The sequence below is a fragment of the Lactuca virosa genome, chromosome 5 (assembly GCF_052849685.1).
Source record: "Lactuca virosa cultivar CGN04683 chromosome 5, Lactuca_virosa_CGN04683_v6, whole genome shotgun sequence".
Taxonomy (NCBI): Eukaryota; Viridiplantae; Streptophyta; class Magnoliopsida; order Asterales; family Asteraceae; genus Lactuca; species Lactuca virosa.
The window spans coordinates 380,861,351-380,933,439 of NC_136430.1; the positions used below are offsets into that span (position 1 = coordinate 380,861,351).

At 37.3% G+C, this 72,089-nt stretch overlaps 1 protein-coding gene and 1 non-coding gene across 3 annotated transcripts; one reads left to right on the top strand and one right to left on the bottom strand.

Moving 5' to 3' along the window:
- Positions 1 to 23,079: 23,079 nt before the first annotated feature.
- Positions 23,080 to 26,446, bottom strand: ATMND1 (Mnd1 family protein). 2 transcript variants are annotated; one of them, XM_079052697.1, is made up of 11 exons: positions 26,368 to 26,446; positions 25,418 to 25,498; positions 25,111 to 25,227; positions 25,009 to 25,047; positions 24,797 to 24,904; positions 24,651 to 24,713; positions 24,520 to 24,571; positions 24,351 to 24,395; positions 24,149 to 24,228; positions 23,420 to 23,514; positions 23,081 to 23,315 (listed from the first exon to the last, which is right to left on the bottom strand). In XM_079052697.1, the coding sequence occupies exons 1-10, from the start codon at positions 26,368 to 26,370 to the stop codon at positions 23,443 to 23,445; spliced, it is 660 nt and encodes a 219-aa protein (XP_078908823.1). In that variant the 5' UTR covers positions 26,371 to 26,446; the 3' UTR covers positions 23,081 to 23,315; positions 23,420 to 23,442. The 2 variants fall into 2 exon arrangements, with proteins under 2 accessions (XP_078908822.1, XP_078908823.1); XM_079052696.1 differs by having other exon boundaries at positions 23,080 to 23,514.
- A 7,680-nt stretch (positions 26,447 to 34,126) lies between these two features.
- Positions 34,127 to 34,198, top strand: TRNAE-UUC (transfer RNA glutamic acid (anticodon UUC)). The gene has a single exon. It is a non-coding gene; the product is annotated as a tRNA-Glu (tRNA).
- The last annotated feature ends 37,891 nt before the right edge of the window (positions 34,199 to 72,089 follow it).

Here is a 72,089-nt window from a genome sequence, read left to right on the forward strand (position 1 = left end):
CACTAGTGTAAATGAATGTAAGTTCTGTTTATGCTTATGTTTCTGTATTGACAATGACATCCCAAATTTTTTAAAATGAATAAAAATACATTTCTTCGGAAATGCTTTGATAACGTATTTATCATGTTTTACTGGGAACAAATTCCGCAACATTTTTATCAAAAGAAGTACTCTGATTTTTATAAAGCATAAACAAAATCGGTCTTTTCTGGTCGTGAAAAATGGGGATGTCACAGCAATTCTTATGAGTTCTATGTTTTCATTTAACTACAAAAGCAAAGGCGTGTTGGTCAGTGAAAATATATTGGTCAATATGCGTGAGCTGCTAACAACATGGAAGCACTGGTGGGCCCTTGAGCTACCAGAAGGGTAGAAATTTAATAGCGTAGTTTAGTCCATGAAGGCAACTAAATCTGAATTTGGTTTGTCCTAACCTTGTCTTGTGACTGTAGGTTAGAAATGATAGATTCACATGGATGGGAACGTATGCACCATAAAATCTAGGTAGCAAAAGGTTTTGCTCTAATTCATGGAAATGGTTATGAAGAAACACTTTTGCTAGTAGCTTTTAAGGATCTAAAAAAGATCAGTATGGATATTAGTTGTATTAATTTTGTTCTCAAATTAACAATATGATTACGACATCCCTTTTCATATTTCGAGTTGTGAGGAATGGAAATGAATTGTTTAAACCTTCAAGAGATATGTTTATCACGTCTTGAAAGGGTTTGGACATATACATTATCCAGATAAAGTGCATAAGCTTAAAAAGCCTAATTAGAGGCTTGACGAAGCGTCGTGAAATAGGAATCTGCACTTTCATGAGAAAGTCAAAAGGTGTTGATTTCTAGAAGTCCAGTTGATTTATGAGTACGTGTCAAAGCTAGTGGGAGCATAATTGTTATGATGGTATTGCATGTTGACAATATTATTCGTAGGAAACAATGTTTCTAGTTTGAAAGTTGAAAAGTTAAGAAATTTTTTCGCTATAGTGGACATAAGGGAGAGGGATCTCATACTTCGTTATGAATCTAAAGGTTTAGATTGTATCGTTTAACTTAGTCAAATGGATAAATGAATAGCATGCTGAAATGTTTCAACATTGGAGATTCTATATATGGAAATATTATAGCAAGGAATTGAACATATATTGGACCCTTTTAATAATGATTCGAGTCTCATATATTTCGGATATATGATCGATTACAAATACTATAGTATTCGATTATTCTATGTTTCAAATGCTTTTAGCAATGCGTGGAAAAGATTAGAATTGCATGTAACTGAAGTTGTCAAATAACTGTCAAGAACATTCTAAGGTTTTACCAAAGAATTGGTTGATTATGGACAGTGGGAGTATGTTATAGGACGGACCATTGTGACACGTTCTGGATTGAGATGATTCTTGGTCAAAATTGGTGGTCATATGGAAATATGGAAAGGTTTCCATAATTGGAGAAACTTATAGAATATGCATGTGAGTTGGAACCTTTAATGCAACAAAAGTATTCAAGAAGTGTATCTTCAATTTGAGACTTTATTACCATGGAATTATTCTAAATAACAAAGTTCTAGTGGAACATTCTGTAATATCATAGGTTCAGTCTATGTGACTTTAAAGCCTCGACATCACAGGAGACAATGCATGTAAAGATGATATTCCACTACATCTTAGATAATGATAAGAAATTGGAATTGTGAAGTTTGCATCATTGGAATAGTTTCCAATGGATCTATTCATAGAGGAAGGAGCATAAAGAGGCATAATATGCATGTTTATAACATAGGCATGACTAATGTTATCTAATTCAAGTGATTAGTTGATTACTTGAAACATTATAAAATGAATAAATTCGTAACTAATATGGTGATTAAATAAGAGGAATTATTTATATTTAGTAAGTTTGAAACCATAGTTAATTAATTTATTATTGTGTTTCAATTTGCATGTTTACTTCCATGGGCAATTTTAATATTATTCAAAATTTCACAGTCGTCCATATTATTGTAAGTATGTAGTGAACTAAGACTTTCGTGAATTGATTGCAGATTGTCGATTAAGGTTAAGATATTACAATTGGAATTCCTACAATATTCATGAGTACTTTGAAAATAGAGATTCTGAGTATTAGATAAACCCACGCTTAGGGATTACTTCATGAATTTTATCAGGAGTAATTCTAAGACGATAATATTTGCTATTCTTAAGCGAATATAGGTAGTTCGTAGTTTACGAATCAGTTATGCATTGGTTTACCCAAACACATATCATAACTGGGTATTATAAAGAGTAATTATATGTATGATTTGGTCAGTGAATTGTATGAGTACATAGTCAAAGTAATTACTTCCTTTTACCTTAACAAGAAAAGCGATATCTTTAGGCCCTTCGATGATTTGTTGCCGACATTTGAAGTGCTTGGCCGAGCCCGGACTAAATTGATGTTTTCAATAAGTAGTCTGAATTCAGTCGTCTTAAATCAGGAAATCGAAAAACAAAATCTTGGACTATGAGATTGATTATAATACAAGTCTCACATCCACACAATATCTTGTAGAAGGAAGGAATATGTAACATCCATAAAATCATGAAAAATTTAAACTTTTAAAACCAATCAACAAATCATTATTGTTTACAAATTAGTTTTCAAAACATGTTTAATATCAGAGTTTTCCCAAAATCATAAATCAAAACACTAGGGGGTGCACGAGCACGTCTTCGCCTTTCCGGGATCATCTGAGGTACCTGAAACATAACCCAAAACTGTAAGCCTACGGCTTAGAGAGTTCCCCCAAAGGACCAACACACAAACAAATAACACATATACAATAACAACGTACTATGGGTCCAATCAACCATCGGGTTGGAATACCCCAGGCCCCTCAACAATCGGGTTCGAATGTCGACATACTATGGGTCCAATCAACCATCATCTTGGAATGCCAACATACTATGGGTCCAATCATCCTCGGGGTGGAATACCCTCGGGCCCATTCAACCATCAGGTTGGTATGCCCCGACCTGTTGGCTTACGCACAAAGCAGTGAAGCCTCAGCCACCGAACAAACATGTGCACATATAATAGATAATCATATAATAGTCTACAGGTAGTCAAACAGATCTACAGATCATGTAACGCCCGGGTTTGGGGGCTAAGCATTTTAGACGATGTAATAGTCTAGGTCAACTATTGTAACTCTTTTGATGTAATAAAGATGAAATATTTGAGTATTTTGTGAATTATGTGAATTTATATGCTTATTGTTTAATTATAAATGTATAATTAATAAAGAATAAAAATAAGCATCAAAATTAAAGTGTGCGATAAGCCCTATATCTTTACATAAAGTTGTAGTGGTCGAAACAAGGATTCCGGAGATATAAAGAACGCCGAAATCCGAGTTATAACGAAGAAGTTATGACCCGTCGAAGTTTCGCGGCGGAACCGGCACGGCACCGGGAAGCGTAAATAGTGAATTTACGATAGAGCGAGTTTTAGCCTTAGCGATCTAAACAAAAGTCGTAGAATACGTTAAACCGAGAGCGTCCATAAAAAGAACGCCCAAATCTGACTTCGTATGAGGAAGTTATGATTTTTCGAAGTTTCGGCTTAGCAGTGTACAACCCGAAGTTCGAATATTAGATCGAGCGGTTTTTAGCTGACACAACCTAAACGAGAATCGAAGATCTCATTAATAGTAGCACAACGATAAAAAGACAGACGAAAACGGACGTGGATGAAGAAGTTATGAATTTTTAACGGACCAATCCTGTCCCGGCCTGTTAAAAATATAACTTTTAAAATAAATTCAAAATTAGCCAACGGAGTCTAAACGAAAGTTGTAGAGTACGTTCCCGCCTACGCGTGGATATAAAGAACGTCGAAAACGGAGCTCGTATGTGAAAGTTACGAATTTTTAAAGTCGAGAGTGCAATTTGCGAAACTGTGATGACGTGGCAAGATCCTAGCCGTTGCTTGCTCCCCACGGTCTCGCTTCGGATGAAGGACACGTCGCCCCTTCGCTACGCCCCGCATCCGAAATTGGGTACGCCCGACGTACTTGATCTTGTGCGGTCCGAAAGATGGCCACGTAGCCCCACCGAAGCCCCGCCACCTGTACCCTATCCGAAGTTACGCCCAACGTAACTTGCTGAACGCACAACGTAGGTCCGAGGTTCAGCAGCCTATAAATAGCTGCGAGATTTCCCGGAAAATTCAAACCAATTCACTTCTCTCTCTAACTTACTATCTCTCTCTAGCCTATTTTAACCCCCTAAAACCCTAGGAAAAACCCCTAGCACCCTAAGGAAGCCCCGAGGCTCCCGGAGTCCCGAGAAAAAGGGTATTTCGGTTCGGAAACGCTGCTCCAAGCAAAGCTCGATTTTCTTTATAATCCGTTGTAAGTGAGCTACGCCTACGCAATTTTTAATAAAACTTTTAAATAATTATAGTAATGTTATTAGGTCCTTAAAATAATTGTTTGGACTATTATTATGAGTTATATTGAGTGTTATTTAACGCTTATATAATAATAATAATAATAGCTAGACTATTAATTAGTCGCGGTTAACATTAAAACTAAACTCTAGTGGCATTAATACTAGGTTTTGGTCAAGGAAAAATTGTTTTGAGATAACGAAGTGTTGTCCGAGTACCGAGTCACCACCTAATCAAGTGAGTGCATAGTTACTTTCATCTTACACGTAGATATGAAGTATTTTATATAAATTACGTGCTATGTGTGCATATTATCTGAATGCTTGTTGTCTATGCTGATGAAAGATTTTTATACATGTTTTAAATGATTTAAACTGTATATGTATTTTATATCTACAAAAATGTTGGGGTAAAACATGGGTAGATGTGATGAGACGATGTGTGATAAAATGATGAGAGGCCTCGATGTTGTTGGTGATCCAGTCATCTAGCGGAGTATAGATGACGACCACGGACTCTTCTAGACAGTCCAGTGGAACGCTAGCAGGCTCGCAACCTGTAGGTGTTTATGAACGATGTGTTCACCGGTGTACTCCATCCCCCTCATGGTTGCCTTTAGGACATTTATTGCTGAGGAACCCCCTTAGCAGTAGTGTCCATCCCGATGATGATCCTTAGGCTAGGTCCCTTATGATAAGTGTTTAGGGACGTAAAGTGAGGATAACGGGAACGGGTAATCGGGTTATTGTTGATTGATGAAATTAATAAACTTATTTATTGTGGGTTGAAAACCCTATGTGCTCACCAGGCCCCCAAGCCTGACCCACTCAGTTTCATGTATTACAGGTAGTGGTGCTCGAGCATAGATGTGATGTTTTGGATGAGGGATTACGGATATAGGCCTGTAGATATGAAATAACGTAGTAAGGCTTAAATTGTACTGTTTATGCTTTTGATCTGTATCGAACATGACATCCCGATTCTTTTAATGAAATACATTTCCTTGGAAATGCTTTTGATAAATCTTTATCATATTTTGTTTTGGGACAAATTCCGCAACACTTTTATTTAAAATGTTACTCTGATTTTCAAACAAGCATAAACAAAAATCGGTCTTTTCTGGCCGTGAAAATGGGGATGTCACAGATCACTAAGCATAACATCATCATATATACCAGGATACTGATCTACTACGGTCAGTGTTGTAAAACTCGCCGAGTTGGCCGATTACTCCTCCGAGTACTCGTTACTCGGCCCCTTACTGAGGCGAGTTACAAAATCCTGAGTACTCCCCGATCGGCTCCTTACTGAACAGAGCAGTGTTGTAAAACTCGGTCAACTCGATGATTAATATGTATAATATACTTAACGATTTCTTATTTAACACACACACATGTGATTATTAATGCATATATATCTTAAATTTTCAGTAATCATTCACGAAGTGAGACCATTATGTGTTTTTCAGTTTTTGTGTATTCACATGTATCTAATTTTGTTATATATTTCAATCAAATTAAGATTTTAACTTATGATTTTGACATATATAAGTTCCCTAAAAATATTTCTATATGAATTACTGAATCCGAGTACTCCTGAGTACTCACTACTCAGTAGTCGACCGAACAGGTACTGAGTAACGAGTTCTACAACCTTGACTACAGTACAATAGCATGCATAACAGGATATCAATCCAATGGGCCGACATTGGTGCCTTCTACCCGCAAGTATAGTGAGGAAAACTCACCTCGCAAACTGAACATAACTGATGAGGCCTGACTCTGAATCTCAGCTCCCTAATCGATACCAATGATGGTCATGTCACCGGTGTTAAGTAAATTGGATGGAAATTTGGTGTTGGTTGCTCCTACACGTAGGGATTCATTCCCATCTGCGACAATGTAAATGGTGGCATGTTACCGGAGAGTAGCGAGGTTGGTATTTGTGTAGTGGTTGGAATAAAATCGGTCTGGGTTGATTGTTGTTTGCTTGCCGGCATGAGTGTTGGTACCCAAAACTGGTTTATCGGCATTCTCGATATAGGACCATATGCGACAGTAGAGGTAGTCGTCCGACTCATTTCGGTGATGACCGAGTCAAGGGATGGCATTGGTCGGTCGAGGCTTTGAGTCGTGTTGCTAGTACCTCCTTCTCCGTCATTTTCCATGCTCGGTGTTCAAGGTTTGAAGCTTTTAGTATCGTTGTCTCAACAATCGGATGGCGCCAATGATGTGATATCAGACCCCAGTAAGCAGTGAAGATCTTAATAGGTGGGTTTTGGTGGAAGTCTGCAATCACAACAACGAAAAACAGGTCATTAGCCGGCTCTCCAGGAGGAGGTCCCAGGAGAACGCTCCGACGGTCAAGTTAGTTTCTCCGGTAGAAGATAAATGTATAGCGTAAGGCTTAGAGAATTGGGATTCAATCCCTTTACTGTTGAAGGCGTGTGCCTTATATAGTGAGGATTAGGATGCGGATCCTGCTTGGGGACAGGAGTGTCAGGCCCCAATTGGGACAAAGGCGTTGATTGGTGGATTGTACTTTTGTCCCCTGTCTGAGATTCGATTGGCTTAGCCATGATAGTGGTGTGTGCACCTTCACTGGAGTTATCAGGTGTTGGTTTTTTATATGTTGAGTTTCTCGTGCATGTTTCGGGCTAGTCATTAGGCGCCGGGGGATGTCTAATACGGGTTGTGTAACATCCCCAGATTTACGGTTATTTAAAAAAAATTATTTATGCTTATTTAAAAACAGAGTATTTTTTTATTGCGGAATTGGTCCCAAAATATGCTTGATATGATATAATATCAAATCAAGGCATTTCAGAAGAAATGTTTTTCATTCATATTTTCAAAACTCGGGATGTCATAACTGATACAAGATACATAAGCATAAACGAAGACTTACTACATTTAATTACACTAACGGTCAACATCTCCTTGAATCACTGAGCAAAAACATACATCATTATCCATATATAATTACTAGTGATGCAAGGAGATTGAGTGGGTAAGGTTGGAAAACCTGGTGAGATACATAGGGTTTTCAACCCAAAATATTATAATCTTAAATTAAATATTCTTCAGCATTCAAATAACCCAATCACCCCACTCCTGTATTCTCACTTACTAATCCTAATATGGCGACCTCAAGGGATCTTTCTTAAAGGATCTTTATCAGCAGACATCTTAAATAACTAGATGATTAGACGCTACAGTATGATAATACTTTGGGTAAACACGACAACATGGCAGTACCTTAGTACTTTGGATAGGCACACAGGCACCGTAGTATAATAGTACTTTGGTTTAGCACGACAGTTGAAAAGTACTTTGGATAGACACGGCTTATTATTTTGCACGACTCTCACTAACCTATTCACAACCACTATCTCACACAGCCCTATCACAACCTCTCATTTGTTATTTCACACAGCCCATCACTACACAATCATATTATTAAGTATGATAAATATACGATTAAATCAAGTAACAATCAAAATGTACAACTACATTAAACATAGCAAAGAAAAAACACATAGCAATTAAGCGTTTAGAATACTTGTATCTATGTGTAAGTTTGAAAGTAACTATGCACTAACTTGATAAAGTGGATGACTAGTGATTTCGGCAGCGCTTCGTTTCGTATTTTGAAAAAGACCTAGATGTATAGAGAACTAAGCTTTAGTCTAGTTTCGTAATCCTGGTGACTATAATAATTACAGTCTAGATTCCTCACTAATCTCAATGTCTACATCAAGATCTATCAAGTAAGGAACAACCAAGTATGATCATATCGAAGGTAGGGTCCATTTGGTATACAAAGTATACTGTTTGGAAATCTCACTTTAAACACTTCATTAAATCTAGCCTAGACATCATCCCCATAAGTAGATCAATCAGTATAATGACTTGGAATCACTGATAAATCTTAATTATATGTTCATGATAACAACTATCACTATAATTAAAAGTTACACTTAAATAAAATAAGTGTATCTTAACTTACAGAGCACACTGATGAAAACTGAGAATTAAGCGGGCAGAACTTTTACTCAAGAGCTTCTAATCGCCGGCTATCTGACACCGCAAGGCTTCACCGAAGTAACCAGAAACTCGGGGGTAAAAGAGAGTAGAAGTACGAGAGAATTCTAGAGAGATTTTTGAGGTATGGGTGAGAAATGAGCTTATTTCCGAAGGCTTATATAGGCTTGAAAAGGGTGCACGCCGCACAATATGCCTCCTACGCGCCACGCATCTGGTCGGAAGGGATGACGTGTCGTTTTATGCATGGTGTCACGTGTCGCATTCTGGGTGGAGTGACAGTGCGCGTCGCGCATGCTGTCTATGCGCGCGGGCGCAACCAGAGAATTTATGTTTCTTAGAAAATTCATATATTTTTCATACGAGGTCTGTTTTTGACGGGTTTTATATCCACGCGTAACTATCGATAGGATCTTCAACTCTCATTTAGATTGCTTTTCCTAACAATCGATCGATTTCAATTTCGGTTTCTAAGCCGTATACTGTTACACTGAAATATTGGAAAAATCATAACTTGCTCTCACGATGTCAGATTTAGGCGTTCTTTATATGTGTGGAATGTTTGTCACGTGTACTATAATTTTGGTTAGGATTATTTATCCTAAATAACCTTCTATTAAAATTCAATTTTAACGCTTATAATATTCAAATTGAGTAGCCCTAATATGCGGGTGTTACAGGTTGGAATTGGAATGAGGCGGTCTGGACGGCCGACTGGCCAGTTATGCAGCTAGCGCCTTTGGTGTGGGGAAGGCACGCTATCATTTATAAATTTATTTGTTTCATTATTTGTTGCAATCGATTTTCATTTGAGTTATAGATGGATACTCACTGTCTAGTTGTATATATTTGTAGGCATACTGATTTTGGATTTTGAAAATACTTGATACAACTACATACAGGTATGTGTACTCATCCAATTTTTTCTTAAACATGATTCATGTTACTTACTACTCACCGTCTAACCCATGTAACTTCTTCGTATATGTGATGAGTAAACATACCTCTCAAAAATGTGTTAAACACTCTTTATTATTTAGATGGGTAAACATACCTCTCAAAAACGTGTTGCAGCAAAATGTCTTACTTCTAATTTCTTTGTATTTGTGGTGGCTTGATGTGATTTCAGAGGAGCCAATACCAAAACACCCCACATGAATTCATAATTTGTTTCTAAATGGGTTATTTTTATTTAGGAATTGATTAATGGGTTATATGTATTCAGAAATGCATTTCTTCTTTTTTTATGTTTCCAAGATTGTTTAATTTTTTTAGGTTTTTCTTTTAAATTCATAAATTGTTTCCAAATGGGTTATTTTTACATATGAAATATTTTATTTCATTTAGTAGGCACAAATGTCACTTAAAGTCTAAATGATGTTTAATTATGTATTTCCTTCACATCCGTTTTCTCCTTTTTGCCAAATACAGGTGTTACTCTTAACATTTGATTGTGACACAGTTGGCTTATTACCTGATGCTTGACGGTTGCAAAAATTAAGATGACGGGAAGGGGAAAGGAAGTCATCGAGAAGTTAACAATTGTGTTGAAAGTGATCGTAACAGGAAAGAAGATCATTACATCAACCAGATTCCTCCGATTTTGAAGGTAAGGGCATTTTCGTCTGTTTTTATTTTTTTCAGTTTAGTTGATTTCACTTTACAAAAAAAGATTATAAAATAGTAAAAATACTTTAAAAGAAAGGATTTGGGTATATATGGTATTTTAAATGATAGAGTAGGGTAAATTTCATATTTCAATATTATATCGGGTAAATTCATTGACATAAGTATTTTAGTTGCATGATGAATTTGGATCTATTATACTGAAAAATGAAGTTATAGAGATAAGACATGAATCTATCTTATTGCTTACTCGAGAAGGCTCTCTTATGATAGTTATGAATTCTTTGCTACTAGGCTAGCTTTTTTTTAGTCAATGTTGACCGATTTAATAATCAAAATGATTTTATTTATGTTCATTTATTTTTAATTCATCTTTACATGATTAGCTTTTTTTTAAGACTTCGGTTGTTATTGAATATAGGCGGATAAGGTGAATCTTTAGGAGATATATAAGTGGGTTTTGGGTTGTTATTACTGTAAAATGTTTGTGGGTATTATTTTGAGATTAAAGCTTCAACCGTTAAAGGCACTTAAAGAGTGTTATTTTTGTGAATATTATTTGAGACTAAAGGTTCACGCTTAAAAGGTGTTGTTACTTTTACGAATATTGTTTGAGATTAGTAATGTAATTACCTCCACATCAATGCATAAATAAATAAAATATTTGTCTTAACATCCCTTTGCAAACACTCAATAGCCAAAAGAGTGCATAGATGCAAAAACAAATGATATATTTCGAGAGAATGTATAGATACATGTCTTCCAACCCTGCAAAACGGAGGAATATTTGAATTTTTTAAGAGAGCAATATAAATTCTTGTATACAATAACTACATCATATATCGTCTAATCATATGTAGTTTTCACTAGAATCTAAGTAGCTTAATTATATATCTTCTTATAACCATTTCCCTCGACATGTATTTATTTATTATTGTCGGAGTCCTTCGTGATAAGGGAATTTATTCATAAACAACTTCTAGAGAAACTTTTACCGTACCTTTTATATTCTTCTAGAATAAATATTATTAATAATACAATTACAACATGAATAATCCATACTAATCATTTAGCATGTCAAAATGGACAGACACATGTGATGACAATATACTGACCCTCACCTTTTAAACATCATGAATTGTTTAAAAGAACATAATTAACTTATTGGGCCGTACCTACAGGAGCTTCTAGCCTAGCGGTATTAGGTGTTACATTCATTTTTTGAGATTCAAGATTTGAGTACCGTCCAGAACGTAGGTGGATTTAAAAGAATAGTTTATAGGTAACTAGGCGAATCATCGCGTGTTGTGCGAGAATACAATTATATAGTTAAAATAATAACTTTTACCAAATTATTATTTAATTTTTCTACTTTAAAACAAAATGTAAGTAGCAAAGCAAACATATAGTTAACATATTGGTTTTATTAAACATTATAGTTTTAATTTTTAAGTCATTGTGATATATACAATTATTTGATAATTTTATAAATTGTTTAAAATTGTGTAAATTATATATCAAACGTATGATAATTTATATACAACTGGTAACAAAATGTATGAACAAAAATATGAACTACAACTTTTAGTAACATAAAAATACAAAAACATCTATTATAACATTTGTATTAAAAAATATATATACAACGAATAATTAAAAAAAATAAAAATAAACACTACAACTTTTAATAACATAAAAACACTAAACATCTATTATAATATTTATATTAACTCTTCATATTTAAATCACAAATCTCTTTAAATACATTAATGTTTTAATGAGCAAAACTCTACGACCTTATAAAAAAAAAGAAAATAAAAAGTTATTAGTGATTACTAATTAATAATCATAAGTTAAAAACTCTTGAGTTGTAACTAATAAATATACATAAATTAGAAAACTCTTGAGTTGTAGTGCGAGTTTCAAATGAATGTGGTACTTGGAAATGTGTATTTATTATTATTATTATTATTATTATTATTATTATTATTATTTGTCTAAATAATTGGTTTTGATGCATTATTTTAATCCCTTTAATTATTAAACATAAAGATATTTAATTATAAATTTATAACATAAATAGGAACATATATATTTTAAACAAATCACATATAATATATATTTTTATACATGTCATATGTAATTCTTGTCGTAGTAATTCGGATAAATTACTTTCATATGAAGAATATATCATAATAAGTCAATCATCATTACATATCAAATGTTAAAAATTATGTTATCTTTTAAATATTGTCTTGTAAATATGTTGTGCAGGATAACCCAACAAAAAAAATAGAAAATAAACATGATCAAAATAGAAAAACTACAATCAAATAAATAAGAATTTTGGGTGGTTGAATATATAAATAAAAATGTTACATAAATATACATTTAAATCAAAAGAAAAACTAACATTCGTCTACTTTGCTCAAACAAAAAAACTTATATCCGTTTTCTGAATCTTCTTTCTTCATTTAACAGCATTCAACCATAGAAACTTGATGACAATTCTTCACTAACCTGCAATCAAAATGTTTTTCTTGAAAAAGAAGAATCAAAAAGATATTCCAAGCAAAACATTGATGTTTGGAGAGTCACATTCAAGATTGAGTAATACACACAAATCACATATAAAAATCAAATGAGAAACTGAATATAAAGAAAGAATAGAAAAGTTTCATTTGTTTTGGTTGAAAGAAAAAATCATATTACAATTATCGTCGATGCAACATAACCCATTTCTTCAAATCATCATATTTGGATCGTGAATGCTTCAACTATATGAAAACTTTTGAATCACAATATCTTCAACCAAATGACGACTTTTTGTAAGAAAAATATACTAATATAACTACATATATAATAAGAGAATGCAAAAAATTATTGGAAATTTATAAATATTATAAATGTTATTAATTAAGGAATATAAAAAGTTATGTAGGTTTCAAATTAATATGGTTTGAGAAAACAAAATATCTCTAAACATATGATTTTGAATGGTCTCATTTATACTACTAGAAAAAAATATAACACGATCAAACTATAAGTAAAAATGATACATTCATCCATAACCTTGACTTGTAGAGCTCTTTTAGGGACTTCATTACTGCAAATACGTTCCAAAATAATTGTGCCTATTGAAATTTTTTCTTTTCATTTTCTTATTACATCATTCTTACATGTAAGTTTATATAGCATGTTTGGTGTTTAATGCTAAATCAATTACTTAGAAGTCATTTGAAAAGTCATTTAAGAATATGAAAAGACAAAAGAGTTTCAGATCAATGTGGTGCTTAGAAATAGTCATTTGAAAATATGAAAAGACAAAGGAGATTCAAATCTGATGCTTAGAAAAATGTTTCTATTATAAGATATATAGATAAGATTTCTCATTAAAAAAAAAAAAAAAAAAAAAAAAAAAAAACTTATCGGGTCATAATTTGTGTACTCCTTAACTTGAGTTGTTATTATTATTATTATTATTATTATCTTTAATAATGAGCTCTAAAGAAACAACCAATCGTCGTTAATTTATATGTTTGGTCATTAAAGGATTTAATATTTGTTACACCATAACATTATTTTTTTTGTTACTGTTGACTTAGAGTAAACATAGCATATGTAATAAGTTATTATCAACGTTATAATTGCTACACACTCTTGCACGTATGCACAGCTGTTATCAGTGTTGTAATAAGTTATTATCAGTGTTATAATTAGTACACACTTTTGCATTGCTACACGCTCTTGCACGTATGCACACTTATTATCAGTGTTAAGAACATTTCCAATACATTAAGTAAGTCTTTATAAATGCTTATTGTATTTGTCAATTAGATTTTTACTAACAAAATAATAAAAAAAAACTTTAAAAAACCTTTTACTTTAATCCATATAAATTTATATAAAGTTTTTTTATCTCTACAAAATGACTTATAGGATAAAAAGTTTTTTGCTAGAAGGTGTGATGCATGACATGTCACGCTGCTACATCAACATTTTTGTGTCCACGTTACCGTCACATCAAATTTAAAACACAACATTCATGATATGTCATTTTTAAAAGATGGGTCAAGATTGGCATTAAAAAAAAATTAAATCACATTAAAAAAAACATTTTATTAAAATAAAATAAAAACTACAATATTTGAAGTATTACTTGTCTTGATTTAATATCTGACTCAATGCTAGACTTAATATTAAACTTAATACTTAACATAAACCATACTAATTTTCAAAATTATATTTCTTGATAAGCTCTAATTGGGTTTTCTCTACAGATCGACGTTGATGCTTGGGTAATTTTGAAACTTCTTTCATCATTAGCTTCCACTTGCAATTTTTTTTGTTCCGTAAGTTGCAACATTCTTGGATGTATCCATGACCCCCTCTCTCCTATCCTCACATGAAAACCCTTCAATATCTTTTAGCTTTATCTTTGCTTGATCTTTTCCCATATGACGACTTGGCCTCAGAATCATATGATTCGTGATTATTGAGGTCGATTCCAACATGTGCATTCGAAGATTGACTATGAGAATTTTCGGATGTTTTGATTCTTTTTGAACCACTCGTGAAGTCTTCTTATATGTATTGTTTGAGCCATGTTTCCTTGTCCTTCACAACATTCCAAAAAGCAAGATTTTTGAAAGTTTTCCTCTTTTTTTTTCCGATACACTTCTTGAGTTTTGGCTAGTATTTGTGCATCATTAGCACCACTTGGCCAAGATCTTTTTACGTTGACAAAGACACCATTGAAATTCACTGCATATTTATTTGTATTCTTCCATTTTGAATATATTTGATCTTTTGTTCGGTATGAACCTCTTTCCATGTGCTTAACAACAAAAATTCCACATTTTCCCATAAAAAGTGTATACAACATGGTCGTCTCCAAGGATAGGATCCTCCGATGTGTTAACCCATGCTTCCGCTAACGCCCTTTCTTCATCCGATGTCTAATTTTGGTTTTCAACCCTATTTTTTTTCTTCTCAACTTGAGAGTTGAGTCGTTGAGGGTTGGGTTCATCTTCTTATTCGGTTGAATTCAAATCAATAGACTGGCATATATTTTCTTGTAATGTTTCAAACGCGTTAATATCGGGTTGGGGAGTGGGTTGGGATGTAAATTGTGATTGGGATGAAAATTTAGGTTAGGATGGAAATCATGGTTGGTTTGCTCCATAGGTATAATATGGAACATTTCCGGGATAATGATACATTGGTAGTGAGTAGATGGGTGCATCAAGTTGAGATCGATACATCGAAGTCGAAAAATTGCTTGATGAAGTGTTTGAAACTTTTTTCTTATTGCTTCTAGGGTTTTTGTTGGTTATGAGAAGACATTTTACAATTTGAGAGATGGAGAGAGGTTTGATAATGTGAAGGTTAGTGTAGAATGAATTAGAAGATATGGAAGTATTTATAGAGAGTGTAAGAGATTTTTAAAATTTTGAATTTTATAAACCCAAACGGCTAGTTTTTTTTAGATGGTTGTGTTTATATTTATGTGTAAAAAGTGGTTGAATAAAATTTTAATTAATAGGTTAAATTGGTAAATTAAAAAAAAACAAAAAAACAAAAAAACAAAAAATGTTTAAAAAAGTGGCGTTGCCCTCTCTCACTTCGACATAAAATTTCCATTTCATCACATGCATCTCGACATTCCAATGTCGAGGGACGGTGTATGCTACCTACACCAGCTCCTTGTCGAGCAAATGTCGAGCCACTACACTCGATCTAAATGACATATTCAAAAAGGTAAAAACTTTTTCAAAATGTTTGCATTAGACCGAGCGGAGTGGCTCAACATTTACTCGGCGTAGGTGGCATACACCGTCCCAACAATGGCATGCCGAAATGCATGTGATCAAACGACATTTTTGTGCTGACGTGAGAGAGGGTAATGACTTTTTTTAACATTTTTTTTTTAAAATTTACCAATTTAAATTTTATTCAACCGCTTTTTACACATAAATACAAACTCAACCATTTAAATAATAATAATAAACTAGCCGTTAGAGTTTTTAAAATTCAAAATTTTAAAAATCTTTTCCACTCTTTGTAAATATTTCCATATATTCTAATTCATTCCCCAACAACCTTCACAATATCAAACCTCTCTCAATCTCTCAAATTCTAAAATATATTCTCCTAGCTAACAAAAAACTCCTAGAAGCGACAAGAAAAAAGCTTCGAACAATTTGTCGCCTTCGGTGTATCGACCTCAACTTGATTCACCCATCTACTCACCACCAATGTATCATTATCCTGGAAATGTTCCATATCATACATATGAAGCAAACCAACCCTGATTTCCATCCCAACCTCAATTTACTTCCCAATTTCAATCCCAACCTACTCCCCAACCTGATTTTAACGCGTTTGAAACATTACAAGAAAATATATTCCAATCTATTCATTCGAATTCAACCGAATACAAAGATGAACCCAACCCTCGACGACTCAACCTCAAGTCGAGAAGAAAAAAAAAGGTAGGGTCGGCAACCAAAATTGGACACCGGATGAAGAAATGGCGTTTGCGGAAGCATGTGTTGACACATCGGAGGACCCTATCCTTGGAGACGACCAAGATGGAGACACTTTTATGTAAAAATGTGGTAAATTTTGTTTAGCACATAAAGAGAGGTCCATACCAAACGAAAGATCAAATATATTCAAAACGGAGGAATGCAAGCAAATATGCAATGTATTTCAATGGCGTCTTTATCAATGTAAAAAGATCTTGGCCAAGTGGTGTTAATGATGCACAAATACTAGCCAAAGCTCAAGAAGTATACCGGAAAGAAAAGAAGAAAACTGTCAAAAATCTTGCTTTTTGGAATGTTCTGAAAGACAAGGAAAAATGACTCAAACAATACACATCGGAAGACTTCACAAGTGCTTCAAAAAGAACTAAAACATCCGAAAATTCTCATAGTCAATCTTCGGATGCACATGTTGGAATCGAACTCAATGATGACGAACCGTATGATATTCTGAGGCTAAGTCGTCCTATGGGGAGAGATCAAGCGAATAGAAAGCTAAAAAGTATCGAAGGTTCTTCAAGTGAGGATAAGAGAGAGGGGATCGGGTAGTTAAATGAGCACATCCAAAGAATGTTGCAATTTGCAGAAAAAAAATCGGGAGTGGAAGTTGTTAGAGGATACGTATTTATGTATTTTGTATATTCTCATATTATAGCCCATTGTCGTTTGGCCCTATTGTATTGGCCCATGTATACTGTATATATTGTGCATTATTTATACATATCTTGGAATGAGAATTAGATTCATGGGAAAATAATCTTTATCATGGTATCAGAGACTTAACAACCCTAGTCGATCTTGTGCCTGCCTCACCCTTTGTCGACCTTCTCATTTGTTAACATTGCATCTTCTCCTCGCTCTACCTTCCGTTTTCTCCCTTTTTCCTCATCACCATGACAGGTGAAACCAATTCTCCTTCCAAACCTACTCATAAGGCTTATGGCATCACTAATATCAAACACTACGTTCCTCTTATTCTTGATCTCTCTGCCCGAAACTATGAACCTTGGAGTGACTTATTCCACGCCTATTGTCTTGCTTACGGGGTTGTTGATCATATCAACAACACTTTTGACCCCCCCCCCCTACATACTCCTCCAACAACCACAGAATGGAAAGAATTCGATCAATTGGTGAAACTCTGGTTATTTGGATCCATCTCTCAAAAACTAATCACCTCAGCCTACTTCATCAATGCAACAGCCCGCCAGGTTTGGTTAAACATCAAGCCCCTTTTCTATGATGACATTGAGTCCACATCAATGCAACTTGAGAGTGAACTACGGAACATCACCTCGGGAGACTCTACCATCCACGGGTAATGTGAGAAAATCAAGAAGATTGCAGATCTTCTTGAAGGTCTCGGTGAAAAAGTCAAGGACCGCCATGTCGTTCTCCATGCTTTAAACGGTCTCCCGAGTAAATTCAAGAATATTGTTGGCATCATTCAATTTTCCAAACCTCTTCCATCATTTTTGGAGATGAGATCGATGCTCCTGGTTGAAGAAACACGCCTCCACACTCACCGCACCACTCTCCCATCCCACGAGAACCACTCTTCAGCGCCTTCCCTACTTCAAATCAGCACTCTATCGGCGGCCTCAAATCATGGAGGTAGGGGCAGGTCGTACCGGGGGAATAACAGTTGTCGGGGTGGCGGTCAGAATTCTTCTCAGCGTCGCCAACAACAGTCGACTCCTTTTGTTGGTGGTCGGTTGCCTTCCTTGTTTGTTGGTCAAAGTAATCGAAACACCCCCTTTGGATGGGTATACTTTCCACCGCCTTCCTCTCATGTGTGGAACACGACAGGTCAACAGTTTGGGGCTCCCCCAAATTCATTCCCTCAGCCAGCCTAAAAACACATTGGAAATTGGGGCAGATCTAATTCAAGTGGCCCATGCATTCTTGGTAGCAGGCCCCCATCAACTATACGCACTGTTCTCAGATTGGCTATCTCTCAACACTGGCCTATTCATCAACTTGATGTGAAGAATGCATTTATTAACAGTCATCTCCAAGAGACTTTCTACATGCATCAGTCACCAAGTTTCCAAGATCCCCAGCATCCAGACTATGTATGCCATCTTCAGCGATCCTTATATGGCCTAAAACATGCCCTAATGAATTGGTTGATCAAATGAAGGTCGATAACATGTGGTGATGGAAGGTTTGGAGATTGAGGGTTTGGAGGTGGAAGGTTTAGTGATGGACGGTTTGAAGATTTTTTTTTCTTAGGGTTTTGTTTTTGGGTAGATGAAGACATTTTTGTTTGGTGAATTGAGAGTATTTGTGAGAAGGATAATGATATTTTGTGTGTGTGAAACGTTGGGAGTGTAGTTTAATTTATAGTGATTGAATTATAATTTGAAATTTTGAATTTTAGGTAAAAAAACATTTTTTTATTAAATGAAGTTAGCTTTTGAAAAGTAAATGAATTAAACCACTTTGGTTGTGGTGATTTGGTAAGGAATGTGGAAGATATGGTGGATAACCTATTGACACATGTTTAAATCCTAGCATTACTCAGCCCATGTGGCCATGGAGGTTCGCCTGCAGGCTGCAGTGACTCCAGGGCATGAGGCAAAGCCTCATGTTTGCGGCGGGGGATTAGTCGATGAACGAAAGCTGGCGTGGAAACCCTCGTTAGAGAAGTTCCCTTTCCAAAAAAAGTAAATGAATTAGGTTTGAAAAGTAATTGAAGTCAATGCAATCTGGTCAAAGAAATCTCCACCAATCACAACCAACTTCTTCTTCTCTCTCCTCTCGCTACGTCCGTAACGAGTTCCCCATAGCGAGTCCCTTTATAGAGCGCTAGGGGCAGTGTCGTTCCAATTCCGTAGTGAGGCCTAGCAAGAGCTCTTAGCGAGCCTACTCCTTGTAGCCTTAGAGATCCTCTAATTACTACACACTCTTGCATGCATGCACATACACATATATATATGTATTTTTGCCCAAACTGAGTATCATGTGACAGGTAATTAGATAAATCAGATACTAAACAACGTAGTTATATCTGAGGTACCCAAAATGACATTGTTTGAATTTGTATGTGTGTTTGTGTGTGTGTTTGTATAATGTGGGAACGGACTATGTAAAAGAGCTAGGTTGAGTCGGAAAATTAAAATGATTGTAAAATGTCATTAAAGACCTTATGACACTTTGGTGTTAAGTGTGGAAAGTGGAAACAACACATAAATGGTGTGATTGAAATCTTTTGATACCTTAAAATAAGACAGAATTGCAAGTTTGGTCTCTATGGTATGTCAAAAATTGGATGTTTGGTCCAAAAAGTTTTAGAGTTGCATAAGTGGTCTAAAAGGTTTCATTTGTTGTGAATTTGGTCCAAAGTTATTTAAAAATATTTAAAATGACGAATTTGCCCTTTTAATTTTGTTTTTTATTTTCTTTACAACAATTAAAAAAAGAAAATCTCTCCCTCTCTCTCTCTCTTTTAATTTTGTTTTTTATTTTCTTTACAACAATTAAAAAAAGAAAATCTCTCTCTCTCTCTCTCTCTCTCTCTCTCTCTCTCTCTCTCTCTCTCTCTCTCTCTCTCTCTCTCTCTCTCTCTCTCCACAGATGCTAAACCCTAGCAGACCCCCATCGACCTCCATACTTGTTCCAACAAGCTTAGACTATGGTTGCTAATATCACCCATGTCGCCACTTGTAGAGCCCAAATCGTCGGTGATGGTCGGATCTGTGAAGAAACCCATTCACAAACGAAACGCTGAATCTATGAAGAAAAACTTTCTTTCACGCCTCCGATCTGACATTCTTTCTCGCCTCCAGTTAGCGTTTCAGCCGCCACCCTTCTAGTTTTTAGGGTTTCAGCCGCCGTCGAGATCTGACATTCCTTCACCCCCTGCTTCGATGACCCCCTTGATCGATGGCAACAGCCTCATCGAAGGCTTAACAACCAAGAAGAATGCAATTGGAAGAACCGGTTGTCATCTCGTTCAACCGTCGTTCTCAGCTCCCCCAGCCACTGTTTGACCCTCCCAACTCTAAAAAACCGACCCTAGGTGTCTCCCCCTCAATTTCTAGTCGCGAAACGCCCCACATCCTAACCCTTGGAAATGAAAACCCTAGCTGCCAAGAAACCCTAACTCTCGTCGCCTCCATAAGCAGATGTTCAGATCTCGACAACAGCTTCCTTCTTCAGTTAGGGTTTTCGTCTTCGTTCTTTAGTTAGGGTTTTCTGCATCAGATCTGTTCATTGAGAGGTTCTGGTTTGGTTAGGGTGTGTATTCATCTGATTTCGTGTGTGTGTGTGTGTGTTTGTTCATGTGATTTTGTGTGTGTATGTGTGTTTACGTCTGATCTAATTTTATATATAGTTTTTGTTTATGAGATGATTATTTGGCGGAGATGAAGTGGTAGAAAAAGTTTAGGTGGAGATGGAGGTGGCAGACGGTGGTGGTGGCGGACGGTGGTCGAGCAGTAGTGGTGGTGGAAAATGTTCTTGAGTGTTCTTGAATCTATGATCATGTTCTTGGGTGGGGTTAGGGTTAGGAATTTTTATTTTAGTTTTCATTTAAAAAATAAATGAAATAAATAAAAATAATTATAAAAGCAATGAAAAATGACAAAGCAATCATTCTAACTCATTTAAATTATTTCAGTAATCAAAACTACAACAAAATTCTTATTTTGGACCACTAGTGCAACTCCAAAACTTTTTGACCTAACATTCAATTTTTGACATAAGGACCAAACTTGCAATTTTATCTTAAAATAATAATAATCAAGTTTTATAAGAATTGTGTCACGCAAAGTATCATCGACTTTCATATATTTTGTTTAATCATATTGCATGTGCGTTTGCATTTGCATTTAAAAAAAAAAATCTGAATGACTTCCATATATTTTGATCAATCAAGGTGTCACCGTCCAACATTAACATTTGGGATAGTAAAACTAATGACCATTTTTCCTAAACATATATAACAAAATGATCATTTTTTCCGGAATTACCTTCTTGACTATCTTTTTTGAAAATTTGAATTTTCCAACATGCAATAAAATTTTCTAAATTACTTATTGTGCTAGAATTTTCGAAAAGTACATTTTTGTGATTCATACTTGTTATTTTCATTATCTAATATGACTTCGAAAAAGCTCTTTTGAAATTTTTATATGAAATTTTTATATGCATTTTTCCTTAAAAATGTGTTCCAAATGTGTAAATCTCTGAAGAAACTTTTTCTATTTGATCGTTTTGCACAAATAGGTTAGAAAAATCTTTGTTTTTTTAGTATTAAACACATTTATTCGAATATTTTAGAACATGTTCAAAAAATTTCAAGAATCAAGAACTATTCAAAAACTATTTGTTCAAAAACCATCAACAATCGAAATTCAAAAACAAATCTTCAACCAGCTTGGAAATCGAAAGCTCATGAACTTGTTCGAAAATTATATTTCAAAAAATTTGAAAATGTTTGAAATTATTATTTTGTTGTCTTTTATTAATAAGGGTGTTTGTGTTTGAGTATGAGGGTAGTGGTGGTAATGATGATGATAAGGGTACGGTAATTCTTAATATAGTAAATTAGAAATTAATTGAATAAAAGTCTAGAATAAAAAATAAAAAATAAAAAAGATAGGGACTCCAATCATGCTTGTTTTGGCAAACCAAAGAGACTAATTGCATAATTTGTCAGTAACAATATTGAAAGATTCTACTATATTAAGTGTCATGTCAAGTGAGGTTCCCAAATTTGGGCAACCCAACAAATAATGTCTACAAAACCGATTACCATTCGACCAATTTGGGACCAATTAGTTACTTGGTTAGGCAAGATCACCAGAAAAAAGATAGGTTAAGCATGATCATCTTTCATAACTATTCGACCAATTTGGGACCAATTATGCATGTATGAAGAAAGGTATGCAATTGTTCATTACCAAAATGGAAGTATGAGACATCGAGTACGATATTCTCCTACTTATCAACGTTTTTCTCTACATTGTTTAATGATAACATTTAGGCCTCAATTAATATGCATGACAGAATAAAACAAGTTGTAGTACATCTGGCATGCATTAGACATATATTAGAACCAATGTCAATTGAACAATAAATGCAATTTTTTTTGTACAGTTCAAAAAGGTGGGACAAATATTCACTCTTGATCCTTTTTTTGTGCAAAAGACATAAATGCCCTCATCGCCATTATTGAAAATAGTCCCCACAAAAGTTGTTCAATGGTGTAGGGTAATTATACATAACGATTTAAGATAGGATTTGTAACCAAAAAGCAACTTGGAAGTTTTTCTAGAAGGGGACCCTAACTTTTTAGTTTTTCTAGAGGAGGACCCTAACTTTTTATGTTTTAAATGTGTTACCATTGTTTATCTTAAATTGTTAGTTGTAATTTCTTTAATCAACAAAAAAGTCTCAGGATATGATATAAGATAACCATGCATACACTAAGAGTACAGGATATTTTGGGTATTGGATAATGTATGAGTGTGTGGTGATGTTAGAAAGATGTATCATGTATGTATATTATGCATAGATGCAGCGAGGGTTGTTTCGTCATTGTCATGTGGGGTGTTTCCCTGTTTTGGACACATACAATGGTAACATGGAGTGCCATGTGCATACAAGTTGCACAACAAGATATATGCCGGAATATGTGTAATTAATATTACCTGAAAATACAAATTTGCCCCTTACAATATTGGTCAAGTGATTAGCGAATGAGCGTCACATTTTTTTTTTACTTTTTACCACTGATTATGTAGAAAAAACTTACCAAAATTATCTCATGATAATATTTTACTCCTCAACTTGCTTGACAGGTGTCACTGTTGGGAACTCCAAGTAGTCAAAATCATCTGTTATCCCTACCTGAAAATTTAAATTTCTCATAAGTTTTAGTATATCGTTCTTTCTGTTAGAAATATCTAAGATTAAATTACAAACTGGTCCCTGTGGTATGTCATTTTTTTCAATTTTAATCCTTATTGCTTTCGTATCAATTCAGGGACCAAAATCAATATAAAACCTTACAACAGGGACCAAAACTGAAAGAACATTTTTTAGACCTAAACCATAAAATATGAGATCCAACAGGGACCAAATTTGTAGTTTGCTCAATATTTAGTTATAGTTTAATAAAAAGTATTTAGAGTTGGCATAATAATTTCAAGGCCAAAATGACAGCAATGCACATCTTGTAGGGTTTTTTTTCCTAAAAAAGGTAAACAAACTGTTCACTGTTGGTGACATCCAAAATTATAGGACAAAACAAAATGATACTGATACTGATTCTGATACTGATACTGATACAGTGATACTGATAATGATATTATGATAATGATAATCATGTCAATGGGACAAAATTTGCAATTCTTTTGTCAGATCAAAAAAAATGGAACACATTGGACATGGGTCATTCTCAATCTCTTTTATGTGAAAAAGACATAAATGCCCTTCTCACTCTCATCATTTAAAATAGCACAAAAATGCATAGTAATTTTACCTCATTGTACAAATGGTCAAGTTGTTCTTTGGCCTGAGGGAAATTTTTTGAGCACCACTGGCGCAATGTAAAAATATTATCTGCAGAATATATGACACAGATGAAAATAATCAGTTTTTTGTACTTAGATTCATGTTTATACTTCAGTAACATAATTTTAAAGATTTTAAAATTAGTTTTGCACTAAGAAAGAAGGTCAAACCTGTCCATCTGTTAGCTGCTTCATGGGCAACTTTAATCGCTTCCTCTAAAATCAATCAAAAAAAATTCCAAATTTAGTAGAGATATGGATCAAATCTTTAAAACAGAGAAAATAAAATAAATGAAGATATATAAGAAAAATAAGGTTATATAGTTAGTTGTATGATTACTCATTGCTTCAAATGTTGCAGGATCATTGTCTGCATATTGTCCCATTTCTTCCTGAAATTTAATTTATTAACTCCTTTTAAGTAAATATACCTAATGATTAAAAGATGATTTCTAATGAAATGTTACTTACTTTCAGATTGTTATACTTTTGTTCAATGGCTTTGAGCTCACTTAAAGCCTCTTCTCGTGCTTCCTGTTAAAAGATTTGAAATTAAAAATTTTATTTAAAATGCCAAAATTAATTGTAGAATAAAAAAAGGTAAATCACCAACTTACTGAATCCTCCCGCCCTTTCTTTAAAGAGTCACATTGCTCCACAAGCTCTACATGGCGCTTCTTGCTGATTTCAAGCTCTGACTCAAGTTTCTTGGACACATTTCTTAGCTTTTAAATTTTATAAAAATATATTTTAAGTTAGAAAAGATGATTTAATGGTATAGACCTAAAATCATTTATGTGCATAACTTGATCATGGAATAAAAGTTTACCTGGTTTCCAGCACAACTAGGAAGACTCCAAAAGTATACCTGAAATTTTTCAAGATTAAATTGTGTTTATGAGCTTTTATTTATTAGTAACACATTTCTTACTGAGGTTCCAATCTTGTCTTTTGACACCAAGTCATCATCCACTAGAGTTTGGACAACATCTTTGACAGATTGGCTTATAACGCCTTTTCTGGGGCCCAGCTTTTCAAGTTCCTTTAGCTGAAATTTGTACACAGAATGCAGGTGTTAACATAAGTTTTGAATATTAACATATGAGTATTATAATTATTAAACCAAACATAGGAAATACTCATGGTCTAACTTTCCCATGGTGTATACATTTTAAAGATGATATGAATTCATGACAATCTATATAAAATAGGAAGTGGAAATGATGTTATATACTCACGAGGTAAAAATCTTGAGAGTCATAAAAGATTTGAAGCATCTTCTCCCGCTTCTCTTCCAATGACAACCCTCTTTTCTTTGACTATGACAGCATGAAAATGAAATGAGGTTGGAAATGATAAATAGATACAATTAGCATTATCGCCATAATCCTAAGATACACAAAAGATTTACACTAAAAACAACAGCTGAAAAACAACAGAGGAGCTTTGTTGCTACTTATGTTCCCATATTCAAACAACTTGTTTCATCGTGACCTTGATGCTTTACCAAATTATACCATTTAATTCTATTATAACTTCAGTCTAAAGCAGCTACTGAAGACCAAAACTATGTTCGAGCTAGACAAACCATAGCAGCAAAAACACATAATCATTCATTGACCTTTTCTCCTTACGTGAATCCTTCATAAGCAATATCAGTGTTTCATCATGTTCATAGAGGCAAAAAGAGTTCAAATAAAACTAAATGAATTTGAGCATGGACGAACACAAAGTTAACAAGTGAATTTCTGCAAATTATTAATTGAGGCAAAATTAGGGCATGAAACGAACCAGTTATTCCATTGACTCGATGTTAAATTAACACCGCACTTCCATAGATCAGACATTGAGGAAGTATCACTATCGATTTACGAACCTATTACAACAGCATATGATTCGAAAATCTAAAGAACTTTATACAGCTATGATGTGTATTTATGTGGAAATCTCATAATAAATTTAACAAACAGATTAATTCCACACAGATTCACGATATACATCGGAAAACAAAATCAGTACGCAATAACTATACAATCAATCTCGATTCAAAAGTTTCAGCTGTCAAACAAATGGATTATTGTGTGAATGACATCTTCGCAACGAAATATGACAAAGAAACAGATTAATTCTTCAATAGATTCACGATATACATCCAAAAACTAAATCAGCACGAAATTGTTATACATACCATCTGGAATTTCAATATTTCAGCTGCTGGTGTAAGTGGATTGTCGAGAAAGAATGATCTGTGATGTTTGAGTGTGAAAAAACCCCTGGGGCATATCATATTCGATGTGGCGGGAAAGATGAAAAACGATTATAAATTACATGAATCGTCCCTATGGTTTGACTCAATTCGCTACTTTCGTCCTTATGTTTTGTTTTTCATTAACGCCCCTTGTAATTTTGAAAGATGCACGTTTCATCTCTAGATCTATTAGCTATTTTTTTTTTCACCCTCTCATTATTTTTCTCCCTTCTTCACTCTATTACCCCATTCTTCCTTATTCTCTAACCTTGAAATACAAAGTAAAAAAAAAAAAAAAAAAAAAAAAAAACCCAAGAAAAATGTTGATAAGACACAGGCTATCATTCTGACTTTATGGAGCAATAACATCACATTAATATGTTTCTATTGTTATTCCAATTAGGTAACGTCAAATGCACAAAAATCTAACATTGCCTCCAATTTTTTAAAACCCTAACAATTGCAAATGTGTGTAATTTTTGGGGATCTAATTATTGATTCATTAGTTGGGTGGATGGCTAAACTGTAGGGATGTCAAAGGGAGCAAATAGGACAAGGGTTGCATCCCCCACTCTCACCCCCGAAATTTCCCCATTCCCCCGCTCTCGCCCCTAAAATCTCCAACCTCCCCACCCACGCCCTCGAATTCCCCGAATTCCGGGACGGGATTACCCAACCTCAAAATTAAAACGAGGGTTAATCTTGCCCTTGCCCCAATTTTTTAAATAAATATACTATATACGGGATCGAGGCCCCACAAGACTTTTTGACATCCGTAGACCATAGGTGTGATTGTATGAACTCCATAAACAAACTTGAAGAACAAAATCGAAAATTAAAGTTTCACATTCTTTTAAGTTAAATTATGTCTATGGACATCCTTATATACAAATTATAGATTTAATAATGTTGGATATTTAACATATGTTAGAATATGTATTACGTAAAATGTTTTTTGGGAAATTAATGAAAAATTTATTTTGGTTGTTAAATTTAGAAGATTGTTATGTTGTTGACATCGTTGGAGTTAATGTTTATATTAGATTTGTTGGAATATGTATCGATTGGTTTATCTATGTTCTTGTTTGGCAAATCTTGTGATTTTTTATTTAAGGGGGTGGTTGGGTTAAGACTAGACGCAACACATGCCTTTATAGACACGTCACGTTTGGTCGTATGTCTGACGGAACGCGTCCTTTATTTGGTGTAACACGTTTTAACTGTCGGCCTAAACCTTAATTCTCATGTGTGAGCATGTTTAAAGGCATTAACTCTTAGGGTTTATCTCACTCATCAGCCTCCACCTCTAGACAAACCCTAAAAGTAGCCCTAACCACCCTCATTTTTTGTATTCTTGAGTTTTAGTGTGTTTGTGAGTAAACTTGAAGAAGGAGAATGTGTTTTGGTGCTTGTGAAGCTATATCCAAAGTTGTTATATCATTGTTACCACCTTTTGAACATCTGTAAGTCTTCAATATCCAAACTTTATGAATACATGCTTCTAAATTTAGCATTGTGTGTTGTTTTTGTCCTTTTATGATGTTTCCTTGGAGTTTGGGGAAGCTACAAGTCCAAAGCTTGTATTAAGTTGTTTTATAGACTCATTAGGGGTGAAAAGAGGTGCATGCTCAAGCCCTCCTTGAGTCATGCATTAAGCTTCTAACATTTTTTTGCCTCTTTTAGATATACGGTTTTGGAAATGTTGCATGTGGCTTTCATATGGATAAAGTTTGAAATTTTATCTATTAAGACAAGTATTAGAAATATTCTGGAAAGTTTAAACCATTGGCTTAAAGATTAAGCACCTAACGAGAGAAGTGCTTATGCCCAGAAAATATGGTGTGTCGAATGGAGGGTTCGTAACTGTTTTGTCTTTATTAGACGTGTCACGTCAGAAGTAGGAAGTCATGCATCTCTTCATTGACCGTTGACCTTTTGACAAATTTAACTTTTGGTCAAACTTGCTAAAAACTTGAATGATGGACTAAGATTTAGGTGTTGTTTAAATAATAATAATAAATAAAATAAAATAAAAAAAACTCTACACACCATTTTTTGCTGCGCGGCGCAACACTTGCTCTCTTGCAACAATTTGTTTTTTGGAAGGCTTCATATTACAAAACATTTGCGCATGTTCTGCACGGCGCAATACTTGACTTGCATCTTCAAACTTCTCCAGCTTTCATTTTTTTCCAAGTGATTTTTTTTTTAATTTTGGTATAACTTGTTTTTTTTTTAATTTGATTTTTTTTTAACTTTGATTTACGGATTTGATACAATTTTTTTTTATAGTTTCCACAATTTTTTTATAACTTGATTTAAAAAAAATTGATTTTTTAACTTTTTTACCGTTTCTGTTAATAATATTTTCAGTTTTAGTTGCATCTTTTTTAACATGTGCAATTATTTTACGAACTTTGTAGAATTGTTTACAATATTTTCTTTTTTTTATTTTTTAAAATTAGTTTTTTTATAGAATAAAACTAATAATTTCTTTTACATTTTTTTTAGAAATTTTATATTTTTGTTTTTTTTACCTATTCTTTTTAGTATTCTTTGAATATTTGAGACTAAAATTACTAAAATATTGGTGTTGAAAACTATTTTCAGTTTATAAAATTAGTTTATTTAAATTTTAGTTTATGAATATTCGCTTCGAAAAAACAAACAACACCTTAGTCTCTGTTTGATTTAGGTGGTTTGTGTGGCTAATTCTTTGATGATGGTGCTCCTAGTTAAGCATGACTAAGGTGTTGTTTGTTTTTTTAAAAAAACTTCTTCAAACCACTTTCTGCTGCGCGGCGCAGCAAACGCGCGACATTTTCCCTCTCGCAGCTGTTTGTTTTTTGGAAGACTTCAGACTGCAAAACCTCCGCGCGTGTGTTGCGTGGCGTCGTACTTGACTTGCCTCTTCAAACCTCTTCAGCTTTTATTTTTTTGAAGTGTTTTTTTTAGAATTTTGGTATAACTTTTTTTTTTAAACTTTTTTTTAAAAAAACTTTTATTTACGGATTTGATACAATTTCTTATTATAGTTTCCACAAATTTTTTTAACTTGATTTAAAAAAAAAAAAAAAAAAACTTTGATTTTTTTTTAATTTTTTTATCTTTTCTGTTAATAATATTTTCAGTCTCGGTTTCATCTTTTTTAACGTGTATAATTTTTTACGAACTTTGTAGACATCGTTTGCAATACTTTCTTAATTTTTTTATTATTTTCTTTTTTATGTTTTTTAAAATTAGTTTTTTGTAGAATAAAGTTGTTAGCATCTTTTATATTTTTGTAAGTTTTTTTAAAAGTTTTATATTTTTTGTTTTTTTATATGTTCTTTTTAGTACTCTTTCAATGTTTTAATACTAGAATTATTAAAATTTCGGTGTTGAGAACTATTTTCAGTTTATAAAATTAGTTTATTTAAATTTCAGTTTACTGCAGATGTTAAAAAACAAACATGCTTCTTATTATGGACTGCAGCCGTTTGTTCCACCTCTTCTGTTATAGAGGATTGCAGAGGTGGTCCGCAGACTTCATGAATTTTCGCTTCGTAAAAACAAACATCACCTAAGTTTAATGCTAAAAAAGATGGTGGCTCATGTAACAGAAAATTAAACTTGGATGTGCATGATAAAGTTGAAGGTGTTCAGGGTTAGGGGCTGTTTGGCAGGATCTGAATTTTTAAGATCTGAATTTTTAAGAGGTCTGAATTTCTAAGAGGGTCTGAATTTTTAAGATCTGAATTTTGAATTGCTGTTTGGTTGGAACCTCTGAATTACAGTGCTGAATTATAAAAATGACTATTTTACCCTTTTGTATTATTTTTGCTAAATTCAATGTTTTTGTTTATAAAACAACCAAATCAAACTTAAATGTATGAATAATTAATTATTAATTTATGTACAAATCTATAATTTTATCTATAATTCCAACTGGAAATGATTTCCTTTTGATGATTCTGTCTTTTCCTGTTGCTTTCCAATAACCATTCATTGTTGCTCGGCTTGATCTTCCACCATTTGGATACTTTCTATCTCTTGGGCTAAAAAAGAACCATTGTCGATCACCTGATTTTAGTTTTGATTGACCTGAATTTAAGAAGATATTAGTTAATATCAATTGTTGAAAGATTTAAAGATTCTTTCACATGATCACTTTCAAAACAACAATACAACCAAAAATTCCTCTAACCAGACAATAACATACAACAAAAGAATCAAAAGAAGAATATACAATAAGATTCAACATGACAATATCAAGATAAGTAATAAACAATCATGTAACTAATTCAAGAAACAAGATCCAAATGACCAGGCTATACATAATCAACCCCATCAATCAAATAATCGAAACACTTGAAGAAGTGATAAACCTAATGATTCAATAATCAAAAGAAATCAAAATAAACAAACCATAATGACCAAATAATCACATAATCAAAACACTTCATGGAATAAGATCATATACTTAATATTCAACATAAAAAAACAAAACCCATATCTGTAAACAAATCCAAATACAGTTAATGATATCAAGAGACAGTAAAATATAGTAAAATTAAGTGAAGGAATGTATACATACCAGGTAACTCTTCTGGATCCCACTTGTAAACATCAACTTCGCCGATGATGTCGAGCTTGAGCGATCGACCACAGATCTTCCTCTTCAGGCAATAAAGAACCAATTCTTCATCAGTCGGATGAAATCTGAAACCAGATCAACTTCTCGAAATCAATTGCTCCAGGGAGATGGTTGGGAGGAAGACGGATGCGACGAAGGGAGGAAGAATCAGGGTTCTTAAATAGATTACATAAAATCGATTTGAGAAAAATCTTACCTCTTGCTGTTATCTCCGAGTTTTGACGAAGCTGGAGGCAAAGGGGGTTGGCGGCGGTGACCGGACCGGAGGGCAGATGGGTGGAGGCGGCAGGTGTGCACGTCGAGAGAAGAGGCAAAGGCGGAAGTCTATACGTGAGTAGAAGGAACGGTGGGCAGAAAATGAACAAAGTCTTTTTTTTTCAGACTTCACTCTATATCTGAAATATTAAGAGGATATTAAAAAATTAAGAGACAATAATTAATAGGCTACCAAACGGTCTATATCTAAATTTTTAATAGATTACCTCTTAATTTTTCAATTAAGAGGTAAACAAACAGGGTCTTATTCCTACTTAAAATGCGTTGTCTCTTTTAGGCAATAACAAGTCCAATAGACATAGTTAAATTGTTCAAGATCTAGAACGAGAGCAATGCGAGATTTTATGTTCATAATACTAAACACTTTGTGAGGTTTAGCAGAGTTTGCCGCCATGAAGGATACTTGCAAGATTAGAAAGAAGGGTCATTTAGGGTTCTGCCGTGATGCATGAGAAGAGCCCGTGAAGAAGGAAGATATATAATAGGAAGGTAAAGATTTTACGAGGATTTCGAGGAAGGCAGAAGGCTATGATATCATGATAAGGCTAAGGGACACTCTTAACACCTTGCCATGTCAGCTTTTTGAGTGACACCTCATTTTTTTCCATTTAGCACCTAATATTAACATTTGGTAGCGAGTGGTAACACTCCTAGCACTCCATTTTTTTAATTTAATTTAATTATTTTATTTTAATAAACAAACATTTTTTTAATACTACACAAACATTTTTTTGATTTATTTAATACCACATAAAATAATTACCTTTTGGTTATCTTTCTTGTGTTTGTTTAATTTGGTTCCGTTTGTTTGATTTGGGCAAAAGTGTCATGTATTGGGCAAAAATATCATATGTTTTGAGACAAAAAACATGTAATTATACTTAGTTTTCTGTTCTAATATTGATTCCATTCCAATCTCCACTTGATTTCATTCCTATTCCTATCCAACATTTTTCTTTTTTGTCCCTATGCAGCTGTTGTTCCTGTTTTATTACTGATTCCATTCCAATCTTCATTCCATTCCATTTCTGTTCTAATATTGATGTTACAATCTATTAAATTACATTCTATTCTTGATTCCATTCCATACTAATCAAATGAACCATAACAAAAACGTTAAAATTGTCCAACTATAACACAAGGGTAAAACTGTCCAATTATAACAAAGGAACCTAAAACAATCCAATTGCTCACAAAACCACATTATCTTCATAAAACAAATCTATGACAGTAAAGGGGCCAGTTAATACTGGACAAGCAATACATCACTTAATACTTGACTCACAATGTTGCCATTAAAGAAACTCATATCTTGATTTAGAAGTACTTGAACATATCTAGACCTAATAACAGTTGTCTGCCTTTCTCCAGTAAGAATCCAACATGAAACCTCTGAATGGAAGAGTGATTACAATTGATCTCATGAAGCAAATGGTTTTGAATCCCATTAGAAAATCCTTACGCTTTAAAATTGATCAGAATTATTTGATGATAGGAGAAAATCTAATTACTAGATTCACAAATAGCAATATAATCATTTTCAGAGCTGAAATTAAAAACATCACCAATTTTGGATTTGAAATTTCTTTATAAAGAAAAGAACAACAGCTCACGATTACTTGTGGTTTAGAATAAGAAGCATAAAGTTCTAATTACCTCTTTGAACCTATGAAAACGCAAATCCGAACTCTCATCGCCATGACTCGGCAACTGAATGATCTTAGCAACATAAGAAGCATAAAGTTCTAATTACCTCTTTGATCTCCTCCGTCTCCACCGCTACATCATCAATCCAAACTCCAATTCCCTTTCTCTGTCCAAGTTCCTGTGTGAATTATCGTTATCTCTCTCACACACAATAGTGTGTGTAGTTGGGTTTCTGGTAGCGACAATAGAGAAATTAAGAGAGGAATCAGAGGAAGGAGGGTTTTTTTCTTTTTCTAGTTGAAGAAGAAGAGCGAGTTTCAGTGGGTTAATGTCAAAACAAGAAATCGAAAGATTAAAAGGGTTTTTTTTTAGTTTCAGTGGGATAATGTCGAAAGAAGATGAAGAGATGTCTAAATCTGCTCTCTCAACTTTTAAGGCGAAAGAGGAAGAAATAGAGAAGAAAAAACTGGAGGTTAAAGAAAGAGTTCAAGCTATTGAAGAAAAAACCGTTTGGACCAATCACCTTCTCCATTTCCTTTCTCTCTCATCTCGCTAAAGCTTTAACAACTGGAGCATAGCGAGCCCCCTAGCGAGCGCTAGGGGACGGTGTTCTACTTGTTTTAACGAACTTAACGACCGACTTTAACACCTCCACTCCGTTCAGCCTAATATATTATGTTTATTGCCTTTCATTCTTTCAACATGAGATGATACAAGGGACATATACAAAACAACATGGGCCAATACCCTACTAAGGCCAAAATCCACGATGGGCTGTGATGGACTAAATACACCAAATATTAAAATACAGACTCTAACAATTACAAAACAAATAAAAAAAATATATCCACATAATTTCGAAAATATAAATTACCAATCGGCCAAAATTTTGCTATGAAACAACAATGAACATTAAAAGAGATAATTTATAAGATTATAATAAAGGTTAAATTGTTATTATTATGGAATTAAATTTCAGGTTGTTAAGCTAGATGGCACTTGAAGGTAAATGATGTAAAATACCATTTTCATTTTTCAGGATCAGTGTAATTAGATCCGAGATCCACGTTATGCATTTACATTATTTTATAGGACATGATATATAGTATTTACTAATTATTAGTAGCAAAAGAAACAAAATCCGTTGTCGTCCAGCGGTTAGGATATCTGGCTTTCACCCAGGGGACCCGGGTTCGATTCCCGGCAACGGAATTTTTTACCAGCTTGCCATTCAATCATGGGTTCAGTCTATCTTGTGAGTTGTGATTCTTATGAATGTTATGTATCACATCACCACATGCCCCGTGTATCACCTTCACATTAAAATAGTGTAATTTTAACACAAATATCTTTTTACAAAACATCCACCGATAAAATATCTTTAATATTTTCATAATAAAATAATATTTTCCTTCTTTTAAAATTATCAAATAATTATTATCGTTATAATTTTTCTAAATAAAATTGTCATCGAATTGAGCCCATATGGTATCGTATGACACTCGTGATATTATCATCATATTATTTTATCAATCACCCAATAAAACTAATAGGTGTCATACCACATAACACTTACTTTTTTTTTTTTATAAATAGAATGCAATTTAATAAAACTAAAATTTTATAAAATTAATAAAAGGAAAATATTTCATTAATTTGATTAAAACCATTAAAATGATAAAACGATAATTTAAATAAAACGACTATAAAATACATCTAATTATAATATTTTTTTATAATATCCGTTCTATCCTCAAAACCATATCGATGTTCGTTGTGAGTGAGATGATCGATTGATCTTGTTAAAAATTACAAATCATGTTTTTTTTCTCCTCATTAGTTCTTTGTTTCGCCTCTCGCACTTTCTTTTTCTCTTCCATCTTTCTTTCTCATAATTCAAGCGATACTTAAAATTAAGATTATAAATTTCGAAACTAGAAGCGACCTTTTGAATGTCAGGGCCACTTCTAACACCTGATGTATTTGATGAGGACCCTTTCTTTTTTCGCCCCATTGGTCGACTACTTCTTCGAGTTCGAGCTCATCCTCTGATGAAGTAGTATAACTCGTCTCCGAAACTTTTGTTCTTTTCTCACCACCTTCTTCTTCTTCCCCGTACTCTTTTACCCATTTCGGGGATGCGGATAAAAATCTCCAAATATCAATAAATTTGAAAGACCTTTTAGTATCAACAAAATATATTTTAAGCATCGTCTTGATTTTTTTTTTTTTTGATCGTTTTCCCCACTTTTCCGTTGAGTAAGCAAGTTGTTGTAAATGTCGTTAAACTTGGTAACCGATTTGTTCATCTCTCGAAACTTGCTACAACATTGGTGTTTTGTACGATATGCCCTACGACCTATGACACTAAGTGTTAGGGGTCAAGATCCTTAAACCTATACAGAGTCCCGGATCTTAAAGGAGTCTCAGGATCCCAAAACATACATCAAGATCTTGACATCACCATTATTATTTCCTAACGAAATTAACGAGTATATTTATTGTTTATTCTTCACGTGTGCAAAATTAGTCAACAAAAGACTCATCGACTCTGAAGAATCGTTTCAATCAAGCTTAAGACCTGGAAATACCAAGTCAAGGCAACGTGCAAATACTTATTCAACAAGATCTCGAAAATATCGGACTTCTAGTTATTCGACCAAGGCTATAAATACACATGTATAAATCACACTACAACACAACTTAGACTCACTGAATAATTTGTGCTCGTACTCTCAGACTTACTTTTGTGATTTTCTTTCCGATTAATAGAAACTAACAAGCCAGGTGATCATAATCACCCCAATGTTTTATGTCAAATATCCTAACAATGAGCAATGAATTTCCTTGTAAATCACTTGTGTCATTTTGATCTCGATTTCATATTCATATTAGTCACGACATCACACCCTCTCATACAATTTGGCTGATATTTCTTGGATTGATTTATGACCAAAACAAATTGGCGCCCACCGTGGTGTCGTGGTGCTCATAATCCTATAAAATCATGTCTACGCAATCAACATTATCTTCCTCCTCTATTCTGTGACATCCCCTAATTTCTCGGCCAGAAAAGACCGATTTATTTTATGCTTTTTAAAATAAAATCAGAGTAATCCTTTTAAAAGATGTTGCGGAATTTGTTCCCAAAACAAAACATGATAAAAGTTTATCAAAACCTTTCTTTATGAAATATATATTTTCATTTCATATTAAAACCTCGGGATGTCATGTTCCGATACATATCAAAAGCATAAACAAGACATTATACGCCTTACCACAGTTATTTATAACTACTGGCCTATAAACCAAAAATCACTCATCATCATCATCTGACTATGTTCGGGGTCCACTACCTGTAATATAAAAAGCTGAGTGGGTCAGGCTTGGAAGCCTGATGAGCATATAGGGTTTTCAACCCACAATAAATAATAAACTTATTAAGTTCTCAATCAACAATAAATTTATTAATTTCATCAACCAAAAATAACCCTAATTACTCATTCCCATTATCCTCACTTTACGTCCCTAAAACAACTATCACAAGGGACCTAGCCTAAGGATTTTCACTAGGGGTGACAACATTGCTTCGGGGGTTCCTCAGCAATTTATGTCAAATAAGGCAACCATCGGGGTGACAACACTGCTTTCCTCGGCAATTTATGTCAAATAAGACAACCTAACATAAATCAACCAATAAGGTGACAACATTGCTTTCCTCGGCAATTTATGTCAAATAAACAACCAATAGGGTGACAACATTGCTTTCCTCCGCAATTTATGTCAAATAAGGCAAACATCGGGGTGACAACATTGCTTTTCCCTCAACAATTTATGTCAAATAGGCACGAAGTCAAATCGTCGCCAAGGTTTATACAACAGTCACTAAGTCCTTAACTCTTATTTATCGACAGTATTTCCCACGGGAATCCCCCCCGCAATACATGTCAATGGGTTTTTAGAGTACAGCAGATGAACATATAGTTCACACACCTACAGGTTGCGGGCCTGCTAGTGTTCCACAGACCGTCTAAAATAGTCCATGGTTGTCATCCATACTCTGCTGAATGACGGGGGCCAACGTTTGGGTAAGGGCTTTTTGTTGGATAAGGTGTCTAAGTCCATAACTTATCTGGTATATACTTGACCCGACCCGGCATGGTCCATTTGGGTTGCACTTCACCCGAACTATTTATATGGATAAAATTATGAGAAGAGTATATTTGCGGCCTATTAATATATTATAAGTTATAATATATTAATGTGAAATTGTATTATTTAATTAGTATTGATCTTAAACTAATTATGAAATAATTTAGTGATCATAAGGTAACTGACTAAATAATGGGCTATTGTATTTATATAGTGTGGGCTAACACTCATTAGGAAATGGGCTAAGCTTAAATGGGAGTCCATGGATGATCCATGGAGCTTTTAACCCATGGATCCTTGGAATAGGAAAAAACATGGGTTATTAGGGTTTGCATGGTTCATAACCCTAATCATCTACACTATATAAAGGGGCTTATGGTGCTTGAAAAGGACCATGTGTGTGTGCATAAGGTGTGGCCGATTTCTAGAGTATTAGAGTGCTCTCTCATAAGTTTTCCAAGTTTGTGGTGATTTGTGATTTCCATTTGAGGCATTCACATTATTGGTGCTTGGCTCTCAAACTCCTAAGGAATCAACTCACTAACAAAGGTATGTAATTCTTCTAGTATCTTTTATGTTTAAAAGTACCCCATGTATGCTAGATAGGTTATGAACCTTGGAAAATTATTTTGCATGTATTTTAGACAAACATAGATCCAAGGTTTCTAGGGTTGCATGAACACCTTAGGAGTGTTAGTTTGCTCAAAACCCAACAGTGGTATCAGAGCCTAGGCTTGTTTGTTTGATACTTGATGCAAACTTGTTGAAAAACTCAAGTTTTCTGCATTCTGCAGCATGAACTCGATGAGTCCATGGGGGGACTCGCCGAGTCCATGAGTAAATTCATCCTACTCGTCGAGTAGGTTCGTGCACTCGACGAGTAGGAGCCTCAGAATGCAGATTTTCGAGTTTTGCTGCTGGAAATGGACTAGAAACATTACCCTAAGCTGTTTTGGTGTTTTAAAACCTGTTTTAGATGGTGTAATGTTTATGCTAATCCATTTACATTGGCTTATATCAAAAATTGCATGATTATATGTGTTCATATGTTCTTGGAATTTTTGATATGATGTTCATGTTCTTATGAATTATTGTTAGATCATAGGAATTATTTGCTAAATTGTTTATTGATAATTCTTGATCATTTATGTGTTTTAATGGAGTCCATCATTTGTCCTCAAGTTATGGATTTCCAAAGGTCACTTTCATTTATGCACACTTAAAACACATAAGTTACATGAAAATGAAGAGTCTTCATTTTTATGAACCTTTAATTTATAAGTTATGAAATGAAAAGTTTTGAATAGTTTCAAGACTTGTCCTCAAGTTTTGGAATTTGTAAAGTTACACACACTTTAATATGTTTTAATTCCAAACCCTTAGAGTTTTAAAAGTTAAAATTCAACCCTTATACTATTTATAACATTAATGGTTAATTATTATATATATGTATAAGATTAAGTCGCTTTACCGTTAGTAGGCCTCATTCACGAAGTCGGTCTATAAGGGGGGTATAAGGTTGTTGCCTATAAAATGACAGCTTAATGGGTGTCCATTCTCACCCACCTTTTCCTTGATCGGTGGAGGGTCGTTAGCCGAATGGGTAGGACAATGACTTTAAATTCTCATTAAAAGTATAATGAATATTATAAAGTAACTAAACCTTTTATAAATTCCCAATCTTAGTTACTTTAGGAAAATGTGAATATGGTGCTAACCCATGAAATTCACACTTTGTACCTTACCAAGTCGTTGGTGGAGCGTGTGTGGTTAACCGGCACACTAACTTGGACTAGTAAGGATCACGAAGGGTGACTTAATGTTTGTCATAGATCGGTGGAGCGCGTGTGGTTAACCGACACATTGATTAGGTGATGATATTAAGGGTACCAAGTGAATTTGAATGGTTATTCACACCTTGTTTTGTGATCCTCGGCATCCCAGTCACAAAACTTGAAGGGCACAATCGAGATTGAAACATGTCATTGAAAAGTTCAATGAATCTCAAAAGAATATAGGAATTTCAAAACCAATTAAACCTAATAATTCATTTCGTTTTCATGGTGGGAATTGGTGAATCGTCATTCACCTACCTTCAAATATGTTATAGCTTAGATTACGGCATCCCTCTTCTAAGTTATAATATATTGTGTTGGATCCTAGCCTTAATATTACATTTGGGTGTATTATTAAGGATTCGATATATCTAATCTAAACTTGTTTTTCTTCTTTTCAGATGTTTTCCAACAACAATACTTCGGGCTCTAACCCTACTGGCTCCTTTTCTCTCATGAACCTTTGTGGGAGGGTCATCTTTGATGGTTCCAACTTCATGGATTGGATCCGGAACATCAGGATGGTCACTCGTTACGAGGACAAGGAATATGTCCTCGATAAGGAGCTAAAGGAGCTTGATGAGTCCACTGCTACTCCTGAGGAGGTCGCTGAGTATCAGGCACATGAGAGAGATGCCACCAAGGTGGCATGCATCATGATGGCCACCATGACAGCTGAACTCCAAAAGTCCTATGAGGACTATTACCCTTTTGAGATGCATCAGGATCTGATGGAAAGGTACCATCAGAGTGCTCGTCAAGAGCGGTATGAAATAATCTCCTCCATGATCACTACCCGTATGAAGGATAGCGAACCAATCACGGGCCACATGCAGAAAATGAAAAGGTATGTGGACCGTCTAATGAAACTGAATGTGAACTTCCCTGAGGAGTTGGCAATTGATATCATTTTGCACTCCTTGCCCTCGTGTTATGATCAATTTCGTATCACATACCACATGAACAAGGAGGAAGTCACACTCAGTAAGCTTCAAGGACTTCTGAAGACTGCCGAAAGTGGTCTTAAAAATAAGTCGGTTGCTACTCCTACTCCTACTACTACCCCTGCTTTGGCTATCGGGCAAGGCAAAGGGAAGAAGAGGAAGCACCCTTCTAAGGGTACCAAGGGAAAGCCTCTTGAAGGCTCCTCATCTGGAACCAAAAGTGGTTATATCACTCCTTCTGCCATCCGTAAGGATGTTGAATGCTTCTATTGTCAGAATAAGTGTGACATCCCCAAAATCACGGCCAGAAAAGACCGGTTTCATTTATGCTTTTTAAAATAGTTTCAGAGTTAATCCTTTGATTTAAAAGAGTTGCGGAATTTGTTCCCAAAAACAAAATATGATAAAATAATATTTACCAAAGCATTTCATCAAGAGATGCATTTTCATTATATAACAATATTCGGGATGTCATGTTCTGATAAACAGACCAAAAGCATAAACAACAAAAGATAGACCATACAACAGTTACATATAACAACTGGTCTAATATCAAAAGATCTTGATAAGTCATCCAACTTATACTCTCGCGCCACTACCTGTAATACAACAAAACTGAGTGGGTCAGGCTTGGGAGCCTGGTGAGCATATAGGGTTTTCAACCCATAATAAATAATTATATTTAGTTCATCAACCAACAATAACCCGATTACCCATTCCTGTTATCCTTACTTTATGTCCCTAAAACAACAACTATTACAAGGGACCTAATATAGGATTTTCATCAGGATGAACATTACTGCAAAGGGGTTTCCTTAACAATAGATGTCCTAAAGGCAACCATGAGGGGGATAGAGTACACCGGTGAACACATCGTTCACAACACCTACAGGTTATGAGCCTGCTAGCGTTCCACTGGACTGTCTAGAAAGAGTCTGTGGTCGTCATCCATACTCCGCTAGATGACTAGATCAACAACAACATCGAGGCCTCTCGTCATTTTATTTTATCACACACCAACTGTCTACCCATGTTCTACCCAACGTATTAGTAGATAAAATATATACATTTATATACAGCTTAAAACCTGTACAAAACATCCGTTCAACAACTAGTTCAAATAAACAAATAATATATAAACACATAGCACGTATTTTATAAAGAATACTTCATATATATATGTGTTAGAAGAAAACAAATATACACTCACCTGATCAGAAGATGATCGGACAACACTACGACTCTAAGAGTAGTGTTCTTCGGTGAAACCGGGAGATCTTCATGCACCGGGCTTCTTGCGGGCAGGGCTTCGGCTCGGAAACTCTTTTCTTTTCGGGATCTTCGGTGCTTTGGGACTCGCTTCGGGTCTCGGGATGATACCGGGGCTTCGGGGGGGTTAAAATAGGGTTTAGAGAGGGTATCGGGAGTGAGAGAGAAGAGATAGGGCAACCAAAATCGGCTGACCCTCGATTTCTATTTATAGGGCCAACATTCGGGATTCACGTCGTGAGTTTCCAATTCTCACGTTGTGAGCCTAGTAGGTCACTGCGTTCGTCACTCGTCCACTTGCTCCGAAAGACGTCCATCACTTGCTCACGTCGTGAGTTCTCACACAGCCTCGAATATTGTGTTCCGAACTTCAGAAATTCATATCTTTCGCATACGAGCTCCGTTTTCGACGTTCTTTATATCCACGCGTAGGTGAGATTATGTTCTACAACTTTCATTTAGACTCTGTCGACTAATTTTGACTTTATTTTTATTATATTATTTTTAGTAGGCCGGGACAGGAAAACTTCGTTATAAAATCATAACTTCTTCATCCGACGTCCGTTTTCGTCTGTCTTTTTACCGTTGCACTAATATTGACGAGATCTTCGATTCTCGTTTAGATTGTTTCGGCTAGGAATCACTCGATCTCAAAATCGAACTTCGGGCTGCATACTGCTAAGCTGAAACTTAGAAAAATCATAACTTCCTCATACGAAGTCAGATTTAGACGTTCTTTTTATGCACGCTCTCGGTTTAACGTAATCTACAACTTCCGTTTAGATTACTAAGGCTAGATATCGCACTATCTTAAATTCATATTTTACGTCATTCAGCGTCGTGTCGGTTCCGTCGCGAAACTTCGACAAGTCATATCTTCTTCGTTATAACTCGGATTTCAGCATTCTTTATATATTCGGAAACCTTGCCACGGCCACCACAACTTCCTTCATAGATATCGAGCTTATCCAAAATTTTATTTTTACGCTTATTTTTATTTTTAATTCAATTAAATCACACAATTAAGCAATAAACACATAATACTCAAATAATATATTCTTATTATTTCAAAACGAGTTACAAAGGTTAACCTAGACTATTACAACAACATTAATGCCTAGTCCAGAAACGCGGGCGTTACAACTCTCCCCACCTTAGAATGATTTCGTCCCCGGAATCACACATCAACAAATAAATGCGGATAGCGACTCATCATGTCACTCTCCGTTTCCCATGTGAGATTTGGCCCATTCGCATGTTTCCAACGGACAAGCACTAATTTGACCATCTTACGTCGTAACTTCTTAGTCTTTCGGTCAACGATTGCCTCCGGTTCTTCAACTAACCTTTTGTTCTCATCAATTCTCAACTCTGAAAGTGGAATCATGTCGGGAACTTCGCCCGCGAACTTCCTCAAATAACACACATGAAAAGTGTTATGAATTCCACTCAGTTCTTCTGGTAGTTCGAGCTTGTAGGCTTGGTTCCCAATCCTCTAAAGAACTTTAAACGGTCCAATAAACCTTGGACTCAACTTTCCCTTTTTTCCAAACCTTATAAGTCCCTTCCACGACGAGACTTTAAGCAAAACCGAATCTCCAACTTCAAAAGTCATCGGTCTTCTTTTCTTGTCAGCATAGCTCTTTTGACGATCCTGAGCTGCTAACATTCTCTCCTTAATTATTTTCAACTTTTCAGCAGTTTGATGGACTATCTCCGGTCCCATAAACTGCTTTTCCCCAGCCTCAAGCCAACAAGACGGCGTACGACACTTTTGTCCGTACAACGCTTGATAAGGTGCCATCTTTATGCTCGAGTGGAAACTATTATTGTAGGAAAATTCTACCAAAGGTAAATGTTCATCCCAGTTACCTTGGAATTCCAGGGTACATGCTCTCAGCATATCTTCAAGTGTTTGTATCGTTCTTTCGCTCTGACCATCAGTCTGTGGATGGTAAGTTGTACTCAAACACAACTTGGTACCCAATTCCTCTTGTAGACTTCTCCAAAATCGCGAGGTGAAACGGCTGTCACGATCTGACACAATCGTTAACGGAACACCGTGAAGCCTCACAATTTCCTTCACGTAAGAATTCGCAAGCTTATCCATAGACAATTTCTCATTGGCCGCTATGAAATGCGCACTCTCTGTGAAGCGATCAACGACTACCCAAATCATGTCGTGACCGTTCTTTGTTCTGGGCAATTTAGTGACAAAATTCATAGCAATGTCCTCCTATTTACCCATAGGCACAGGCAAAGGTTATAAACTCCCGTACGGTTTCTGATGTTGTGCCTTAACTCTTGAACAGGTCACACACTCGGCCACATACTTCACAATGTCGAGCTTCATCGTCGGCCACCAGTAATAGGGTTTCAGGTCTCTATACATTTTAGTGCTGCCGGGATGAATCGAGTACATGGTTTTGTGAGCTTCTTCCATCAGAAGAGCTCTAACTCCTCCTGTCTTAGGTATCCAAATCCGATCTTGGAACACCTTCAGTCCATGATTGTTTATACCGAACACCAACGTTTTGCCCAAACGTTCTTCCTTTCGGTCATTCTTCTCAGAAGCTTCTTCTTGAGCTTTCTTTATACTTTCCACAATGGTCGAGACCACTTCTATTCTCAATGCTCTTGGCCTTTTTCTTTCCAGATTGACCTTCCAACTGAGAGCATCAGCAACAACATTGGCTATACCGGGGTGGTAAAGTATCTCACAGTCGTAGTCCTTAAGTAGTTCTAGCCAGCGTCGCTGCCTCATATTCAATTATTTCTGACTAAAGAGATATTGGAGACTCTTATGATCAGTGAAAAGTTTGCACTTCGTGCCATAGAGGTAATGCCTCCATATCTTTAGAGCGAAAACTACCGCTGCCAGCTCCAAATCATGAGTAGGGTAGTTCTTTTCATGCTCCTTCAGCTGTCGAGACGCATATGCTATCACCTTTTCTCTTTGGGTCAAAACACAACCCAACCCAACACCGGACGCATCGCTATAGACAGCGAAGTCTTCAACTCCATCAGGTAGAGAAAGAATCGGTGCTTCACATAGCTTCTTCTTTAGCAACTCGAATGCTTCTTTGTGCTTATCACTCCAAGCATAAGTAGCTCCTTTGTGAGTCAAAGCTGTTAATGGACTAGCGATCAAAGAAAAGCCTTGGATAAACCTTCGGTAATATCCGGTTAATCCTAAAAAGCTTCGGATCTCCGTGGGACTTTTTGGTTGTTCCCACTTCATCACATCTTCAATCTTTGCTGGATCAACCATTATCCCTTCTTGGTTGACCACGTGACCCAAGAATTGGACTTCTCGAATCCAAAAATCACATTTGGAGAACTTAGCATACAGCTTCTCCTTCTTCAAGACTTCTAACACTTCTCGCAAGTGTCTGCCATGCTCATCTTGGCTTTTCGAGTAAATCAGAATGTCGTCTATGAACACTATCACAGATTTATCGAGGAACGGATTACAAACCCTGTTCGTTAAATCCATGAATGTTGCGGGAGCAGTGGTTAGTCCAAACGACATAACCAAAAACTCGTAGTGTCCATATCGCTTTCTGAATGCAGTCTTCTCGATATCCTGCTCTCTTACTTTCAGCTGATGATATCCTGACCTTAGGTCGATCTTTGAAAAATAACTTGAACCTTGTAGTTGATCGAACAGGTCATCAATCCTCGGCAATGGATATCTATTCTTTATCGTTGCCTTATTCAGTTCTCTGTAGTTGATGCACATTCTCATACTTCCATCTTTCTTCTTCACGAATAACACTGGAGCTCCCCAGGGCGATGAACTAGGTCTTATGAAACCTTTGTCCAATAACTCCTGAAGTTGCATCATTAGTTCCTTCATCTCCGTTGGTGCTAATCGATAATGTGCCTTTGCTATTGGTGTCGTACCTGGTAACAAGTCTATTCTAAACTCCACTTGTCTATCAGGCGGTAATCCGGGAAGATCTTCGGGAAATACTTCCGGATAATCACACACGACAGGAATGCTCTGCATCTCCTTTTTCTCCTTCTTAGCATCAATCACGAATGCCAAATCTGATGTACATCCTTTGGCCAAACACTTTATGGCTTTCATTAGCGAAATGATTCCAGAATTTACTCTGCGTTTGTCCCCATACACCACAAATGACTCCTTCCCAAGCGAGTTTACTTTTACTATCTTCTTTCGGCACAATATTTCGGCATCATTGGCGCTAAGCCAATCCATTCCAAGCACGACGTCGAAACCGTTAAGTTCGATAGGCAATAATTCCTTGTGGAACTTATTCCCATTCAGGTCGATTAAGATGTTTTTCATATGATGGCTAACAGGTATAAACTTGCCACTAGCAACTTCGACTAATAAAGCATTATCTAGTCTATCAACAGGCAAAACTAGTTTTCTACCAAATTCATGCGATATAAAGGAGTAGTTGGCTCCTGAATCAAATAAAATTTGGGCAGGCAAATTGTTTACGAGGAAGGTACCTGAAGCGACATCAGCTTCTTCCTTGGCAGCTTCCAGTGTCATCTGGAAGGCTCTCGCCTTCGGCTTTGGTGGAATGTTGGGCTTTGTTGCCTCCTTCTTTTTCGGACAATCCCTCGAGATGTGCCCCTCTTCACCACACCCATAACAGACTTTCTTGGTAAGGGTGCATTCGTTGGCATAGTGCCCTGGCTTTCCACATTTGAAGCATGTGGTTTCCCCGCCACATTTCCCTTGATGCTTCTTCTTGCATTTGTCGCACCATTTCGCTTCGCCTCCTCCACCTCCTCTCGAACTAGACTTCGAGAATTTACCCTTTTTGCTGGACCCCGAGGGTCCGTCGAACTTCCTCTTCTCACCAACCTCTGACCTTTCCAGACCCTTCTCCCTGATCTGGGTCTCAACATTTCTAGCAGCCCAGATGGCGGCTTTCAATGTGGTTGCTTGCTTAACCATTGGACCATAGTCCGCTGGTAGTCCGAGGGCAAACTTGTTGACCTTTGAGAGTTCTGTTGGTACTAGGTATGGGATAAGCTTCATCTTCTCCGTGAAACTTGCATCGTATTCAGTAACGCTCAATTTTCCCTTCTTCAAATTCTGAAACTCATTATTGATTTCCAGAAGGTCCTGCTCGGAGCAGTATTGCAGTTTCAGTTGTTCCACAAAGTCTTCCCAAGACATTTTGCTCGCTTCTCCCTTGGGTATAGAGTCAGCTAACAGCTTCCACCAACTCAATACGCCAGATTTTAACAAAGGGATCGCAAGAGCAGTCTTCTGCCTGTTGCTGCATTCGCAACTTTCAAACATTGTCTCCATTTCGGAGATCCAATCCATAATTTGCACTGGCGTCGGGCTTCCGGATAGACACGGTGGCTTAGATGCCATAAAATCCTTGTATTTAAATCCTCTTCCATCATTTCCTCTATCACGATTGTTTTGCCTAACAATCGGTGGGTTGGATTGACCAACAGTCCCACTGAAGTTTCCTCCTTCCGACGGCCCTCCATTCACTTCGGGCTCTTCAACTTGAATTGAAAGTTCTTCACGATTTTGTTGAAGCAGACGTCTAGTTTCTTCCATCTGACGATCCAACATCGTCTGAATCATCAATTGTACACCAGTCATCGTCACCGGCTCAGGTGCAGCAGCTACAACACGTATTTGTTCGATTACAGGTGGTCGATTTGTGTTTTCGTTTGCGTTTCCAGCGCCACTTCTTGTTCTTGCCATCGTTGATCTATACACCGAACAAGGTGAATTTAGATCCTTCTTCACGATAGATAATTATCCAAATCACTCCGAAACGTTTATATGCTAGTTCTAATACCGTCGTCACACGCTTAGAATCCTAAACACATAAGGTTTCCAGATCCGGTCGGCAATAGACCATAGATCCGAACAAATAATATCATATATGGCAAACATATAACATTTAGCACATAAAAGCATTTTAGGCAATTTTCCTAAAATAAACTAGTGCTCGCATCTCACAATCATCGCTTAGCATTCTAAGTTTAAGACTAGAAATCCTACAAATTCCTAGTTCGCTTAAACTAATGCTCTGATACCAACTGTGACATCCCCAAAATCACGGCCAGAAAAGACCGGTTTCATTTATGCTTTTTAAAATAGTTTAAGAGTAAATCCTTTGATTTAAAAGAGTTGCGAAATTTGTTCCCAAAAACAAAATATGATAAAATAATATTTACCAAAGCATTTCATCAAGAGATGCATTTTCATTATATAACAATATTCGGGATGTCATGTTCCGATAAACAGACCAAAAGCATAAACAACAAAAGATAGACCATACAACAGTTACATATAACAACTGGTCTAATATCAAAAGATCTTGATAAGTCATCCAACTTATGCTCTCGCGCCACTACCTGTAATACAACAAAACTGAGTGGGTCAGGCTTGGGAGCCTGGTGAGCATATAGGGTTTTCAACCCACAATAAATAATTATATTTAGTTCATCAACCAACAATAACCCGATTACCCATTCCCGTTATCCTCACTTTATGTCCCTAAAACAACAACTATTACAAGGGACCTAATCTAGGATTTTCATCGGGATGAACATTACTGCAAAGGGGTTTCCTTAACAATAGATGTCCTAAAGGCAACCATGAGGGGGATAGAGTACACCGGTGAACACATCGTTCACAACACCTACAGGTTATGAGCCTGCTAGCGTTCCACTGGACTGTCTAGAAAGAGTCAGTGGTCGTCATCCATACTCCGCTAGATGACTAGATCAACAACAACATCGAGGCCTCTCGTTATTTTATTTTATCACACACCAACTGTCTACCCATGTTCTACCCAACGTATTAGTAGATAAAATATATACATTTATATACAGCTTAAAACCTGTACAAAACATCCGTTCAACAACTAGTTCAAATAAACAAATAATATATAAACACATAGCACGTATTTTATAAAGAATACTTCATATCTATGTGTTAGAAGAAAACGAATATACACTCACCTGATCAGAAGATGATCGGACAGCACTACGACTCTAAGAGTAGTGTTCTTCGGTGAAACCGGGAGATCTTCACGCACCGGGCTTCTCGCGGGCGGGGCTTCGGCTCGGAAACTCTTTTCTTTTCGGGATCTTCGGTGCTTCGGGACTCGCTTCGAGTCTCGGGATGATACCGGGGCTTCGGGGGGGTTAAAATAGGGTTTAGAGAGGGTATCGGGAGTGAGAGAGAAGAGATAGGGCAACCAAAATCGGCTGACCCTCGATTTCTATTTATAGGGCCAACATTCGGGATTCACGTCGTGAGTTTCCAATTCTCACATCGTGAGCCTAGTAGGTCACTGCGTTCGTCACTCGTCCACTTGCTCCGAAAGACGTCCATCACTTGCTCACGTCGTGAACACTGTGCTCACGTCGTGAGTTCTGACACAGCCTCAAATATTGTGTTCCGAACTTCAGAAATTCATATCTTTCGCATACGAGCTCCGTTTTCGACGTTCTTTATATCGACGCGTAGGTGAGATTATGCTCTACAACTTTCATTTAGACTCCGTCGGCTAATTTTGACTTTATTTTTATTATATTATTTTTAGTAGGCCGGGACAGGAAAACTTCGTTATAAAATCATAACTTCTTCATCCGACGTCCGTTTTCGTCTGTCTTTTTACCGTTGCACTAATATTGACGAGATCTTCGATTCTCGTTTAGATTGTTTCGGCTAGGAATCACTCGATCTCAAAATTGAACTTCGGGCTGCATACTGCTAAGCTGAAACTTAGAAAAATCATAACTTCCTCATACGAAGTCAGATTTAGACGTTCTTTTTATGCATGCTATCGGTTTAACGTAATCTACAACTTTCGTTTAGATTACTAAGGCTAGATATCGCACTATCTTAAATTCATATTTTACGTCATTCAGCGTCGTGCCGGTTCCGTCGCGAAACTTCGACAGGTCATATCTTCTTCGTTATAACTCGGATTTCAGCATTCTTTATATATTCGGAAACCTTGCCACGACCACTACAACTTCCTTCATAGATATCGAGCTTATCTAAAAAAATTTTACGCTTATTTTTATTCTTAATTCAATTAAATCACACAATTAAGCAATACACACATAATACTCAAATAATATATTCTTATTATTTCAAAATGAGTTACAAAGGTTAACCTAGACTATTACAACAACATTAATGCCTAGTCCAGAAACGCGGGCGTTACAATAAGGGGCACTGGAAGCGAAACTGCCCAAAGTACTTGCAGGATGTCAAGGATGGGAAAGTGAAACCATCCCATGCAGGTATTTACACTATATTGTCTAATAACTCACCATATTCTAACTCTTGGGTGCTTGATACAGGATGTGGTATTCACATATGTTTTGATTTGCAAGACCTAAGAAGAAGTGAGGATGTGGAGCACGGGAAGATAAACTTAATCATGGGGAATAGGAGGATTTCACCTGTTACCAAGATTGGAGTTTATACTTTGTTGCTAGATAGTGGGTTAAAGTTAGATTTGAATAAATGTGTGTACTTGTCAGAAATGGCGAGGAATATTATTTCCTTTCATGCTTTGTACAAACAAGGTGTTACCTTTTCTTTTGATAATGAAGTTGGTAGTATTAATGCTTTCTTTAATAATGTTCTTTATTTTAAAGCATTACCTTGTGATGGTGTGTATGAAGCTGTATCGGTTGTAGATAATTTAGGAAATAATGTATTATGTATCGATTCTTCTACTAGCTTGGATAAAGCATCTTTGTGGCATTGTCGTCTTGGACATGTAAGCAAGAAACGCATAGGCCAGCTCCAAAAGGATGGAGTATTGGAGTCATTCGACCTTAAGTCGGATGATAGTTGTGAATCTTGTCTACTTGGAAAAATAACAAAATCACCCTTCACTGGTACTTGTGCAAGGGGTGAGGGTTTGTTGGACCTTATACATACTGATGTATGTGGACCATTCAAAACCGCCACAAGGGATGCTAATCGCTATTATGTGACTTTTATTGATGATTTTAGTAGATATGGTTATGTCTACTTAATCAAACATAAGTCAGAAACTTTTGAAAGGTTTGAAGAGTTTAAACAGGAAGTAGAAAATCAATTGGGCAGGAACATTAAGATGCTTCGATCCGATCGAGGTGGTGAGTATCTTAGTACTGAGTTCCTCGACTATCTTAAGGAGTGTGGGATTGTCTCACAATTGACACCTCCCAGGACACCACAGCTGAATGGTGTAGCTGAGAGGCGTAATCGAACTTTGTTGGACATGGTTCGCTCTATGATGAGTCGAGATTCGTACCAATCTCTTTTTGGGGGTATGCCTTAGATACTGCCGCCCACATCCTTAATCTAGTCCCTACAAAGAAGGTTGCCAAAACACCTCATGAAGTGTGGATTGGGAAAGTTCCCAATTTGGACCACATCAAGATTTGGGGTTGCGAGGCTTTCGTGAGGCGCGAGACTCATGACAAGCTCGAACCTCGAAGTGAAAGGTGTATTTTCATTGGCTACCCACAAAAATCTTTTGGTTACCTCTTCTACAGACCCAGTGAGAATGTGGTATTTGTGGCTAGGAGAGGGGTCTTTCGAGAGAGAGAATTTATAAACCAAGGAGACAGTGGGAGGCAAATTGACCTTGAAGAAATTCAAGAGTCAATTGGTGAAGGAACCTCAGACACTAGCAATCAACCTGAGGAGGAAACTCCTGTTGATCCAGCTGACGAGTCTGTACCTCCGAGGCGTTCCACAAGGGTTAGGAACACACCTGAGTTTTATTATAGATTTCATATTACTACGGAAGGTGATACATTTATCAGTGACAGTACACTGGTAAATCTGGATGAACCTAACAGTGTTAAGGAAACCATGGCAGGCCCGGAGTCTGCTAAATGGAAGGAGGCTATGGACAGCGAGATACAGTCCATGTATGACAATCAAGTTTGGAACTTGGTTGACAATGTACCAGGCCGTAAGACAGTCGGGTGCAAATGGATCTTCAAGAAGAAGACCGACATGGATGGAAAGGTACACACTTATAAAGCGCGACTGGTCGCGAAGGGTTTTACTCAGACTCAGGGTATTGATTATGATGAAACCTTTTCACCAGTAGCAAAGATTAAGTCTATTAGGGTTATGCTAGCCATTGCTGCATTTCATGATTATGAAATATGGCAAATGGATGTCAAAATCGCTTTCCTTAACGGAAAGTTGGCTGAGGATATTTACATGAATCAGCCAGAGGGTTTTGTCAGTGCAGAGTACCCCAATAGAGTGTGCAAGCTTGAGAAATCCATTTATGGATTGAAACAAGCATCTCGAAGTTGGAATCTTTGTTTCGATGAGAAGGTCAAAGAGTTTGGTTTCTCAAGAAGTGAAGATGAGTCTTAGGTGTATGTCAGAGCTAGTGGGAGTATAGTTAGCTTTTTGGTGTTGTATGTAGATGACATACTACTCATAGGAAATGACATCCCAACCTTGCAGGAGATTAAGTCGTGGCTTGGGAAGTGCTTTGCTATGAAGGACCTTGGAGAAGCTGCCTATATCCTAGGGATAAAGGATATTAAGAGAAAGGAGTAAAAGACTAATTGCACCTAGTCAGAGTATCTACTTGGATAAGGTGTTGAAAAGGTTCAACATGCAGAACTCCAATAAAGGAGAATTACCGATCCAAAGCAATGCCAAACTGAGCAAGGCTCAGAGCCCGAGTACAGAAGATGAGATAGCTGAGATGAGTCGATTACCTTATGCTTCCGCTGTTGGCTCGATCATGTATGCTATGACTTGTACCCGTCCTGATGTGGCCTTCGCTTTGAGCATGGTCAGCAGGTATCAGGGGAACCCTGGTAAGGCTCATTGGACTGCGGTAAAGAATATTCTCAAGTACCTGCGGAGGACTAAGGATTGGATCCTTACCCTTGGTGGGAGTGTGTTGGGTTTTTGAGCATTCTAACACTCATATGGTGTACATGCAACCCTATAAACCTTGGATCTATGTTTTCTCTATTATACATGCAAATATTAACTATTCCAAGGTTTCATCCTAACTAGCATATTATGAAGCACCTATACTACAAAGTTCTAGTTAGATGACATACCTTTTGATGTAGCTTGATGTCTTCAAGCTTTAAGAGCTTAGCCCCAATAGTGTGGAAGCCTCAAATGGAATCACAAATCACCAAAACACCTTGGAAGAACTTGAGAGAATATGTATGCACACTAAAATCGGCCCACACTTTTTTTCACACACTTGTGCCAATTTTGTGAGTCAAGGACCCCTTTATATATTATGGAGGATTAGGGTTACATCCATGTAAACCCTAATACCCATGACCTTTCATTTACATAGGATCCATGGGTTAAAAGCTCCATGGACCATCCATGAAAGTTTAGCCCAACCTAAATGAACTTGGCCCATTCCATATATATAAGAGTCCATATTTAATTAGTTCTTTTTTATCACTTAATCAATTCTAAATTAATTCTTGATCAATACTAATTAAATAATATGATTCCATATTAATATATTAGAACTTATAATATATTAATATAAATCATAAATATACTATTCTCAAAAGACTATCCATATAAATTGTGTCGGTGAAGTGCAACCCAAATGGACCATGCCGGGTCGGGTCAAGTACATACCAAATATAGTTATGGACTTAGACATCAATCCAACAGTCTCCCACTTGGATAAGTCTAAAACTATTATTGAGTATGACTTCAAAACCTAACTGGCAATCGTAGCTCTTAAAGCCGCTGTCGAACTCTGACCTTGTCAACGACTTGTCCATTAGATAAGGGATCATATATTCCTCCATTCTAGATATCATATGGACTGAGACATGGATTATAATCATTCTCTCTGTCCATTTGTTGTTTCCCGATTTTCGATTTATGATGACTGACTGATTGAACAAATCAAATCAGTCGTGGCTTGGCCAAGCACTCACATGTGTCATCGCTAAATCATCGAGGGGCCCACAGATATCGCTTTTATCCCGAAGGTAAAAGGAATGGATAAACTTCGACTCATATGGCTTGTTCTACTGCTTGTTGAATCATACACAAAGGCACGTTTTATAACATCGAGTTACCAAATGCGTTTTCGTGCAATCAATGTATAACCAACTCATAGTAACAACTCATATCTCTAGGTTTGAAGAATATAAGATATTATCGTCTCATGATAACTCGTGATAAAATCCATGAAGTGATTCAAATGAGCGCGGGTTGAATCCAATACTCATAACTTATGAGCACTCATGAGTGTTGTAGCACCACTTTGTCCACCAACTTGGACCTCTACAAACCAACCCATGACAGTCTTGATTCATATCTACTTCCAACATATGACCGACTGTGGATGGTTTGAATAACTTAATCATTCAGGAAGAGCGACTTAGTTATTCTGGAAGTCAAAACATGCAAAGTGAAACACAAGAATAAATGAATCAAATATGGTATCAAACCCTATGAATATAAATAAACACTTTTATTTATCACCATACTGATTACTCGTTATTCATTGTTTCGGTTTTATCAACTTTATACTTGAATTAAAAACACTAGTTGTCCCATTCTCCAAGCATGTACACTATGTTTTTTCTTAAACAATAGCTTTGCCATACACCAAGTATGCACTCTATGTTTGTCTATGATCCTTACTTTGTGAAATAAACCAATTGAACATAATTTCAATGATTCTAATTTCACACTCCCAAATCCTTATCGAAAAATGTGAGAATTTCAAATTCCTATCATTTATCGAAATCTGTTTAGATTTTAAACTTATATGCACTGACCCTCCTGTAATGAATATGTACAAAGTCACAAAGACTTGTCAACAGTCATTATAAGGTATTCCAATGGAGATCAACTCCATGGAAACTAAGTCTCATATTCAAAGTACATTGCTTTGGACATGCTTCTTGCATTAAGTTTTCTAATCTTACACAGATAACTTCCACCTATGGAGACAACTCCATATTCTCATTTTGACTATCACTTCTGAATAAGAGATGCCTCTTTTCAGAATATGTCAATATGGTCCTTCCAAAATTAGCACTATACTTCAAATTGTCCCTGAGCAACCAATCTTTGGTAAACCTCAGATTGTCCTCGACAATTGCTTAATCATTTTAGTCATATCCAATTCTAGACCTTTTCCCTTCTTAATGCCTCTGGGCATTTGGAAAAATTTAGAAATGACAAATATTATAGCACATGCAATCGATCCTGTACCCAAAGCAAATGGTACACGATTCATGATGTCTCACATAAAGACATGATTCTAGACCAGTCTTTTGCTACAATATTTTTATTTGCCATGTTTTCAAAATTTGACTATGAAGAGGGATGCCGTAATAATAATCGAATTTTGAGAACGCAATATATAGAATTTCCTTAAGTTGAACCAATCCAACATGAAATTCATATATATATTCTTGACTAAGGATGATTAAGGTCTCGATCTAAGCCTTTAGAACTGAAATGAAGTATATCCTCTCCCTTAATTATAGCAAAACAACTTTTTCAATCCCTGCAGCCTCATGAATTGAAACTTTTGTTTTCTATAATTAACATTGCTAACTTGCAACACTAACAATAATTATCATGCTCCCACTAACATGATGATTATTAGCATAACACTTATGCTCCCACTAGCTTTGACATGTACTCAGAAATCAGCTGGACTTCTAGAAATCAATAATTTATTGACTTTCTTATCAAAGTTCAGATTTCTGATACGAGATGCTTTGATAAAACTTTATCAAAATCATACACCTTTCCTTAGATAGTATGCATGTGTGTCTAAACAATTTCAGAACTATGAAAAGGGATGCCGTAATCATAGTCTCAATTGTTTAGACCTTTTGCCATCTGCTTCAAATCTACTTGGTGGAAGTGTTTCCTCACCATCATTTTCATGAATCGGAGAGAAACCTTATAACCCTTAGATTTTATGGTGTATGTGTTCTTATCCATGTGAATCGTCAAAACCATAGTCACAAGACAAGGATAATGACAAATCCAAACTCATATGGACTGAACTTATGCAATCTTAACTTCTTGCCACCTGGCAGTACAGGGCCTGCCATTGCTTCCAAGTTGTTATGCAACCAATTGAGAACTTTCAGAACTCCTATGCAAAGCCAACTTTAACTGGAATTGGCACAGAATATGTCAACACGATAGGTTATAAACCTCAAGTCGTGTGCTAGTGAAGAACCTCAGGTTTTATTCTTGATTAGTTCTTGAAATTCTTTTTAGGATCTTTAAGACTCCCACTATCCTCTTGACATATAAGACTATCTTGCCAAATATTCAAGAGATAGTGCGAATTCTTTATCAAGACAAACACTTCACACAATTGGCCTTAGTTGGTCTTTGTTTTATCCAAAACATCACAACTTACCAATTTCAAATTTACAAGAGTAGGACACTTTTACTCTTACATTTGACAAGTGTTTTAAACCTTTCTTTAAGATATGTCACTCAAGTTACAATCTTGGAGCATGACTCTAAGAATTGTTTTGGAACGAAGTATGACTCATCTTCCTGATCTAACCATTTCAACAATTCATGACTCCTCTTCTTAGTCATAAGAATGCACTAAGATGACCTTTAGAGGACTAATTGTGATATGATTTCTAAATCTAAGATGATCACAAACATTATACTAAAGTACTCTCCCATCTTTTCAGATTTGAGAAACTTTTATCTCTATGCCTAATTTGATTCTTCCCATTCGTTCTGCCATACATTGAGACTTTTACAATGTTTCAGAATTATACTTAAACTTGTAAGTATAACCATATTTACTAAACTTTAGTAAATCAAATAGTCTTAACGAGCTTTGTGGTGGACATTACCAGTGCACAAGAATGTGTACTCGATCCCTTTAGTCCTTCACTTGACTCACACATCCATGTGAACAAGTAATTAGTCTTGATTTTCCAATGCTTGAAAGTTCTCATTCATCATACTATTCAACTTGCATGATTCCAAGTTTCGGTCCAATTGAAACTTGGGTGATGAGGAACTTTCCTGATTTGGTAAATTTAGACACTATCACAAATGAAAGAATCAAATCCATTTTCCAATATTGCTGTCAGTGGAATCATATAAGCAACAATTTTCCACAAATGCCATAGTGAGGATACTTCAAATAAATAAAATTAAACACTTTTCTTTTATTTTTAAAACTTTGCGGAAAAACTTATCCTTACAATCCACATGGAAAATTGTTGTTATCTATTCCTTAGCAATATATCATAACTTCTTAAGCAACTGCTCAAAATTCTGATGCGATCGAAATCCACCTTCGCGATCAGAATCAGCATATACTTCCTTTAAGATTTCTCTCTATTGTTTGATTCTTAAAACATCAACATGTGACCCAATCACATCATGTAATGAGGATCTCAGAATAGAACTTAACAGAGTTAGATAATGGGCTCTACCTGATGTAGAGTCAAACTTATTGACTTTAACATCCTTAGGTAAATTTGGCAGTTTTGGAATCAACTCCCCTTCCTTTGGCAAAATAAACATATGGACCCTTTGGTAATGCGACTATCTCAGACTTAGCCTTTCTCTTTACCATTTGGTCAACCGGGTTGACTATGGTCAATCCCTTTCCATTGGGAAGAGAATGCTTTTTCCGGATTTCCAGTGTCACCATTGTCACTGTCCATAAAGTTTTTGGGAAGTTGATCTTCTAATCAAATTTGCTTTACTATCGTTCCAAATCATTGCTGATTCAGCAGCACCAAGCAAATAGATATGATCATTAAGGTTCATGTCATAGTCTGTTTCATAGTAGTCCCAAAGGAACTCACTATGTGACTTAGAAAGTGATTGAACATCCAACTTTCTCAAGACTTTGACACCCAACTCTCCCGGCTTGTCAATATGTGACTTCATCTCTAAGATGTGATCACACATAGACCTTGCTTGCCATTAGGGCTTGAGTGACCTTGAACTTGTGGGTTAGGGAGAATAATTGGAGGAGGTGGAGGAAGAGAAGTATGACTTCCATGAGCCAAACTCGGGAAGTCATATTCATTAGGAAAGCTTGGTTTGGGAAGATCATTGTTGTCTAAACCAGACATCAACAATGGGAGAAATTCACGTAAAGTTGATTTAAGTCCTTAATATAACACCCAATATGATATATTAAGGCTAGGACCGAACAAACTATTTTATAACTTGGAAGAGGGATGCCGTAATCCAAGCTATAAAATATTTGAAGGTAGGTGAATGACGATTCACCAATTTCCACCAAGATAAACGAAATGTATTATTAGGTTTTAATTGGTTTTGAAACTCCTAGATTCTTTTGAGATTCATTGAACTTTTCAATGGCATGTTTCAATCTCGAGTGTGCCCTTCAGGTTTTGTGACTGGGATGCCGAGGATCACAAAACAAGGTGTGAAGTAACCATGCAAATATACTTGGTACCCTTGATATTTACCCCTCAATCGATGTGCCGATTAACCACACACGCTCCAACGATACTATGATAAACATTAAGTTACCCTTTGCCTACCTTGTTAAGTCCAGGTTAGTGTGCCGGTTAACCACACACGCTCCACTAACAGCTTAAACAAAGTGCAAAGTGTAATTTCATGGATTAGCCCCTTATTCATATTTTCCTAAGTAACTAAGATTGGGAATTTTTAAGTGTTTAGTTAGTTAGTATTTATCATTATACTTATAATGAAGGGAGAATTATAGTCCTTGTCCTACCTGTTCGGCTAACGACCCTCCACCGGTCAAGGAAGCGGTGAGTGAGAGTGGACACCCATTAAACTGTCATTTTATAGGCAGTAACCTTATACCCCCCTTATAGACCGGCTTCGTGAATGAGGCCTACTAATGGTAAGACGACTTGCTCTTATACATATAATATATTAAACTTTTAATATTATAATAGTATAAGGGTGTATTTTAGACATTTAAAATACTTGGTGGTTTAATCTATTAATTAAACTAGACTTTTAATTTAATTAAACTCAAACCATATATTTATGGATTAATAATACTCTTTTAATTAAACGCTTTAATTAACTATTAATAAAGTCCATAAGAGTTAATTTGAACTATTCAACAAAACATCATAATTCCAATTATTAAACTCAAAATTAAAACCATTTAATTAATTGTTTAAGTTATGAACCCAAGAGTTTTAGAATTCAATTCTTTTTTTCATAAAAAACATTTCTCAAATTCCAAAACTTGAGGGCAAGTTTTGTAATTCTTGATAACCTTTGGATTCCATAACTTATGGAATTAATGGTGTTTTATGATGAAACTTTCCATGTTCCATAACTTAAGAACAAGTTATGGAATTCTTTAAAACATTAACACCAAATTTTGTAACTCCATAAAAACTTTGAATCAATTTTTTTTTAAAAAAAAAAACTTTCATATCCATAACTTATGGAAGTTTCAAAAACCCTTAAGATCACAACTTTAAAAAAAACTTTTGAGCTCCAAAATTTTATGACAAAATATGTAACTCCTTAAAACATTAAGATCAAACTTTTAAAACTAATAAAATAATCATATCATTTTATCTTTTACTAAATTTGACCTAATTCAACTCATATAACAAATGATTCAAATTTTACAAATAATTCGTTTTTCACAAAAACAAGTAATTATCTTAAAATTTGACAAACGTCATGTTTTTTTCCTTTTTTTTTCCAACTTTGAAAATAAAACATTTGCATCAATATAACAGAAAACAACCCATGGCTCTGATACCACTGTTGGGTTTTTGAGCATTCTAACACTCCTATGGTGTACATGCAACCCTATAAACCTTGGATCTATGTTTTCTCTATTATACATGCAAATATTAACTATTCCAAGGTTTCTCTATTATACATACCTTTTGATGTAGCTTGATGTCTTCAAGCTTTAAGAGCTTAGCCCCAATAGTGTGGAAGCCTCAAATGGAATCACAAATCACCAAAACACTTTGGAAGAACTTGAGAGAATATGTATGCACACTAAAATCGGCCCACACTTTTTTTCACACACTTGTGCCAATTTTGTGAGCCAAGGACCCCTTTATATATTATGGAGGATTAGGGTTACATCCATGTAAACCCTAATACCCATGACCTTTCATTTACATAGGATCCATGGGTTAAAAGCTCCATGGACCATCCATGAAAGCTTAGTCCAACCTAAATGAACTTGGCCCATTCCATATATATAAGAGTCCATATTTAATTAGTTCTTTTTGATCGCTTAATTAATTCTTGATCAATACTAATTAAATAATATGATTCCATATTAATATATTAGAACTTATAATATATTAATATAAATCATAAATATAGTATTCTCAAAAGACTATCCATATAAATTGTGCCGGTGAAGTGCAACCCAAATGGACCATGCCGGGTCGGGTCAAGTACATACCAAATATAGTTATGGACTTAGACATTAATCCAACAGAGTGATGACTTGAGAGAAGTAGGGTATAGTGATGCTAGCTTTCAGACTGATAGGGATAACTTCCGCTCTCAGTCGGGCTGGGTCTTTACCCTACATGGAGGGGCAATCACTTGGAAGAGTTCCAAACAGGAGATTGTAGCTGATTCGACTTGTGAATCTGAGTACATAGCAGCGAGTGAAACGGAAAAGGAGGCGATATGGCTAAAGAACTTCATCGGAGACCTTGAAGTTGTACCAGCTATTAAGGAGCCTATGAAGATTTTATGTGACAGCAATAGTGCGGTTGCCTTAGCCAAGGAACCAAGAGATCATGGCAGATCCCGACACATTGACAGAAAATATCACTTCATAAGACACAAGATAGAAGAGGGACTCCTCGTGGCAAAGAGGGTATCGTCAGATGAGAACCCTGCGGATCCCCTTACGAAGGGACTGACGAGGGTTAAGCATTTGCAGCATGCGAGACGTATCGGGCTGAGGGACGATATTAGTTTTACAGATTAGATAGCTATTACTGAAACTTGTAAAATGTAATCGACGTTTGATGATGAATAAAAGTTGTGATTTATTTATGAGTAAGGTGTTGCTATCATTGTCAATTATTTACTATTGTTTCAGTTTTGCATGTTTTGACTTCCAGAATAATAAATTTATTCAAATTCTCCACAGTCGGTCATATGTCGGAAGTAGGTATGAATCAAGACTGTCATGAATTTGGATTGTAGATGACTAAAGGTGTTTAGCCATAGCAATGGTTGCTACAACATTCATGAGTGCTCATAAGTTATGAGTATTGGAATAAACCCACGCTCACTTGTATCACTTCATGGAATTTATCTCGAGTGATCGTGAGACGGTAATATCATATAAGTCTTCAAACCTAGAGATATGAGTTGTTACCTATGAGTTGGTTGTGCATTGATTGCATGTAAACGCATCAGTAACTTGATGTTATAAAACGTGCCTTTGTGTACAATTCAATAAGTAGTAGAACAAGCATATGAGTCGAAGTTTATCTGTTCCTTCTTAAATTAGAAGCGATATCTGGGCCCCTCGATGATTTTGTTTTGTCCCATGTACCGGGCCCGGTCAGAACTAAATTGATGTGTTCGATTAAGTTCTTTGTCAAACAAATCGGCAATCGGGAAACAAACTGCTGGACAATAAGTAAGACATTGTTCCATGTATTTGTCCGGCTGATATTATGAGAACAGAGGATTATATGATCACTTATCTAAAATGGCGCTTCATAGTTCAACAGAGTTTTCGAGAGCTACGATTGTCGGTTGGTTCCTGAAGCTATATAGGCAAATACAGTTATCAGACTTATGCAAGTAGGAGACTGTTGGATAAGGTGTCTAAGTCCATAACTTATTTGGTATATACTTGACCCGACCCGGCATGGTCCATTTGGGTTGCACTTCACCCGAACTATTTATATGGATAACATTAGGAGAAGAGTATATTTGCGGCCTATTAATATATTATAAGTTATAATATATTAATGTGAAATTGTATTATTTAATTAGTATTGATCTTAAATTAATTATGAATTAATTTAGTGATCATAAGGTGACTGACTAAATAATGGGCTATTGTATTTATATAGTGTGGGCTAACACTCATTAGGAAATGGGCTAAGCTTAAATGGGAGCCCATGGATGATCCATGGAGCTTTTAACCCATGGATCCTGGGAATAGGAAAAAACATGGGTTATTAGGGTTTGCATGGTTCATAACCCTAATCATCTACACTATATAAAGGGGCTTATGGTGCTTGAAAAAGGACTATGTGTGTGTGCATAAGGTGTGGCGGATTTCTAGAGTATTAGAGTGCTCTCTCATAAGTTTTCCAAGTTTGTGGTGATTTGTGATTTCCATTTGAGGCATTCACATTATTGGTGCTTGGCTCTCAAACTCCTAAGGAATCAACTCACTAACAAAGGTATGTAATTCTACTACTATCTTTTATGTTTAAAAGTACCCCATGTATGCTAGATAGGTTATGAACCTTGGAAAATTATTTTGCATGTATTTTAGACAAACATAGATCCAAGGTTTCTAGGGTTGCATGAACACCTTAGGAGTGTTAGTTTGCTCAAAACCCAACACTTTTCTCATATTGCACCACTCACGCCAACGTTTGGGTAAGAGCTTTTCTCATATTTCACCACTCACTCTCAACTCATGATCTCATTTCACCACTCACTCTCAAATCATGATCTATATCACTGATCATCTCATCTATCAAACTCACCTTTCATCACACACCCACTATTTCATCTACCCATGTTTTACCCAACATTTTTGTAGATAAAATACATATATAGTTTAAATTTTTTAAAAACATGTATAAATCATTCCTTCAATGTCCATCTCAAATAAACAAACAATATATATTCACACAGCACGTATTTTATATAAAATACTTCATATCTATGTGTAAGGTGAAAGTAACTACACACTCACTTGATTTAATGAAAATCAGGCAGCAATTCGTTTCCTAAAACGATCGTTTCTAATAAAACCGATAGTTTTATTCAGAAACCGGGCTCTGCGAGGGTCGGACTTCGAAACCGAAAAAATAAATTTTCTGGGTCTTCGGGCACTTCGGGGCGTGTTTCGGGCGTTGGAATTAATACCGGGGCTTCGGGGGAGGTCAAAATAGCTAAAATATTGAAAAATGGGTGAAAAATTACAATTTTGGAATTCTACCCGGAAGATCTCGCAGCCCTTCTATTTATAGGGCCGAGGTTCGGACTCTGGAGGCTGGGAAGCGAGCACGTGGCAGCAGCAGAGAGGCTCGGACGCGGCAACTGGCACGCTTCAGACGCGAGGAGTCATCGGCTTCGGATGCGTCATCGGCTGGGTCTCCGGCTCGGACACCTGTGCGACACGCGTCGGATGTGCGAGGGCTGAGACTTCGGTCGAATCCAGAAGCGACATGCCTCGCCAGCTGGTCGGATGACTCAGCAATTCCGGACACGTGGCACGTTACGAGCGAAGGTGACGTGGCATTTCCGGGTGAAGCTCATCCATGCGGAATTTCTCGAATTTTATGCCAAAATCTTCTAAAATTCATAACTTTAGCATACGAGCTCCGTTTTTTACGTTCTTTATATGCACGCGTAGGTAAAATTACGCTCTACAACTTTTGTTTAAACTTCGTCGGCTAATTTTGAATTTAATTTTTATATTATTATTTTTAACAGACCGGGATAGGAAATCCGTTAAAAAATCATAACTTCTTCATCCGACGTCCGTTTTCGTCAGACTTTTTACCGTTGTGCTACTATTGACGAGACCTTCGATTCTCATTTAGGTCGTGTCGGCTAAAAATCACTCGATCTAAAATTCGAGTTTTTAGTTGTCTACTGCTAAGCTGAAACTTAGAAAAATCATACTTCCTCATACGAAGTAAGATTTGGGCGTTCTTTTTATACATACTCTCGGTTTAACGCACACTACGACTTTCGTTTAGATCACTAAGGCTAAAACGTAGTTTATCAAGAACTCACTTTTTACCGCATTCGGCACCGTGCCGGTTTTGTCCCGAAACTTCGACATGTCATAACTTCTTCGTTATAACTCGGATTTCGGCATTCTTTATATATCTGTAATCTTTGTCACGACCACTACAACTTTCTTAATAGATATCGGTTTTATCTAATATTTATTTTTGATGCTCATTTTTATTCTTAATTAATTAAACCCTAATAATTAAGCATAAAACACATAATTTTCACATAATATTCACATAATCCCTTTTCATTCCTTCTAAATGAGTTACAAAGGTTAAACTAGACTATTATGTCAATATTAATGCATAGACTAGAAACACGGGCGTTACAATTCTCTCCCCCTTAGAATGATTCCGTCCCCGGAATCACACATCAGCAAACAAATACGGGTAGCGACTCATCATGTCGCTCTCCGTTTCCCCGGGTGAGATTTGGCCCATTCGTATGTTTCCAACGCACAAGCACTAAATCGACCATCTTGCGTCACAACTTTTTAGTCTTACGGTCAACGATTGCCTCAGGTTCTTCCATTAACCTCTTGTTTTCATCCAACCTTAATTCAGAAATGGGAATTATGTCGGGCACATCTCCCGTGAACTTTCTCAATTAACACACATGAAAGGTATTATGAATACCCTCCAGTTCTTTAGGTAATTCTAGCTTGTAAGCTTGATTCCTGATCCTCTGAAGAACTTTAAACGGTCCAATAAACCTTGGACTCAACTTTCCCCTTCTACCAAATCTTATAAGTCCCTTCCACGGCGAGACTTTAAGTAAAACCGAATCTCCAACTTCGAATGATATCGGTTGTCTTTTATGGTCAACATATCTCTCTTGAGCAGTTAACATCCTTTCCCTAACCACTTTCAACTTTTCAGCAGTCTGATAGACTATTTCAGGTCCCATGAACTGCTTTTCCCCAGCTTCCAACCAACATGACGACGTTCGACACTTTTCTCCATACAAAGCGTGATAAGGTGCCATCTTGATGTTCGAGTGGAAACTATCATTATAGGAAAATTCTACTAGAGGTAAGTGTTCACCTCAGTTACCTTGGAATTCCAGGGTACATGCTCTTTCAATTGCCTCGATGCATACACTATCACTTTACCCCTTTGGGTCAGAACACAACCTAACCCAACTCCAGAGGCATCACTATAAACTGTGAAGTCATCAATTCCTTCAGGGAACGAAAGAATCGGTGCTTCACACAACTTCTTCTTTAACTTCTCAAAAGCTTCCTTATGCTTTTCATTCCAAGTATAAACAACTCCTTTGTGGGCCAAAGCTGTCAATGGAGTCGCGATCGAAGAAAAGCCTTGGATAAACCTTCGGTAATATCCAGCTAATCCTAAAAAGCTTCAGATCTTCGTAGGACTTTCAATTGTAACCTTCAAGTTACAAAATAAATCCTTATTGAGGACTCCTTCTTCTTCTTAGAATAAGTACTTTCCTTCATTTATTGTAACAGACCGATGGGTCATGTTCTAATGATCTCTCATCGTATAATGCACTACTTAGACTCAGATCTCCCAGGGACAAATTTTGGAACAAACTATACCTTCCTTCATGTTCTAATGTGATACAATCACAGTTCAACATGTATCATTTCTAACTACCAACTTCTTTAACAACGAGTGTGATACTTCTATTGATCGCGTTGATCATCTTTTACTTCAATCTTCTGGCTTAAGTAAAATGCTACATCGAATTTGGTTCTCTGAACCACGTAACAAACTCATCGTATTCGGACTCAATTTGATATGACCACCAGGGTCGGAATAACAATCATCTTCTTAGTCATTACCGAAACGATGGTAACGACATACTAGAATAAGACGGAATCAATTACTAGTTCCTTGGTAACCTTGTGACTTTCCCTGATCCAAGTGTGAGTCGTGTGCTTCCAGTAGTATAGATCTCTACTACTATGCAAATGGTGCACAAACTTGAACTCCCTTGGCCTCCTCTTGATTCCTCTAGGCTTTTCCTTCTCCTTTGAATTCAAAATCTCCAAAAAGCACCACAAAAGCCTTAGCTCTTATACAAACGGCTAGGGTTTGCTATGGGGGTTTTCTGGAAGAAATAGGGACGAAGGGTGGCTGAATGAGATGTTTAAATAGGGTGCAAACCCTTAGATAAGGGTTTTGTCCAGTCAGAGCCTACTCGTCGAGTCTGCAGCCGACTCGACGAGTCCGTCATTTAAATCCCGAATCAAATCTGTTTTTACTCGACGAGTTGGTCCTTCAACTCGCCGAGTCCCAGGCCAAAAATGCAAAATACTTAAATAAAATACATACCAGGAACCAGGTGCTACAAATCTCCCCCACTTATTTTAGACTTCGTCCTTGAAGTCTGCTGCTCGTTCCTGGAAAAGCTCTGGGTAATGCTCCATCATCTCATCCACCGGCTCCCAAGTCCATTCCGAGCCCTTGCGGTGCTGCCATTGCACCTTTACCAGCTCGACCCTATTGTTCCTCAGATCCTTCGACTTCCGGTCGAGAATCGCTACTGGGCGCTCGATGTAATTCAGGCTGTCATCGACCTGAATATCCTCTAATGGTACCACTGCCGAATCGTCCGCCAAACATTTCCGTAACTGGGAGACGTGAAAGGTGCTATGAATCTGACTGAGTTCGGCTGGCAGGTCCAGCCTATACGCCACCTTGCCCACTCGGGCTATAACCCTGAAGGGTCCAATGTACCTGGGGCCCAACTTGCCCAGCTTCCTGAACCGGATGACGCCCTTCCAGGGTGACACCTTCAGGAAAACCATATCCCCAACCTGGAACTCCAGGTCTGAACGGCGCTTGTCGGCATAGCTTTTCTGCCGACTCTGAGCAGTTTGAAGCCTGCTCCTGACCTGCTGAATCTTCTCTGTCGTCTTGAGTACCACCTCGTTACTCCCCATGACCCTCTGGCCCACCTCACCCCAACATATCGGGGTCCTGCACTTCCTCCCGTACAACATCTCGAAAGGAGGACGGTCGATGCTCGCATGATAGCTATTATTATATGAGAACTCCGCCAACGGAAGGTAGGTATCCCAGCTACCTCCGAAATCTAAAACACATGCTCGTAGCATATCCTCTAGCGTCTGGATGGTCCGCTCGCTCTGACCATCCGTCTGCGGGTGAAAGGCGGTGCTAAAATGCAGACGAGTACCCAACTCGTCATGAAACTTCTTCCAAAAACCTGGAAGTGAACCGCACATCCCTGTCGGAAATCACTGAAACTGTCACCCCGTGCCGAGCTACTACCTCTCGGATATAGATGTCGGCCAACTTCTCTGTCGAGATGCTCTCCTGGATCGGTATGAAATGGGCACTCTTGGTCAACCGATCCACGATCACCCAAATCGAATCCACTCCCCGTGTAGTCCTGGGAAGCTTGGTGATGAAATCCATGGTAATATCTTCCCATTTCCACATGGGAATATCTAACGGCTGCATCTTGCCGTGTGGCCTCTGGTGCTCGGCCTTGACCTTCCAGTAGGTCAAGCACCGCTCCACATACCATGCTACGTCCCGCTTCATGCAGGGCCACCAATAATCAGGACGAAGATCTATATACATATTCGTCGCTCCGGGATGGATAGAAAATCTGGATTTGTGAGCCTCCTCCATCAGGACCTGGCGCACACCTCCATGATAAGGGACCCACACCCTACGGTGAATAGTCAATAATCCTCGGCTATCATAGTCGAAGGAGGAAACCTGACCCACTATACGCTCGCTCTTCCGATGTTCCTCCTTCATAGCCTCCTGCTGAGCCTCCCGGATCCGGTCCAACGGTGGAGTCACCACTGTCATCCTCAGACAGATGTCCCTGATTGGCGTTGCCTTGCGACTGAGCGCATCGGCCACGACATTGGCCTTCCCCGGGTGGTAGAGGATCTCGCAATCATAATCCTTAACCACATCAAGCCACCGACGCTGCCTCATGTTCAGGTTCGGCTGATCCATGAGGTACCTCAAACTCTTGTGGTTCGTGTAAATGGTACAACAAACACCATAGAGGTAATAACACCAAATCTTGAGGGAAAAAACAACAGCCCCAGCTCCAAATCATGCGTCGGGTAATTCGCCTCGTGAGGCTTCAGCTGCCGTGAAGCGTAAGCTATAACATGCCCTCTCTGCATCAATACCGCGCCCAAACCTGAGATGGACGCATCATAATATACTACAAAGTCCTCCATGCCCTCTGACAGGGCTAAGATTGGCGCCTCGCACAATCTCTGCCTCAAGGTCTCAAACGCAGCCTGCTGCTTAGGCCCCTAGCGAAAGACCACGGCCTTCCTCGTCAGTCGGGTCAGGGGCACGACTATATTGGAGAAGTCCTGAATGAATCTCCGATAGTAGCCTGCCAATCCCAGAAAGCTCTGAATCTCAGATGGAGACCTCGAAACCTCCCACCTCATCACAGCCTCAAACTTGGCCGGATCAACCGATATCCCGTCCTAGTTGACAAGGTGCCCAAGAAACTGCACCTCGCGCAACCAGAACTCACACTTGGAGAATTTAGCATACATGTTCTCCCTCCTCAAAGTACCCAAAACCTCTCGCAAGTGCTCCTCATGCTGCTCTCGCGTCTTGGAGTAAACCAAGATGTCATCAATGAAAACTATCACATACCGATCCAACATCGGTCTGCACATGCGGTTCATGAGGTCCATGAACGCGGCAGGAGCATTGGTGGGCCCGAAAGGCATCACCACGAACTCATAGTGGCCATAATGCGTCCGAAACGCAGTCTTTTGCACGTCATCCTATCTGACCCTCATTTGATGATACCCTGAATGCAAATCAATCTTGGAGAACCAAGATGCTCCCTGTAGCTGGTCAAAGAGGTCATCAATCCTCGGGAGTGGGTAACGGTTCTTCACCGTTACCTTATTCAGCTCCCTATAATCTATACACATCCGATGCGACCCGTCCTTCTTCTTCACAAACAGAATCGGGGGTCCCCAGGGTGAACTGCTCGGTCTAATGAATCCCTTGTCTAACAGCTCCTGCAGTTGTGTAGACAACTCCTGCATCTCAGGAGGAGCCAACCGATACGGTGCCTTGGCTATCGGAGCCGCACCAGGGACTAGTTCAATCCTGAACTCTACCTGCCTCTCCGGAGGTATCCCATGCAACTCCTCGGGGAATACATCCGCAAACTCTCGCACCACAGACACATCGCCCACCGTTGCCTTACCCATCTCTCGGGTATCCATAACATAGGCAACAAATCCTGCGCAACCCTGCTGAAGGTAACGCCTAGCTCTAGCTGCTGAACATAAAGCTGGTCCTCGTTGTGGCCTCTCGCCCTGAATCACCAGCTCTCCCCCACTTGGGGTCCTGATCCGCACCAACTGTTGCGCACAGTCAATCACTGCCCCATTGGGGCTTAGCCAATCCATACCGATAATAACCTTGTTCCCCCGCAAAGGTATGGGAACCAGATCTACCAGATAACGCTCCTCAAACAGTCGCAGGACGCAGTCTCGGTAGACCTCTAATGCTCGCACTGACCGATCGTCCGCAATCTCGACCTCTAGAGGGAAATCCAATGTGCCCGACGACTCAGGAAACTTCTTGCTAAGCGCAAGAGAGACAAACGATCGGGTAGCACTCGAATCAAACAATACTTGAACTGGGAGACCGTTCACATGGAACGATCCTATACAAAGCACATACATCACATAACAAAATCACAACGACATAAACAAAAGCATAAGAAAGAGATCATACCCTTCACCACATTGGGTGCAGCGCGTGCCTCCTCGGTTGTTAACTGAAATACTCGGCTCCGCACCACTGGAGCCTCTGACTTGGCCTTCCGGCCATCTGCAACCCGCGTTGTCGCTGAAACCGGCGCTACTGCTGGCGTTGCTGTCAGTCTAGGGTAGTTGGCCTTCTTATGGACCCTCTGATTGCAATGGAAGCAAATCAGGTCTGACATCTGCACTGTGGGGGCGGGGGCAGTACAATCTCTGCCAAAATGCCCAGTCTTGCCGCACTTATAGCAGCCTGAACCCGACCCAGTGCGACAAACTCCCTCATGTGACCGACCGCACTTTCCACAGCGGTCTCGTCCCTGCTGGCCCTTCGACCTAGAGTCGAGTCCCTTGGGTTTCTTCCCCAAAACCCCCGTCGTCTGCCCCTCCTCTACCTTCCTTTTCCAGATATGCTCCAGATCAATCTCCCTCTCCCTTTCCCTGGCAATCATGGAATCCAGGGTAGGGAAAGCTGAAAAAATAACATGCTCCCGAATGTCAGCTCGTAGCATGTCATGGTAGCGGGTCCTCCTTATGTCCTCATCTCCCGCATACTGGGGCACCAATAAGGCCCTCTCCCGGAACTTGGCGGTGATCTCCGCCACAGTCTCCGTAGTCTGTCTCATATCCAAAAACTCTCGGGCCAGCTGCTAAAGCTCCACAAATGGTGCAAACTCGGCCCTGAATCGGGTCACAAAATCTGACCACGTCATAGCCTCGATGGCTGGGGCTCCCAATGCATCGCCAATCAACTCCCACCAATCTCTGGCTCGATCCCTCAAATATCCTGCAGCAAAACGGACCTTCGACCCTTCCATTCAGAAGCTCGTCAACTGCGCAGACTCGATGTCTGCGATCCATCTCCTAGCAGCAATGGGGTCCTTCACCCCGTGATAATCCGGCGCACCGCTCGCTTGGAAGTCCTTGAAGAACAGTGTGCGCGTACCCGTCTGGCTAGACGCCATATCACTCCTGAATGCTCGGAGGCGATCCTCCATCAGCTCAACAATCCCTTCCTTGATCGACCCGAAAATGACCGGGGTCGACTCAAGGTATCCTCTCGTGATCTCTGACGCGATAAACTCGCGCAGCCCGCCGTCAACCTGCTCGGATCCTGCACCCGAGCCTGATCCTGATCCTGATCCGGAACCTCCTGCTCCCTGTCGCGTGCTCACCATACTGAAAATAAACGCATAAATGTCAGGATCATACATACTCTCGAGAGGTCTAACACACTCTCCAAGTTTTCCGGTTCTGTCTCAACCTTCCTTGATTCGAGTACGGATCCTCTACTTCCAGTAGTACGGGCCCATACTACCTTCCACATCTATCCGTACTTTCCTCAAGGACTGTCTCGACTTCGCCAAGTCCCTTAACCAATATCCCTTTCCAACTAGTCTCATCCCAGGCTTTCCTAAGGCACTCTCCGACCTACTCTCCGCCATCAGCTGCACTAGGAGTTCCTACTTCCCTTACCTAACTAGCTTGCGAGTACTGCTACATATCCGCTCACTAGTTAGTTAAAGTTAGCCAGGACCCCTTAAGCACAAAGCAAGCAGCATTCGTGCATCGAGTGACCGCATCAGGCATAACCTAATCAGGCTATCCTACTGCTGACTAAACAGTCCTAGCATACAGCTCATACAACAGGCACATAAGGAATCCTTCCTAGATCTTTGGCCCTACTCTAGCATGCAGTTCTCAGAATCATATGTATAAGGCATACAAGGCATCCTCCTAGATCCTTAGCCCTAATCTAGCATGCAGTTCTCAGTATCATACATCATATAACTTATTATAACAAGTATGGGTATCTTGGGGAAAACTTACTTGAGCTCGGCTGGTCACACGCATCACACACCTTGTTCTTTCTCAAAACCCTTTGACTCAGATTTTAAAAAACCATTTTCTTTGTAAAAATCTTTTAAATCCCTCGATTTTAGTCCAGACACTCCCGAGGGTGTGTCCGAATCCCTCAAACCAGGGCTCTGATACCAACTTGTAACATCCCAAATTCTAAGCCCAAATTTTTCATTTTTAATTAAGAAATTCTCAACATTGTTTACCAAAAAGTTTCCCATGCCATAACATTTGCAAACAGAAATATAACAAAGTGTCTAAAAATCATAATGTCAAGGTAAAATAAATCAGAATACAGTCCCAGAAAACTCCATGCGGAAATCATGTGTGTGTGATGCGCTGCTACACCGCCGACTCCTCCCCCTAGACGAAGAGGTACCTGAAACCAAAACTAAATCTGTAAGCACAAAGCTCAGTGAGTTCCCCCATCATACCACATACCATATAATATCGTCGGTATCTTTCAACCGGTAACTTGTCATCGGTATCTTTCAACCGGTATCTGTCATCAGTATCTTTCAACCGGTAACTGTCATCGGTATCTTTCAACCGGTATCTGTCATCGATATCTTTCAACCGGTATCTGTCATCGGTATCTTTCAACCGGTAACTGGGGACTATTTCACCCCTACCCTTATCACATAATAACATATCATAATCATACTGCTAGGCATGCATGGGTACTATCTACCCCTTCGGTATCTCTCAACCGGTAACTAGGGGTTATATCACCCCTACCATTACTAACACATATGTCATACCATCCTATCATATAAAGTATATCAGATAGCAGCACATCAGATAATTATCACAAATACAATCATCTAACAAACAATTCCTACTAGTGGGTCGGCATTGTGGCCGTAGACCCACTCTTACTCGAAGGTAACTCACCTTGAACGAGTAGTTGCTGATAATCTGTGCGGGAAATCTCTGTCTACTGTTGCTCCGGAAATCCTCCGGCTATAATCCCCACAAAACACTTAATCAGAGTCTGATATCTATTCTTAGGGTAAAATGACCAATTTACCCCTGACCAAGTCCAAGTCAAAGTCAAAGTCAACTTCCAGTTGACCCGACTCGCCGAGTTGGGCCGCCAACTCGTCGAGTCCCTATCTCTTCAACTGTCCTCATCCACGTCTCTACTCGTCGAGTTTAGCAACGACTTGACGAGTTCTCCTTCTAAAACAACCCCGGATGAACCTTCAACCGACTCGCCAAGACGTATGAACACTCACCGAGTTCGTCTTCATCCTATGAACGAGTCCTGTCCTCGACTCGCCGAGTTGTATGAACA

Bases quoted from the DNA above. Each gene is read 5' to 3' on its own strand.
- ATMND1 (XM_079052696.1), bottom strand. The intron at 24,572-24,650 runs GTAAGTAACATT...ATTAAATTTCAG, and splicing joins AAAAGTATAACAATCTGAAA to GAAGAAATGGGACAATATGC. The intron at 24,229-24,350 runs GTTTGACCTTCT...TATATTCTGCAG, and splicing joins AGCAGCTAACAGATGGACAG to ATAATATTTTTACATTGCGC.